Here is a 69,485-nt window from a genome sequence, read left to right on the forward strand (position 1 = left end):
CCTTGTTTGTATAATGGTGGGTATACCTGCTTGGTATATGGGAAGCTGGGGTTCAATTCCCTGACAAGGAGCCCCAGCCAAAAGCCCAGATAAATGGAGGGCTGCATCAGGAAAACCGCTTAAAACTGTGACCAAAGCTGACTTGGTGTTTTACCCCGGACAAGGAAAGAAGGAAAAAAAAAAAATTAATAAATAAATAAATTTGATTAGATTTTTGGTTTGAGCTCTGTGTGCTTTTGGTCTGGTGCTGAACAATGGGTTTATCAGAGCATTTCAGCTTCAATTCAGTTGGTGAGTGTGAACAAGAACCACAGATGTTTTGGGCTGTAAAACCCCACAAATTAGCTCATACGGAATACCATTTATTAAAAAGAAAAAACATGCAAATCAACATCTGATTATTTGTTTTATTTTAATGTTTACTTCACCAATATTTTATCTGTTCACTAACACTAACTTTGGTTAATTACTGTCATGCTGCATAGTTTCACATAAATAATAAATGACATACATTTCATGAAATTTAGTTTTCTCATCGTAATAATTCACTTAATTTGGTTTGTGATATTCCTAAATGAAGCTTGTTGTGCTGCTTCTCCCAGTTTGGCTCTGTTGAAGGGCCTGGCATCTGTGTGGTATCCAGCAGCCAGGGCAACTGTCAGCTGTAAAACCTCATCTGTAATCCACCATAAAACTGACGGCAGAAACAGCTGCCTGCCTAATCTGTTCGGCTATGTGCTGCTGCTGAAAAGGTTCCAAAGAGCGGAGCCAAACAGGAGGGACATGGGGGGATGTGATTGGATGAGGTGGAGATCCTGGGTTCATTCCTACCAAACACAGAAAAACAGATCTGAGCGTTGACTTTACTGGGCAATGGGAACAATCGTAAAATACTTAAATATTACTGTGGATTATTAATGTGATTGATATATCCCTGACAATTAGAGGTCGTTCATCAAAACAAAGTGAAAGTCATTTATCCCAAAGGTGATTAGCCCGAAACCTCCTATGTTTGTTTTTCCCCATCACAATGTCTGTGCATGATTGGAGAGAGCTCTTATCTCCTGGGCTGCTATCAGACCTAAAGTGCCACTTCTAGTGGGATCAGTAAACAGGCTCAAACACTGTGTTGCCTGAGGGTTTCAAACACAATGTTTATTAATACCCATCTCTCTCAGAGTATTAATAAACATGCCTAATACCAACATGATGAGAGAACAATGATTAGTGCAGCTTTTTATGGACAGAGGTATCAGTATTGAGGAGTGGACTTCCTCAATACTTCTGCAATGGACAAAGAACTCACATGACCATATTAAAACATCAAACCTGAACACAGCATTATTCAGATTACGATTTTAGGATATAATCAAAAACACCCTAGTTCTAACTACTTTTCCTCTTTATGTCAGTGCTCTTTAGTTTCAACTGATAGTGTTTTAGGGGAACAATGTCCGAAATGCTGAACAAGCTAGAAAATAGAAAATTGAACAGTGAACTTGTTACTGTTTTAATGTTAAGATAACTATGTTAATGTGTGTGAACTGAAATTTGAGCCAGCTAATAATAATAGTAAATGTACGTCTCTATCCATGTGTGTGTCAGCTGTATTCCATTGGCCCACAGGCACGATGCAGGAAGTCATGATTGAGTTGCCACTGATATGGTTGTAGGATTTGCTGACAGGATACAAACCACACGTAACATGACCAGCCCACAGTGTATACAACAGACCTAAAGCTTGGCTGAGGTGTGGCAGGCATTAATTCACAGTCATTCATCACAACATAGTCATTTGTCCCCTCTGTTATAAAGAGAGACGTGATCTGAGTGCCAGTATGCAGCATCCTCATGTAAAAGCCCCTTCATAGAGCAGGCAATAATTTAAACTACCTCTACTGGAACCGCTCTGCACATGGATGTGAATATCAATCTCAACTCAGTATTTCGTTCTTTCACCAGTTTGGCTGCACAAGCGTTTCCATGCTGCAATAATTTATAAGAGTAATGATGACTCCAGTTTTATAATGTGCAGGCACTGTGCTCTACCCCTGTGGGATTAAACTGAGAAGCAACAACCCTCCCTTCGACTTACAAACAGAACACGACTAAAGCAGGTGAAGGCCTTTAAATAGACGACCAAATCAGTTTAGTGGCATGTGATAGGAGCAGCTGTTTGCTACCAAGCATAGCAACTTCTAGCTTCCTGTGGCACTCAGGCTTTTAGGGAATAATTTATGTCAGTGATTTGACCATTACTTTCCAACAAAAACGTGAGATTGTGACAGGATTGCATTGTTCTTTGGTATGCACCATGTATCTGGGGTATGGGTAAACTACTCCTGTGGCTATTTTGAACACATTGTATCCCTCTGCTTCTTCTACATATCCAATACCTCCCGTACATTAAGAAAGCTCATTTGATTTATCTCAGTCAGGAAAGATACAAAATAGCATGAATGTGGAAGCCCTGCATCTGTTGAGCAGTAGAAAGTTGCAAAAAGTGCAATAATGACAATATATAATATGAATTTAGATGCTCTATTTAAGATTTTGACATTTATCTTGTAAAGACAGAGTTTGATCTGATTGTTGGATTACTAAACAGACTGGAGAACATCAGATTAAATTCCTCAGGGTATCCCTTGTGAAACTGAATTCCTGAATTATGGAAATGGTGATTTTTTTTTTTCTTTAAAAAATGGGCCAACTCCTAAAGGATGATATGAAATGAGGCACAGACTGAACCCATAAGACAAGACTGCATCAACAAAAAATCCTACTCTCATTCTTGCTAAAGTATCCACAAGCAATAAGCCAACCTCAGATCTGAGGCACAGCCTTCATCGTGCAATCATCAAGCATTTTAGTTAGCACACAGGTTTGACTGGCAAGATGGCATGGACTAGGATATTTCATTGATATTGCTTAACTTCTCCTGCCAGAGTGAAGATATCATACCATTAAAATTTATGGTGATACCCACAAATCCCAGCTGGAGGAATATTTAAACCCTGGAGTCTGTTCTTTTCAACTGGCCACAGCATTGCTGGTGGAATCTGATGGGAAAGAAATCAAATGAATGAATGAAAATATAGTTATAATAAATGTGCAGACATTCTGAAACAAATTTAAGATTGTCATATTGTTAATGTAGGACAGTCTGTTCAACTGGATAAATGAACCATTACGAAATAATAAGGCAGTGGGTGCTTGAAGGCCACAGTCCCAACAGATGATGAGGAGGTAACCTAAAACAAAGTCTTTTGTAATCAGACTGCATTGATCGAGTGATGTTAATTGCAGCTTGTAATGAAGGTTTGCTTCATGGCAGTCTTCAGGATAAATTGAGCACATAAATTTGTGATATGTAGATGAAACATTACATAACCTGTAACCAGAAGCAGTTGATGAATCGTTATGGATCGTTATGAATGCAGCAGGAAACAAGTTTATGAATAGAAAGTATTTTGCTTGTTGACTTGGTTTGCCTATGGCTGGAGCTGGAGCAAATCCTGTTAAATCCACCATTAGAAGTAAATATGAAGATGGTGAATGACACTGAGATCAGGGAGGGGGATTTTTTTGGAAAACAATGGGCTCCTAAAGTGATGTAGACTGTAAGACAGGGACCTGCCACTGTGATTGAGTCCATGGTAGTACAGAAACAGATAAGATCCGATGTCACAATGTTATCCTGGGCAACTGCAATTATTGCAGATGAGATCACAAACTTATTCAACAATTAGTATAAAGGTGAACTGAATTCAAGGTGACCTAGGTTAGGGTTGATCTCCATGCTTGGTTAGCTCACTATATCAGCTGGAACTGGCTCCAGTCCTCAAGCAACCCAACAAGCATAAGATGGTTTAAGACAACATTATTACCATTGTTATAGTATAGTACTGTTGTACTGTTATAGTACTGTAATTCTGCACTATAAGGTGCACTTAAAATCCTTACATTTTCTCCAAAATTGGCAGTGCGTCTTATGCATGAATCCTTGTTGTGCTTACTGACCTCGAACCAACTTGATGTGGTACACTGCGCTCACAAATCTGTCAGAATGTTTTAGTGCTCCACTTGATAGATTGTGGGAGCATTCAGCTGACACAGGGACGTTGTGTTAACGTTGGTCCTTGGTTGGATGTGGGTTGAACTTCAGACAACGTTAGATAACTAATTATATAGTGCTGGGAACAACCATCATCCAACATTTAGTCAGTGTTACCTTACTGCAATTAGACGTCAAGCCAACGTTAGGTTTTTAACGTAAACCCAATTTTCAAATCCATATCATAATCCAATTATAATCAGTTTGACTTACCTGACTGTTTTGCTTCACTTTATATATGTTTTATCATGTGCCTTATGTATGAAAACAGACCCATTCATTGATATTGTGCCTTATGGTCTGCAAAATACGGTATTTTGTTAACAGTTGCCATTAATTACTGTAATAGAAAGTGACAAGTATCCTATTTACTAGCCAGCTATTTCTAGGAAATACTTTCCTTATCCAGACTATAACGATGAGAGCTGGCCACATACTACTGAATGTGTCTATTAGTGGGCAGCCGACCCTAACTGGAAATAACAGCAATGAATGACAAAAACATATCCATTTGCTTTTGACCAAAGAATCAATGAAAAAAGGAATATGTTTCCTGCCCTTCTTTGCCCCTCTTTAAAGGAAATGAATGGAATCTGGTTTCTGTTGACAACCAGCGCTCACTTGGGAAAAGAATTTAGCACATGAGATAGAAAAAAGTGTTGTGGAATTAAAGATAGAAGAGTTTATAATATGTGAGTCATGGGCAAGTTATGCTGGAGAAAGTTCCTGGCACTGCTCCAGTAAAATCACATTATTTGGACTTGAGAGGCAGAGACAAACAAAGGGAGAGGGCAGCCAGACATCATGAGAACCATAGAGCCCTGCCATGATGGAAGTGATGGCGATAACCAGTGTGTGTGTGTGTGTGTGTGTGTGTGTGTGTGTGTGTCTGTGTGTCTGTGTTTTGGGCATGTGAATATGAATATGTGTGCTACTAGTGTACCTTTTAGTGTGTGTGTGTGTGTGTGTGTGTATTAGTCATCAGGTCAGGGTGGTGCCCTTGGCCTTGTAAGGCAGGGTTATCTGGGGTTATATATTGTATCCCTGTCTACCCTGCAGGTCTAGCAGCTGCCTCTTCTTCACCTGGCCTCTGTAAGTCTGTACAACTGATTGTATTTTGTATTTTGTATTGATTACAGATGATTGCAAATGATTATAGACACCTAAACTGAAGGTATTTTCTTTTTTAAATTGATATAATTTGACAAATGAAAGAAATACTGTGATGGAACATTTTTTAAAACAAACTTAACACAGGGGTGTCTTACATGTTTAAAAAATATGTATGTCATTAAAATTCATTAAACGTTTTCCTGAAGTTAAACTTTGACAAATTATCCTGAAAAAATAGGCTGATGTGGCGCTAATTCCGACATTTGCGATGACCTTTGAATTATATTTCTGAAGGTGGATCACTGGATTTAGTCTCTGCAGCCTGATCTTAACTGACATCTCAGCTAAACGCACAGGTAAATCTTCCATTCCTGATGTCTCAGCAGTTCATATCATGGAGGAAAGAATGCTATAATGTGGCTCTGTCATTCTGGAGCTTGTCAGTACATATAAGAGCCCATGGATACTTTAAAATAAAGACTGTTTAGGTAAATAATTAGCTAAACTGTATCCATCACTGAAGGAAAATCCTTCAAACAAATACATTCCAGGTATAAAAGGAAAAGAGGAAAGGAAGTGAGAAAATAATTCCTTTCATAGTGCTCATGTGATGACAAAGTGTCAGCTAAAGGCTGAAGAAAGGATTAATCCTCATTTCATCATTGTACATCAGTGCAGCCATGGGGGATGCAGAGATGGCTGTGTTTGGGGCAGCTGCCTCATACCTGAGGAAGTCTGACAGAGAACGTATGGAGGCATCCATGCGTCCCTTTGACATCAAGAAGGAATGCTTTGTCCCGGATCCTGTGGAAGAGTTTGTGAGGGGAACCATTACCAGTCGAGAAGGAGGCAAAGTCACTGTAGAGACACAGCATGGGAAGGTCAGTTGTTAACATTTGGTGATTTTCCTTGTAACATTGTCAGCACATGCGATTACATTTGGCCTGGCAGACTGTGAAAAAGTTTGTTAATATGAAGTGATTAAAATTCAAAATAGATGTATAGTATGAATTTGCTTATTCACAAACAAAAAGGAAGTCAAATAAATGTAGTTACCGTATTGGCCTGGCCAGCATATCAAGGTATAAACAGTAAATTCTTCTTCAATTTTAGTGCATTTAAGAATTATTTATGCCAGAAAAATAACCTAATCCATTTAGTTTTTCATTATCAGAGTAACTCTATGTTAAATAGAGCAGCACAAAAAACACAGTTGATCACATTATGAATCTGTGTGTGAGTCCTTGACCAGTAGCAAGTGTTAATCTGAGTGTAAATCTGTGTATGATTTTAACCATGTATCCTTGAGTGAGTGTGAATACAAGTTCAAATGGGACCTGAAGAGCTGCTGCAACTAAAGCATCTGCAGTCGTGACATCAAGCAGCTGAGTGATGCACTGAGGCATTGCTGCCATCTGGCAATAAGACTCATTGGCAGTGCTTTGTAATGCTACACTGATATAATGTTGACAGGAATAATGTTCTCTCTATATGTGCTTATCATGCTTATCATTTTAATTATTACATATTAATCAGAAAACACTGATTTGCCTCAGACTGTGACCGTCAAAGATTCTGAGATCTTGCCGCAGAATCCTCCAAAGTTTGACAAGATTGAGGACATGGCTATGCTGACCTTCCTCCATGAACCAGCTGTACTGTTTAACCTGAAAGAGCGTTATGCGGCCTGGATGATCTATGTGAGTAGGTCAAGCCACTAACCAATTAACAACTGCCTGCTACTCTAAGAATAATTTCTAAAAGATCGATCCTCCAAACCCAAACTGCGTTCAATGATGCTCATGCCAAAATCTAGACGTGATTGAAACAACATTTTTACAAAATGTCTCCAGGTTAAATTTTCTATTATTTTTTTTTTTTTATTATTTGGTCCAACATACTCATGAAGCAATGGGACAGAAATCTTATTCTTTTCGATGCAGATTCACAAGTGAAGAATGCTGTCCAGCCATGCTTCTTCAACTCAAAAAACCTGCCAAAATATGACCATTCCTATCTGTGACCGACATACACGCGTTGACCTACTATTGTACTTTGTGCATGTGCACATGGATTCAGTCTGGGCTCTACCCCTAACCCTAACCCTTACTTATTTCCAGTACACACAAATTTGCACTACCTACTACAGTGCCAATTGCTTGAAAGTGAAGTTATGAAAATGTTTGCTGAATGCGCTGGATGGAGCTCTGTTGGATATACCCAAGTCTTGGCTTGTGACCAAGGATAACCGGTCAGAGCTCCCAGACTATGGATCAGTTTACCTGGTCAGACCAGATAGTCAGCATCATTACTTACATTAAAAGCATTCATAAAACATTGTTGTGTCTGAAAACCTTCATTATTATCGTTTTATGTTAACATTACACAGAAATATATGCTTCTTATTTCTATTTTGTGAAGTGCTTGTCTTTAGTTGCTGTACTCTCGTGTGTAGTGCATTTAATTACAAACTATGTTTAATTATTAAAAAAACAAAACAAACTGATGTCATGGTGAAACATGCTAACATGACTCTACTCGTCAGACCTACTCTGGGCTGTTCTGTGTGACTGTCAACCCCTACAAGTGGCTGCCAGTCTACAACCAAGAGGTGGTTCTTGCCTACAGAGGAAAGAAGAGGAGTGAAGCTCCTCCTCATATCTTCTCCATCTCTGACAACGCCTACCAATACATGCTGTCAGGTACAGACTGAAAAAAAGGTTACTGTTTAGGCAACTTTTATTGCATGTTATTAGAATGATTTATACTTTTTGATTTTTTTCGTAGACCGTGAGAACCAGTCAATCCTGATCACGTATGTAATTTTCTTTGACATTTTACACTAAGAGATAAACTATTATTCTACATTATGACACTCCAAGTGTTAATCACTGACTTTGCAATTACAGTGGAGAATCTGGTGCAGGGAAGACTGTCAACACAAAGAGAGTCATTCAGTATTTTGCAAGTATTGCAGCTGGAAGCGTTAAGAAAGACCCCAATGCCAAAGACAAGGTGATTAATAGGTTTTATCAGTTGTGTGAATTGTTGGATGGGTACTGTTGAGCTCTAAACTGCCTAAGATTAGATAAAACACAGGTGTGCAACATGGTCTTATGTCCTTTAAACCAAAGTGGACTAGATTTGCTCAGTGCATTGGTAACAAATCCAAATTCAGTTTTCACTTAAAATGGCAACTGTTTTACATAGTTTTTAGGTTAAGAGGTTCTTCAAACATTCACAAACTTGAAAAAATATTACTTGATTCCACCAGAAATTGCTAAAGGCTCTTTGTACAACTTTGAACACACTACTCCTCTCAAACAGGGAACCCTGGAGGATCAGATCATCCAGGCTAACCCTGCTTTGGAGGCCTTTGGGAATGCAAAGACCATCAGGAATGATAACTCCTCCAGATTTGTGAGTGCCTGTTTGATAATATTTTTATATTTCATGCATTCTGAATTTTATGTGTTTAGTTGTTCGAAAACAGAAATACAAACTTTTGCATTTCAGGGTAAATTCATCAGAATTCATTTTGATACCAGGGGAAAGGTAGCATCTGCTGATATTGAAACCTGTAAGAACAAAAATGCTTCTGATACTGTACTTACACAACTGATACAAACAATGTAATACAGTTACAAAATATAATAACTTACTCCTCCTTTCTCTTGTGTTGTCATCCATCAGATCTTCTAGAGAAATCTCGTGTGATCTTCCAGCTCAAGGCTGAGAGAGATTATCATATCTTTTACCAGATTCTGTCGAACAAATTGCCTGAGCTCCTGGGTGAGTACATGGCCATAAAAACACCAGGCTACCACTGACTTTGTATTATGACTATGTGTCTATGTGTTTGTATTATGACTATGTATCTATGTGTCTGACCTGACCTAACCTCTTGTGTCTGTGTCCTCCAGAGATGCTGTTGATCACAAATAATCCCTATGACTATGCCTTCATCTCTCAGGGGGAAACCCAAGTGGCCTCCATTGATGATGCAGACGAACTAATGGCAACAGATGTCAGGCTCTCACTTATTAGTCTCTTTAAAAATCACCTCAGTTTGATTACAATGACAAAATGATTTTGTCTAAATTGAGCATGACTTAGACAGCTAAGTTCAAAATGACACCATATACATACTTTTTATGTGTTCCTCAATAGAATGCCTTTGATGTGTTGGGCTTTACTCAAGAGGAAAAGAACTCTGTGTACAAGCTAACTGGTGCCATCATGCATCATGGAAACATGAAGTTCAAGATGAAACCAAGAGAAGAGCAGGCAGAGGCTGACGGCACTGAAGGTGAGAGAAGGTCTGTTTGTCAGACTTGAACAGGGAAATATCAGCGCTTCACAGCATCTCTATTTCTCCTTCAGATGCTGACAAAATTGCCTATCTGATGGGCCTGAATTCTGCTGACCTCATCAAAGGTCTCTGTCACCCCAGAGTCAAAGTAGGAAATGAATGGGTCACCAAAGGACAAAATGTTGCCCAGGTGAGAAGCAGTCATCTTGTAACTTAGATCATCTGTCATTGAAATCTTCACCAAAGGAAGAGATTATGCTGGCTACAGTATATCAGTGGTTCCCAACCGTATCCAACTAATGGCCCACTTAAAATTGTCACTGGGTTTGGCTGACCACATCTGAACCCTTTACAATATGGATGTTTTCTGCAAGCGGTGGCAACATTCCCATTTCCTCCCACCATCCAAAGACATCATGTTTGGGTTAACTGGTGACTCTAAAGTGTCCGTAGGTCTGAGTGTGAGTGGTTGTTGGTCTCTGTCTGTCTCTGTGTGTTGGCCCTGTGATGGACTGGTGACCTGCCCAGGGTGTACCCCGCCCTCCCCCAGTGTGAGCTGGGATTGGCTCCAGAACCCTTGCGACCAGGAAATGGATAAACTGTAGAAGATTAATAAATTTAATTGATGTATCAAAGTGACAGGCTATATTATGACAGAAAAAAACAAAACAAAACACGAGTTCTTGCATTATTTTTCCTTGCTTACTCAGCATTTAGAATGCATTTAAACTAATGTCTGACAAGTGAAGCCAATGTTGAGGAGCCTCAAACCTTCATTAACTCTGATGGCCATCAGGGGAAGATGCCTCTGTTTGTAAACAGAAATCAGGTAGTATCCAAGTCTAAGTGAAAATGGCTTTACTTCTCACTTGATTTATTATCTCAGTAAATGCTTTACTAATGAGTTTATGGTTTCAGTCTGTAGTCTCAAGTCTTCTTCAAATCAACATGTAGATTTATTTTTTTTTTTTTAAATAATGGTCCCATTTACAGTATATAGACTATAAACATGAGTACGAATAAGGGCATGGCTTGACAGGCTGTTCTACACACAGTGAATTATACAATTCAAAGCAGGTCAGCTCTACCTCTCAGTTCTTCCTCAGCTCCACATGAACTCAAATCCGGCCTTTACTTTTTTCAAAAAAAAAAAAAAAAAGTTCAAAAACCAACAGGTGATGTATCGCTAGGTTGACACTGGACTCAAAGATTGACAACTACTGGTCATGGCTTTCATTGTAGAGGCTAAAACTTGCATTAAAAAAGTGCGTTAACATTTTTTTGGATGCATTTTGAATATTTTTCTGTTCTCCAGGTGAACTACGCTGTTGGAGCTCTATCAAAAGCTGTTTATGAAAAGATGTTCTTGTGGATGGTAATAAGAATCAACCATTCACTGGAGACAAAGCAGCCTCGGCAATACTTTATTGGTGTGCTTGACATTGCTGGATTTGAGATCTTTGAAGTAAGTCATTGACAATAAACCATATCTCTTTTAACAAAATATGAATCATAACACAGATAAAATCAGGAGATTTTTTTTTTATTATTGCTTTGTCTTCATGCTCTCCAGTTCAACACCTTTGAGCAGCTGTGCATCAACTTCACCAATGAAAAACTGCAACAGTTTTTCAACCATCACATGTTTGTACTGGAGCAGGAAGAGTACAAGAAAGAGGGCATTGAATGGACCTTCATAGACTTTGGAATGGATTTGCAGGCCTGTATTGATCTGATTGAAAAGGTGAGTAACTGAGGAATTGCATGAATAAATCAGTGTTACTTACAAAATGTGAATTCATAATTTTATCATTGCTCTCTTTTGGTATTTTTAGCCCATGGGCATCATGTCCATCCTTGAAGAGGAGTGCATGTTCCCCAAAGCCTCTGATACCACCTTTAAAGCAAAGCTCTATGACAACCATCTGGGGAAATCAAGTAACTTTCAGAAGCCCAGAATTGTCAAAGGCAAACCAGAGGCCCATTTTGCCCTGGTTCACTACGCTGGGATTGTTGATTACAATATCAACAACTGGCTGGTGAAGAACAAGGACCCTCTGAATGAGACCGTAGTTTCACTGTATCAGAAATCAACCCTCAAGCTGTTGTCTGTCCTCTTTGCAAATTATGCTGGGGCTGATTCAGGTAAAATTATGTGGATTTTGTTCTTTGGATGTGGCACTATTTCTTAATTAATCTTTACAGTTTTGCATTTTTTTCTGAACAGCTATGGGTGAAGCTGCTGAAGGAAAAAAAGAGAAGAAAAAGAAAGGGTCATCATTTCAGACCGTGTCTGCTCTTCATAGGGTATGACTGTTTTCATTCTCGGGCGTGGTACTGTGTTTTGTTCATAAAAGCTTTTAACTGGGTGTAAATGTAACCTCCATTATACTTAAGGAGAACCTGAACAAGCTGATGACCAATTTGAGGTCGACTCATCCTCACTTTGTGCGCTGCATCATCCCCAATGAGACCAAGACTCCTGGGGCCATGGAGAATCCTCTGGTGATGCACCAGCTGCGCTGCAACGGTGTGCTGGAAGGCATCAGGATCTGCAGGAAAGGGTTCCCCAACAGGATCCTCTACGGCGATTTCAAACAAAGGTATTACTACACATATGCATTTTTTCTATTAGTTTATCTTTCAAAAAGAAAAAAATAATTCATAGGTCTTTTTTGATTTTCCAGATATCGTATTCTGAATCCTGCTGCCATCCCTGATGGTCAGTTCATTGACAGCAGAAAAGGAGCTGAGAAACTTCTTGGATCTCTGGATATCGATCACAACCAATACAAGTTTGGACACACAAAGGTTTCACCTAAAGTTGTTAATAAAAATGAACAAAAGGGATTAATGATTACTGTACATATTGAAGAATAAACAAATTGCTGTTTTAGGTGTTCTTTAAGGCGGGATTGCTGGGTTTACTTGAGGAGATGAGAGATGAGCGTTTGTCCAAAATCATCACCAACATTCAAGCCAGATCCCGTGGTCTTTTGTCTCGTATTGAGTATCAGAAGATGGTTGAGCGCAGGTAACAAGATGTTAGTCGTGAAAAATTCAACAGCTTGTGGTTTGTAATTAATATATTTAAAGTAAACTTTCGACTATTAAAAACATTTTCTAGAGATGCACTGTTGGTGATCCAATGGAATGTCCGCTCCTTCATGGGGGTCAAGAATTGGCCCTGGATGAAGCTCTACTTTAAAATTAAGCCTTTGTTGAGATCTGCTGAGGCAGAAAAGGAGATGGCCAACATGAAGGAAGAATTCCTGAAGCTTAAAGAGGCTTATGCAAAGTCTGAAGCTCGTAGGAAGGAACTAGAGGAGAAAATGGTTTCCCTTCTCCAAGAGAAGAATGACCTGCAGCTCCAAGTCCAAACTGTATGTTTATGATCTGTCTGCATTAGAAATTATCATAAATTTGGTCTTGCAAAGTTTAATGTTGTGCTGTTTGAACAATTACAGGAACAAGATAATCTATGTGATGCTGAAGAAAGATGTGAGGGACTCATAAAAAACAAAATCCAACTAGAGGCAAAAGCCAAAGAGCTGACAGAGAGACTGGAGGATGAAGAAGAGATCAATGCTGAGCTGACCGCTAAGAAGAGGAAGCTGGAGGATGAGTGCTCTGAGTTAAAGAAGGACATTGATGACTTAGAGTTAACTCTGGCCAAAGTAGAGAAAGAAAAGCATGCCACCGAGAACAAGGTACCAGAAACTAACTTCAGCCATTTGCCACAACACCGATTAGGAGTTGAAGGAAATATCCAATAATGCCACTTTTAATGATTCACAGGTGAAGAACCTGGTTGAGGAGATGGCTGCACTGGATGAAATCATTGCCAAGTTGACCAAGGAAAAGAAAGCCTTACAGGAAGCTCACCAGCAAACACTGGATGACCTGCAGAGTGAAGAAGACAAAGTCAACTCTCTGACCAAGGCCAAGGCCAAGCTGGAGCAACAAGTGGACGATGTAGGAATCAATGTCATATTCATATTGCTTAGATTATATCCTTTGTTGTAATCACTAAAGAGTTAAAAAAAATAATTATCATTCTCCATTAAGCTTGAAGGATCTCTTGAGCAAGAGAAGAAGATTCGAATGGATCTTGAGAGAGCCAAAAGGAAGCTTGAAGGAGACTTGAAGTTGACCCATGAGACTATAATGGATTTAGAAAATGACAAGCAGCAGTTAGAAGAGCGTCTGAAAAAGTAAGTTTTAACGTTAATTAGAATTGTATTATAGTCTGTCATGTTTTCATAAACTAATACTGAAAACTCTGTAGGAAAGACTTTGAAATCAGTCAGCTGAATGGAAAAATTGAAGATGAACAAGCCATAATCAATCAACTTCAGAAAAAGTTAAAGGAGCTGCAGGTAAGCGCCAAACTGGATCTCATGTAAGTGTGCAGTTCACGAAAATATTGCTGTATTAAAAAAGTGTGTCGACTTTAGGCTCGTGTGGAAGAACTAGAAGAAGAGCTTGAGGCAGAGCGAGCTGCCCGTGCCAAAGTGGAGAAGCAGAGAGCAGACTTGTCCAGAGAACTGGAGGAGATCAGTGAGAGGCTGGAGGAGGCTGGAGGAGCAACAGTTGTCCAGATTGAGATGAACAAGAAGAGGGAGGCTGAGTTCCAGAAACTCCGCAGAGACCTTGAAGAGGCCACTCTGCAGCATGAAGCCACTGCTGCCACGCTCAGAAAGAAACAAGCCGACAGTGTTGCTGACCTGGGAGAGCAGATCGACAACCTGCAGAGAGTCAAGCAGAAGCTGGAGAAGGAGAAGAGTGAGCTCAGACTGGAACTGGATGATGTAATTGGCACTATGGAGCATATGGCAAAGGCTAAGGTATGAGTGTCTGAAGATGATCAAGGCAAATATACATGCTTGGAGAACCAAGCACCACAGGGTGTCAACATTGTATGAGATTGATGCAGTTACAGTCTTGCAGCTAAATATTATTTTAGTGCGTGTATGTGACCATCACCAGACCCTCCCTGGAAGCTAGTTTGTGGCTCTTTGAATGAAATGACTTTGTGAGGCAGGGAGGGCAGTGCTACACCTCAGTGAATATAGGGGGGAATAAAGCACTGAGAAGACAGGGGAAGGGAAGCAGGTGGTGCTGGTAGAAACTGGTGGAGTGAAGGATGCTGAGCTTTTCCTGTTACCTCGCAGAGTCAAGACAGTGTCTGTATAGATCTTTGGAGAGATGGGAGTCCAGGTAGGTGAAGGTGTCCCAAAAGAGGAGCTGAGTCAAAGACAGGGTACATAGTGATGGAATGAAAGAGCACTGATGCAAGAGTGTGTGAGGTACCAAGGCCAGAGAGCCACCGCAGCCACGTGGCGTGCTGCAGTCACCAGTGTTCCAGGTGGGTGATGGCAAGCACCACTGGACCACCCAAGCAAGCGCACGCCGGAGCGGGGCAGGAGGGCCCAGTGCCTCCCCAACACCTGTGCATCTGCCACCGACCTCACACACCTCGAACCCCACCCCCCATCCCCCAGATGAGCCAGAGGCACTCACCTGATCCTCACCTGTTGGTTTTACTTACATTTTTTTTTTGTATTACATTTAAATATTAAAAAAGTGAGGCTGTATCAGCAAACTGTACATATCTTCCTCATTGTTGTGGTTCTTACTAAGGTAAGAACCACAACATGTATCCAGTTGCTGCTTCACTTGCAGTTACCAAGGATCGGTTCAAATATACATGAATATGCTCTGCATTTCTAAAATAATACAAGCAAATGTTTAGGGAAGCAGACATTTTCAGGCTATTACCACAATGTATTATTATAACATTTATTTTCAAGACGAACTTGGAGAAAACCAGCAGAACACTGGAGGATCAAATGAATGAATACAGGACCAAGTGTGAGGAATATCAGAGAACCCTCCATGATGTCACTACCCAGAGAGCAAAGCTCCAAGCTGAGAATGGTTAGTGTTATATTCACTTCACTTCACTTAACAGAACAGTTTGGGTCTAGAAGAAACCTAATTTGAAAACTGTGTTTATAGGTGAACTTTCAAGACAAATGGAGGAGAAGGAATCTCTGATTTCTCAGCTGACCAGAGGGAAGACTTCTTACAATCAACAACTTGAAGACCTGAAAAGACAACTAGAGGAGGAGATAAAGGTATCGATATAACAAAATTATATAACTTATATAATTATAAATTATATAAATTATATATCTTGGAGAGGTTATAACTAACCTCTCCAAGAGAAATTCTCACATTATCTATATTAATCCAGGCCAAGAATGCTCTAGCCCACGCAGTGCAGTCTTCCCGTCATGACTGTGACCTGCTCAGGGAGCAGTATGAGGAGGAGCAGGAGGCCAAGGCTGAACTGCAGCGCAGCATGTCAAAGGCCAATTCTGAGGTGGCTCAGTGGAGAACTAAGTACGAAACTGATGCCATCCAGAGGACTGAGGAACTGGAGGAGGCTAAGTGAGTAAAATCTATTTTAAATCCAACAATCTGGATTAAGAGCAACAGACCCTGAACAAATTTTAAATGTATTCTAGGAAAAAGCTGGCTCAGCGTCTGCAGGAGGCTGAGGAGGCTGTTGAAGCGGTGAATGCTAAATGTTCGTCTCTGGAGAAGACCAAACACCGACTGCAGAATGAGATTGAAGATCTCATGGTGGATGTGGAGAGGTCTAATGCTGCTGCCGCTGCTCTGGACAAGAAACAAAGAAACTTTGATAAGGTAGAATTTAAATGCGGTCATTTTGCTCTGTTCAATGACAAATTGGGAGTATAACAACATGTAAGCACACATATTTCAGGTCTTGGCAGAATGGAAGCAGAAGTATGAAGAGTCTCAAACTGAGCTGGAGAGCTCTCAGAAGGAAGCCAGGTCTCTGAGTACTGAGCTCTTCAAACTGAAGAACTCCTATGAAGAGTCTCTCGACCATCTGGAAACCATGAAGAGAGAGAACAAGAACCTGCAAGGTAATAAAGTCAACATGTCTTTGCAGATAATCCATGAACATAGTAGGTGCCCACAAATTCCAATGGTATACTAATATTTCCATGCGCAGAGGAGATTTCTGACCTCACTGAGCAGCTTGGTGAGGGAGGAAAAACTATACATGAGTTGGAGAAGGTTCGTAAACAGCTGGAGCAGGAAAAGAGTGAAATTCAGACAGCCCTTGAGGAAGCTGAGGTAAGACTAATACTTTGAATTCCCACTTTACTTTGCTTTGTAAGCAAGTTCACTTGTTCATAGCATGGATTGGAAAAATGTTCAAAACTTTTATCTAAGACTCTTCTTTCATGTTGACATGATTATACAATATGTCTGCATGCTGTCAATCTCAGTTTCTTCCATATCCCAAAGATTCGTAACTGGAGTTGGACCTGGTTCACTCAACTCTGACTTGTTCAAGAAACAACTTTGACATTACTTTTGTTTTGTGCTGTTATTAGATGGTAAACTGTGGCCATATAGGAATTAATATGGACAACAACAATGCTAAGACGGACTGTGCTATTCACACCGTGAACAGTTATCACACTTTGGACCTTTAATGCCATGATTGATTGGTAGTGTGTCAAGGAAACATTTTTCAAGCAGCTTCATTATCACCTGCCTGGACTTCTCAGGATAGGTTGGGCCCTACCTGGGCCCTACCAGCCTTGGCAGAAATTTAGTGACTGATACGTGGAGATCCTATTAAATTAGCAGCTTCAGATACATGTTGCATGATTTCTTTTTACATTACCTTTCTGTCACATGCTTAGTTGATTAGATATTAGCATGCAATTGTAGTTGTATAGTGATCTTAAAGTACTCGAGTGTATGTGCATAGTTGCTGTAATTTGGAGAATTAGTTCCAAATCCATGTAACCCATTGTATCTATTTTAGTGTTCTCTTGAGCATGAGGAGGGCAAGATTCTACGAGCCCAGCTTGAGTTCAACCAGGTGAAGGCTGACATGGAGCGTAAAATTGCTGAGAAAGATGAGGAGATGGAGCAGAGCAAGAGGAACCTGCAGAGAACTGTTGATACCCTCCAGAGCGCTCTTGAAGCAGAGACTCGCAGCAGGAATGAGGCTCTTCGTTTAAAAAAGAAGATGGAGGGAGATCTGAATGAGATGGAGATCCAGCTTAGCCAGGCAAACAGGCAGGCAGCTGAGGCCCAAAAGCAACTTAAATCTGTTCATGCTCATCTAAAGGTAAAAAAGAGGGACTTCACAGTTCCATTTTTGCTGCCATTGTCTATATGATGTTTCTGTAACTTAAAGCTTTGAAACTGTGACAGGATGCCCAGCTCCAACTTGATGACGCTCTACGGGCCAATGATGACATGAAAGAAAACATTGCCATTGTTGAGAGACGTAACAACCTGCTGCAGGCCGAGCTGGAAGAACTCAGAGCTGCTCTGGAACAAACTGACAGAAGTCGGAAACTTGCTGAGCAAGAGCTACTAGATGTCAATGAGAGGGTGCAGCTCCTGCACTCACAGGTGAGCAAGATACTGACACTTTTTGAACTGCTCTCTGTGAGCTCTGTGAACTAACTGATGTCTAATTGTAACACAACTGTATAACAAAAGAATACCAGTCTTCTAAACCAAAAGAAGAAGCTGGAGGCTGATACGTCCCAGCTTCAAACTGAAGTGGAGGAAGCGGTACAAGAGTGCAGAAATGCGGAGGAAAAAGCCAAGAAGGCCATAACTGATGCTGCCATGATGGCAGAGGAGCTGAAGAAAGAGCAGGACACCAGTGCTCACCTGGAGCGCATGAAGAAGAACATGGAACAAACCATTAAAGACCTGCAGCATCGTCTGGATGAAGCTGAGCAAATCGCCATGAAGGGAGGCAAGAAGCAGGTGCAGAAGCTTGAGGCCAGGGTGAGTATTTCTATTGCTGTTTGAGGTAGTTTAGTTTAGGGGAAGTTATTTGGAAAGTTACTTGCAAACCTTGTCCTTGACCAGGTGAGGGAACTGGAAAATGAAGTAGAGCTGGAGCAGAAGAAAAGCAGCGAAGCTGTGAAGGGCATCCGGAAATACGAACGCCGCATCAAGGAACTAACCTATCAGGTCTGTTTACATCAGTCTGTATATGGTTAATTTCTTTTAAATTAAATTGAAATGAAATGAAATTTGTCACCTTGACTTTCGCAGACTGAGGAAGACCGCAAGAATCTTGCCCGACTCCAAGATCTGGTAGACAAGTTGCAGCTGAAAGTTAAAGCCTACAAGAGATCTGCTGAGGAAGCTGTAAGTGTGGAAACATGTTAAGTGCATCATGCATCAGTCTATTTATAATTAGGTAAAATAATTGACTTTAATTTAACTTCACCAGGAGGAACAGGCTAATGTTCATCTTGGCAAGTTCCGTAAATTGCAGCATGAGCTGGATGAGGCTGAAGAGCGAGCTGACATCGCTGAGTCTCAGGTCAACAAGCTGCGTGCCAAGAGCCGTGATGTGGGCTCAAAGGTGAGAAGCATGCACTCTGCAGTGGGTACACAGCATCTGACCCTGACATGCTGTCCTCGTGTGGCCTCTACACTACTCCCCCTATTTAATCATTAGCATAAATTACGTTATGCCAAATAGAACGCTTCAAAATTATCTAAAATACCTGTCCAAATTAATTTGTTAATGTTTAAATTGCGTTGTGGCACTAGAGCTGGACTAATCTAATGTCCTAACACCTGTTTCTCTTCTTCTTTCTTGGCTGCAACAGAAAGGGTTTGATGAGGAGTGAAGCATTGGAGCCTTCAATAAATACTTGGCCCTTCTGTTTGCTGTAGAACTCCACCAACTATCACTATTCACCACCTGTAGTACTTAATAAAATCTAATTTAGCTGTTGCACATCATTGTATCCTTGCTTTCTTTATTATGATTGGCTTATTATCATGGCTTCCAAATCTTGTATCAGGTGAAGCTTCAGTATATTACATGTTTTGGGCTAGTGTAAGTGAAAACATTTTGGTATATTTATGTTGAATTAAGGTATTACAAAAGGTAGTAAATACTTTAATACACATACAATTACATATATTTAGTATTCAAACTCAGGTAACTGCTAACCTTACAGATATTAGACTAGAAACCAATGCCACTAGGTGCTGATATTTAATTGAATGTATGTTGTGGTGTTGAAAACATATTGAAAGAGGTATAATACTGAACAGCTGACAATATTTAGGTTTTTCATCATGTTACGTAATCAAAATCCTAGGTCCATGTGTGACATCACCCGATGGTTTCTGACCTCTCTTTTTGAAGTCTCTAGTTTGCAATTTGCCAGTCAGCCACTAGAAGCGATCTTTGGAGGAAAAAGTGTCGATGAATAGCAGTGTGGGAGTGGAGCTGAGATGCTCTGTACTTTATCTTGTAAGTTGGCAGGTCGCCGCATGAAACACAATATTCCTTTCATATTTTTATGACATTACAGTGACAGCTGATGCCATACTGCCACGTCCCTTTTTTTAAATAAGCAGCCAGCCATTATCTTTTCATATAAGTAAAATGCAGTGAGACTGTTTAAAACCAGGCCAGCTGTCAGAGTTAGAAAGAGAGAGAGATAGATCAAATCTCTTGCTCTTTAAATAGAATTACAAAAAGCCCAAGAGCCTGCGAGTCTCAAGGTCACCAACAAACCAGAGCTTATACTCAGACCTGCCATAATATCACACATAATCACTTTCAGCTGGTCACTGAATTCCTGTCCAAGTCTGTCTGCACCTCAAAGGAGCTATGGAGGATTTCAGAGAATCAGTAAGCACATTTCACATACTGACATAAATAAATGACTAATCACAGTGGGTTGACTTTCCTCATATTTCATGGTACATTTAGACATAATTACGTTCCTAGATGTCATTGGCACTATGTATTTTTAAAGATCGTCATCTAGGATTATCAACCCTGAAAGTAGTTTGCAGCTGAACCAAGGGTACCACCTCAGATAACAGTGCTCAGCTCACCTGTTTGTGATGAGTTTTGCCTTGCTGCTGGTGAAAGGTTGCAGTCATTGGTGCTGCTGGAGACTAAATAATAACTGGATGGAGGAGGACAGAGGAGGAGGAGGACTCCCTTTGTGTGAAATTCCAAAGTGCTGTCTCTTCTCTTATTACATGTCATGTCTGCAACTCCCTGAGGTGACGAGCAGGTTCCTCAGAGCTAATGAAAGCACATTCACACCTGTGCTCAAAGACACACACCACAAGTAGCACAACATGTTCTGAGGATTATCAGCATGATTAACAGGATATATGAGTTAAAGCTGTAATAAATAACTGACCAAAGACGGAACAAATCATTGCCTCTATAATTGGACATTTGACATGCTGTATGACACTTCTGGTCTTATCTTAGTTCAGGGCAATTATCTGTGAAATAACAAGGCAATCAGTTAAAACTATCTCCAGCAGGAGCAACAACAACAATGCAAGAAGAACGCAAAACACTCTTGAACAGAAAATCCAGGGAGGATAATGTCACATGCTAAACCTAATGGTGCAGAAGCTCCACGGCATCATTTCTTCGCATGTAAAATGTAAAATGTAAAATGTAGATTTTGGTTGGCTTTGGTACAGTAGATTACCCAACCAACCCCGTGCCCTCTCTCTTTTAAATCACACCAACACGAACACCGGTATATAGTTACAGTTAAGCAGTGTGAACATAATTTCTTGGGTATTTTAAAGCCTCAGCTGGAGTGTTGTTCTCAATCTGAATGTATTTTTATTGTAACTTTTGATTATAATAACGATAATGATAATAACACTAAAAATATTTGCTGCATCAGCACCAATTTTGGAGAATCAGGAAACTTTCCCTCCTGATTCTTTGCAAATGCTTTATTGAAATAGAAAAAAGAACAAAATAACATTTTTATTGTGTGTCATTAAAATAAGTAGAAAGCTTTACTGTACATTTGTTTTATAAATGGTAAAAACTTTAAGTTACCTTAGATACAACAATGTAATTCCCATAAATATACCTTACCTACTTTTATGTATTATGTAATTTATTATTTGTTGTGACATAAACAAACAGTTTGTATCATTTTTCATTTAATGAGTTGGCGTTTGTAAGGTCAAGCTTATCTTCACTTGGTCTTTCGCAAGGGTATGGAATCTCTCACTTCCACTTGGCACCCTGACACTGGCTGTCAGTAACAGGGCTGGGAAGTTATCAGAATGGAAATAATCTCAGCACTTGTCAGCAGCTGTTGACCTTCCTTTTATCTCTTGACCTTTGAAGGGCCTGCATTTACTGCTGCTGAGGAGTTGCTGTACATTGTATTTGCTATATGTAATGAGAAAGTATATATTGTATTGATTTTATGGCTATGTTCTAAATTCAAAATTATTTTTGGTATTTCTATATTGAATAGTAGGCTAGATCAGTAACACTGAAGTCAACAAAGTATCAATGAGTAACAGCAGCAGGGTGGACTGCTCGTGGAGAAAAGCTTTTAAGATGCCATCGTTTGCTGATGGAGTAGACCCAAACATCTCATATGACTGTCATTTTAAATATATCTTTCAAATTTGATGGATTGTGGAAGATACCTTTCAGTGAGTCCATTTATATGGGACAGAAGACAATGCAGGGCCATCATCTGCAACAGCTGAGATGAAGATGGCAAGATCCTGAAAGCCCCTGTGACAGTTTTCCTCAATCATTTCAGGCTTCTCCACAGGAATGTCACACAGTTATCTTTGTCCTCAAATACACAATGCCTTCACAACAGGACTGAGAGGCCAGGTTTGCTAGCTGCTGTCCGATAAGGAGGGGGCTTTTACAGAGACCTTGGCATCAAATTGCAGAATAACACGCTGGCTGAGGACTCCATCGTGTAGCACCATTACTGCCTTTCTGTAAGTCTCAAGCATGTCACCTGTGGCAGGCCTCTGTCTGTGCTGCCTCCCACAAGCTGCCTCGTTAATCTTGCAGACTAATGTTCTTTATTTAGACCACCCCACTTGATAACTGATAGGCTGTTTATGTTGCCACAAAGTCAATTCTATGATAACTCAATACAATTTGTTACCAATACTGCAACTTCGCTTAAGCCCTCTGAGTATCTAAGGTATATATGGCATACTTCTCTAAAATCTCTCCCCAGGCATTGTCTTGCCTTCCCTCTGTTTAGAAAACAATGCCAATATTTCCCATTCACGTAATGCTGTTTTATTGTAAAACATACAAAAAATGTGAATTGACATTTTCATTTGATTTGCTCATGACCCAAGATGCATTGATAATGTCCACTTATTTCATGGTGTATTATTCTTTAACCTCTTTCTTGAGATAATGCAAAGATGTATTGCATGAGCAAATTTTTTGACTGATTTATTTTTAGCTTTGACAGCTAACAGCCATAATTGTCATAACTGTGATTGTGATTTTTATCTAATGTTTCAGATAAAAAAAAAAGAAGAAGGTTTTGTTATCCTTAGGTTGAGTACATTATTATATTTAAGACAGTGAAATACAAGTAGGCAGTTTTTGATCAGTCTTGCTTGAGGACGCATTTGTTGTACATAACATGCATTTTTTCTCCATTGGAACTTAAGGGATGATAAGGCAGGAGGTACTTCCTTTCTCTATTCAAAGGTTTCTTTGTGGTGCCATGGTCCCCTGGTCCCCTGGCTGGGGATACCTATGATTAATCACTGCACTGCATGGAGCTCCTAATATGGCATCGTCATGAGCCCAACACCATCACTGATAAGACTCTTCCCCACTGATTTCTATATTACTCTCCGCCACTCATTAACCCCTCCCTTCACACACCCGTAACCCAACTCAGACACAATAACATTCCTGGACTCAGAAATGCCCATCCATATTTGGGAGAAGGGCTTTGCTTATAAAGAGAACCCATAGAGAAAGCCACAACTCGTCACCATTCTATCACAAGATAAGGTACGAGGACAATGGTCTAACTGTCAATTGTCAAAAACTGTATCTTAATACTCAAGGTGTGGACTCTGGAGTGGTTTCATCAGTTTTCATTATTTTATTTTCTCAGGACCATTAAACATCTTTCCTCTCATTCAGGACTTCTACGGTAAGAGCATCCAAAAAGTGATAGTGTGTTTGGTTGCAGTGAATGAAATCACAAAGGAATAAGAAATCTTTTTCTATCCACATAATATGTAAATGCAGATAACTTTCAAATGAGAATATTTTTTTTGATAAACAAGGTGAAAAATGGGTGATGCTGCAATGGAAGAGTTTGGGGCAGCAGCCCCATACTTAAGAAAGTCAGAGCGGGAGCGTATAGAGGCCCAGACTCGTCCTTTTGACATGAAGAAAGAATGCTTTGTTCCTGAAGCTGATGAGGAATATGTGAAAGCTTCCATCGTCAGCCGTGAGGGGGACAAAGTCACTGCTCAAACTGAGAAAGGGAAGGTCAGTTTACCACAAGGCACAACTGCTTCCAATCTAACTGCCCCCCTTATCAGCAAACAGTTGTGATCTATGAGATGATTCAGACCTGTTTGTCTTTTAGTCACATAGCAGAGAACCAATAGAAGGTAGATGTTGAGGAACACAGGCATAATCATCCCAAGCTGTCTTCTACAAAGGAATTGTAACTTTTGATAGTAGCTGAAGTTCTTCTGGATCAATAACTGACACAAACACTGATTATATCAATTTTCAGACAGTCACAGTGAAGGACTGTGACGTCCACCCTCAGAACCCGCCAAAGTTTGATAAAATTGAAGACATGGCAATGCTCACCTTCCTTCATGAGCCTGCTGTGCTGTTCAACCTCAAAGAGCGCTACGCAGCATGGATGATTTATGTAAGTCAATAATTTCATCTGTATCTTTCCTCCATTGATAAGATATCTCAGCACCTGAAACCTTCATCTTTCTCAATATGGCAGACCTACTCTGGGCTGTTCTGTGTGACTGTCAACCCCTACAAGTGGCTGCCAGTCTACAACCAAGAGGTGGTTGTTGCCTACAGAGGAAAGAAGAGGACTGAAGCGCCTCCTCATATCTTCTCCATCTCTGACAACGCCTACCAATACATGCTCACTGGTAATGCACCTTTGGTTATCAGAGAAGCTTATGCGAGATTGGAAAAAAACCCAAACAAACAAAGCAAAATCCTGGAATTCTTAAGTGATTTTGTCTTGTCTTTTTTCAGACAGAGAAAACCAGTCAATTCTCATCACGTGAGTTTTCTTTTCCTGACTGTTTAATTGAAGACTATATTAATTGTTGAGAATCTTGGTATTAACTGATGTTTTTCATTGTTACATTTTACGTGATCTGGAGTCCCATACTGAAATAGAAGATTTGGCTATGAGCATTACTATGGATAGTAGTTTTCGGTAATAGTCAGGCTGCTGGACTGTATAATGCATCACATTAAGTCAGATTAGTTCTGAAAAAAAAAAAAAGAAAAAACAGGCTTGAAAAAACAAGCAAACTGTGTGTCAGAATATTCTTACTGTAAATGATATGCAAAAAAATATATATATATATTCAACCAACTTTAGTAGTTGGATGTGATGTTTGCCATTTGAACATTTTCTATGATCTCCTATGTGTTTCAGAGGAGAATCTGGTGCCGGGAAAACTGTTAACACTAAGAGAGTCATTCAGTACTTTGCCAGTATCGCAGCAGGAGGAGGGAAGAAAGATAGCAGCTCTGATAAAAAGGTTACTGTGCTGAAAATACAACAAATCTGAACCTTTACTTGGCACAGTTTTGTTACACTCCTCTATTTGTTTAGGGCACTCTGGAAGATCAGATCATCCAGGCTAATCCTGCACTGGAAGCCTTTGGAAATGCCAAGACCATTAGGAATGACAACTCTTCCAGATTTGTAAGTTTCTGTCAACAATGAAGTCATAGTCATTTGTCTTCTTCTCTAACTTTTTTCTTTTTTCTTTGGGATTTTGGATTTTAGGGCAAATTTATCCGAATTCACTTTGCTGCCAGTGGAAAACTGGCCTCAGCTGATATTGAAACATGTGAGTGGACTAATTTTGATGATTTCATTGTTCACATTGTTTCATGGGCCTATCAAGCAACGGAATTGAATTGTCTTTAACAGATCTGCTGGAAAAGTCCCGTGTCACCTATCAGCTTAAGGCTGAGAGAGACTATCACATCTTCTACCAGATTCTGTCTCAGAAGAAACCTGAGCTGCTTGGTAAAGGAAAACTTTGGGCCTGGCAGAGCTGTATTAGATATGTTACTTTAAAATGTCTCCAGATTGCAAAGTTTACACCAATTGCATTCTGTTTTTCCTTCCAGAGATGTTGCTCATCACCAACAACCCCTATGACTATGCCTTCATCTCCCAAGGAGAGACAACTGTTGCCTCCATCAATGATGCTGATGAATTAATGGCCACTGATGTGAGTGGGGAAGCACTTTAATGTCTTCTCATGGAATGACATCAGTGACCTCACAGTCTGACCTCAATTAAAAGTAATAGTTTCTGAAAAATCGGTACAAGTCAGTATTTTATCAGGTTCGTTTTAAGAAGAGTGCAGAAACTTGGCAGTATCATTCATCACTGTTACAACTGTACATCTGCAAACTCTCTGTACACAGGCAATCCGAATGAAGTGTTGGGCAAGGAAAGAGACAAGAATGCCTCAAAAATGAATAAAATAGCACGGAATGTAGAATGATCAGGCATTAGATGTGTGTGCTTTTCCAGATTAAGTGAGGAAATTTTGATCAGACAGCAGTAAAATGGTGAAGAGTTAGTTTTACAGTAGGAATAGGTTTGATATGTTTAAATGTCTTTAGGTCCAGGATAGGTTAGGTAGCAAAGAGAGGGCTTAAGAGTGGATATTGTTATTGTGATAATACATTTTTGCTACTGTATTATGACAATAATATGATGATAATATGAATATAATTAAAACATGATTATGTACGATACAACATTAAATAATAATTATTATCATGAGAATACAGGGCCATCAAAGGGGCAAGTGGATTTGTATGAGAGAGAATAGAAAGAAAAAAGAAACTGACAATAATACTATATAATAAAAAAATAATATGTCACTTTGCTGTACATCATAATACCATGAAAAAAATCTGTAATGTGTCAGCATTTATGTCCACTCTTTTAATCAAGGATGCCTTTGATGTGCTGGGCTTCACTCAAGAAGAGAAGAATGGCATTTACAAGCTGACTGGTGCCATCATGCATTATGGCAACATGAAGTTCAAGCAGAAGCAGAGAGAGGAGCAGGCAGAGGCTGATGGGACTGAGGGTAGGGGATTGATGTTAGAAATACTGGCATCTTTGTTGAAGGAACCAGTAGGATCATGAAATGTGGCAATGACGTTGATACTTTGATGCAATTTCTCCACAGATGCTGACAAAGTTGCATATCTGATGGGCCTGAACTCTGCTGACCTCATCAAAGGTCTCTGTCATCCCAGAGTCAAAGTAGGAAACGAGTGGGTCACCAAGGGACAAAATGTCCAGCAGGTAAGAATGATCTACTGATTTAATTATAAAATGGCTAGTGAACTATAATGACAATAAAAGGAGAAACATACTCGTCCAGCACTCATCATTGACAGGAACCTTTTGTAGGTCTACTATGCAATCGGTGCATTGTCTAAGTCAGTGTATGAGAAAATGTTCTTGTGGATGGTGGTGAGAATCAATCAATCCCTGGAAACTAAGCAGCCTCGTCAGTACTTCATTGGTGTGCTGGACATTGCTGGATTTGAGATCTTTGATGTGAGTTTCTTCTATAATACATTTCTATCTTTTTCTACACAGGCAAATCAATTTGCTCAACTTTTTTAATTGTATTATTATCGTTGCAGTTCAACACCTTTGAGCAGCTGTGCATCAACTTCACCAATGAAAAACTGCAACAGTTTTTCAACCATCACATGTTTGTACTGGAGCAGGAAGAGTACAAGAAAGAGGGCATTGAATGGACCTTCATAGACTTTGGAATGGATTTGCAGGCCTGTATTGATCTGATTGAAAAGGTGAGTAACTGAGGAATTGCATGAATAAATCAGTGTTACTTACAAAATGTGAATTCATAATTTTATCATTGCTCTCTTTTGGTATTTTTAGCCCATGGGCATCATGTCCATCCTTGAAGAGGAGTGCATGTTCCCCAAAGCCTCTGATACCACCTTTAAAGCAAAGCTCTATGACAACCATCTGGGGAAATCAAGTAACTTTCAGAAGCCCAGAATTGTCAAAGGCAAACCGGAAGCCCACTTTGCTCTGCAGCACTACGCTGGGACTGTTGATTACAATATCAACAATTGGCTGGTGAAGAACAAGGACCCTCTGAATGAGACCGTTGTAGGGCTGTACCAGAAGTCTAACCTGAAACTGTTGGCCTCCCTCTTTGCAAACTATGCTGGGTCTGATTCTGGTTTGTATTTTAAAATGGATTAGAATATGTTACAATTAAGTGACTTTTGAAGCTCCCAATTTGGATCAAGTGTGATTTCCATGTTTTGTCTCATAAAGCAGACGTATTTGCCAACAGATTATATTGCGTTTTCCTCAGGTGTCAAAAATATGTAAAATGTGTCATTGTGGCAGCTGCTAGATTTAATAATTTGTACTTTGGTCTGTAACCTAATGACATTGTTTATGCAACATGGTTTACCAGCTGAAAGTGGAAAAGGCACCAAAGGAGGAGGAGGCAAGAAGAAGGGGTCATCCTTCCAAACGGTGTCAGCCTTGCACAGGGTCAGTACAAAAGTTGCAGTGACTATGTATGTAAAACTGAGACCTCATTTTACACTAATAGCTGCTGAAAGATATCTGTCATAATATGCCCTAGACCTGTACTTTTAAATATTAAATTACATCCACAGGAGAACCTGAACAAGCTGATGACCAATTTAAGGTCAACTCATCCTCACTTTGTGCGCTGCATCATCCCCAATGAGACCAAGACTCCTGGGGCCATGGAGAATCCTCTGGTGATGCACCAGCTGCGCTGCAACGGTGTGCTGGAAGGCATCAGGATCTGCAGGAAAGGGTTCCCCAACAGGATCCTCTACGGCGATTTCAAACAAAGGTATTACTACACATATGCATTTTTTCTATTAGTTTATCTTTCAAAAAGAAAAAAATAATTCATAGGTCTTTTTTGATTTTCCAGATATCGTATTCTGAATCCTGCTGCCATCCCTGATGGTCAGTTCATTGACAGCAGAAAAGGAGCTGAGAAACTTCTTGGATCTCTGGATATCGATCACAACCAATACAAGTTTGGACACACAAAGGTAATTAATTAGAGGGGAAGTGGTACGTAGGTTATCGTAAAAGTATTTTAACCACATAAAAGCATTCCCATAAAAAAGCTGTAATAGGTTTAAGTATATGCCTTATTTTAACCCCTTTATTTTGCCATGCTTTGGAGAAAATATGTCTTTGACAACTGAACTGCTACTGAATGCTAATATATGCTCGATATCTAATGACAGAGAAATGTGAAATACGCGGTGAACATTTACGTGCTGTGATGTGCTGCTAAAGGTGTTCTTCAAGGCTGGCCTTCTTGGGCAACTGGAGGAGATGAGGGATGACCGTTTGTCACTCATTATCACTGGAATCCAAGCAAGATCAAGAGGTTTGCTAGCAAGAGTGGAATTCCAGAAGATTGTTGAGAGGAGGTCAGAGGAATCACACACTAAGAATAGCTAAAACCAAATATATAAAAATAATTATTCATAAAGGACCTGGTTTGTATTTAGTAGGAAAAATAACTTTGGTTGCTCTTGGACAGAGATGCACTGTTGGTGATCCAGTGGAATATTCGTGCCTTCATGGGGGTCAAGAATTGGCCCTGGATGAAGCTCTTCTTTAAGATCAAACCTTTGTTGAGATCTGCTGAGGCAGAAAAGGAGATGGCCAACATGAAGGAAGAATTCCTGAAGCTTAAAGAGGCTTATGCAAAGTCTGAAGCTCGTAGGAAGGAACTAGAGGAGAAAATGGTTTCCCTTCTCCAAGAGAAGAATGACCTGCAGCTCCAGGTCCAGGCTGTAAGTCTCATTGCAGGACTACTTTTTTCATATCAAAATGTCAATACATGCATTATATGCATAACAATCCACAAACGCAACTTTTCATAATAATTTTAATTCAGGAGCAAGACAATCTTTCTGATGCTGAAGAAAGATGTGAGGGACTGATCAAACATAAAATTCAGATGGAGGCAAAAGCCAAAGAGCTGTCTGAGAGACTGGAGGATGAAGAAGAGATGAATGCTGAGCTGACCGCTAAGAAGAGGAAGCTGGAGGATGAGTGCTCTGAGTTAAAGAAGGACATTGATGACTTAGAGTTAACTCTGGCCAAAGTAGAGAAAGAAAAGCATGCCACTGAGAACAAGGTATGACAGCAACTCAGCTATTTTGATGATTGCGTAAATAGCATGTTTTATCTTTGCTAACATCCACAAAATTCTAAATTTTTAGGTGAAGAACCTGGTTGAGGAGATGGCCACTCAGGATGAAATCATTGCCAAGTTGACCAAGGAAAAGAAAGCCTTACAGGAAGCTCACCAGCAAACACTGGATGACCTGCAGAGTGAAGAAGACAAAGTCAACTCTCTGACCAAGGCCAAGGCCAAGCTGGAGCAACAAGTGGACGATGTATGTATTTAAATCTTTTTATTTTAAATATTTTTATGTTGTTACAGAAGTCATTCTCTGTTCAATATATGTTGATAGAAAATGTGACCTTCTCTGATGATTTAATACAGCTTGAGGGCTCTCTTGAACAAGAGAAGAAAGTACGGATGGATCTTGAAAGGGCAAAGAGGAAGCTGGAGGGTGACCTGAAATTGACGCAGGAGAGTGTAATGGATCTGGAGAATGACAAGCAACAACTTGAGGAGCATCTAAAGAAGTAATTCTGCTATGTCTTTACCTGTATTTTTACTCTACAGATATCAAATAAAGATCTAATAATTTTAATACATGTACGAATACATACGGATATGATAGTCAAATGGGGTGTTCTCTCTTTTATCACAGGAAAGACTTTGAAGTCAGTCAGTTGAATAGTAAAATAGAGGATGAACAGGCCATTGCGATTCAACTTCAGAAGAAATTGAAAGAGCTTCAGGTACAGAATGGTGAGTTTAACTTGTTTAATCGATCAATGTATCAGTGACGAAGTAATCATGGCTCAACAGGCCCGCATTGAAGAGCTGGAAGAAGAGCTTGAGGCAGAGCGAGCTGCCCGTGCCAAAGTGGAGAAGCAGAGAGCAGACTTGTCCAGAGAACTGGAGGAGATCAGTGAGAGGCTGGAGGAGGCTGGAGGAGCAACAGTTGCCCAGATTGAGATGAACAAGAAGAGGGAGGCTGAGTTCCAGAAACTCCGCAGAGACCTTGAAGAGGCCACTCTGCAGCATGAAGCCACTGCTGCCACGCTCAGAAAGAAACAAGCCGACAGTGTTGCTGACCTGGGAGAGCAGATCGACAACCTGCAGAGAGTCAAGCAGAAGCTGGAGAAGGAGAAGAGTGAGCTCAGACTGGAACTGGATGATGTGGTTTCCAATATGGAGCATATTGTGAAGACAAAGGTTATCTCAACTCATAATTTTGTGCAGCTATTGGCTTTGCAGAGATATTTTCATGTTTAATGTAATTCTTACTTATTTTAGACAAATCTCGAGAAGACATGCAGGACAATGGAGGATCAGATGAATGAATACAAGACCAAGTTTGAAGAAGCTCAGCGCTGTATCAATGACTTCAATATACAAAAAGCAAAACTTCAAACTGAAAATGGTATTATTTTTTGCAATTGTTACAGATTTACGTATTCATAAACTGACAATGTCCATTTTTGGCAAAGTTTCAAGCAGGTTTTTTTTTTTTTTTGTTTTGTTTTTTTATAAATGTAAACTTCTTGTCATTTTACCAAAATACTAGGTGAGCTCTTGAGGCAACTGGAAGAGAAGGATTCCCTGGTGTCACAACTGACTAGAGGAAAAATGTCCTACACTCAACAGCTGGATGACTTAAAGAGACAGTTGGAAGAGGAGACCAAGGTGAAAATGGGCTTCATTGCATACTATATCGACAATTCTGAACATGGATTTCTATATTAGAGAGTTACAATGGACAATAGATAAAATTGATGAAATCTTTTTTATGACTCTGTTGGGTGGATTTGAGGCTGTGAGTTGAGCTGCTTCATCGAGAGTGTGATGCTGGTGCATGAGTGCGAACAGACAAATTAAATAACTCCTAAATATTACTCACTTAAAATTAGAGGAACAGACACTGTCACTCAAAGTGGCCATTATTTAGAATTTTAATAATAATACTCATACTACTAATACTCACTACAGTGCTACTATTACTCCTACTAATAATAATCCTTGTAATAGTTGATGAGCTATAGCGCTAGGATGTTAACATGTTAATTTCTGATGTAGGTTGTGAATTTTAAAGTCTATGGAAACTGACTATGTTATCATTAAGTGGCAATTTAAGGAACTGCAGGTTTACGCATTTTAATTTTTAGGCCAAAAAATTGCTGTTACAAATTCATATGATTCTGTATAAACAGGCAAAGAGTGCTTTAGCCCACGCAGTGCAGTCTTCCCGTCATGACTGTGACCTGCTCAGGGAGCAGTATGAGGAGGAGCAGGAGGCCAAGGCTGAACTGCAGCGCAGCATGTCAAAGGCCAATTCTGAGGTGGCTCAGTGGAGAACTAAGTACGAAACTGATGCCATCCAGAGGACTGAGGAACTGGAGGAGGCTAAGTGAGTAAAATCTATTTTAAATCCAACAATCTGGATTAAGAGCAACAGACCCTGAACAAATTTTAAATGTATTCTAGGAAAAAGCTGGCTCAGCGTCTGCAGGAGGCTGAGGAGGCTGTTGAAGCGGTGAATGCTAAATGTTCGTCTCTGGAGAAGACCAAACACCGACTGCAGAATGAGATTGAAGATCTCATGGTGGATGTGGAGAGGTCTAATGCTGCTGCCGCTGCTCTGGACAAGAAACAAAGAAACTTTGATAAGGTGAAATACCGGGAAGCACCAAATATTGGTTGGTGATATAGTTTCTTGGCTGCAGATTAGATAATTTTTTTATATAACCTTTTAACTTCACATTTCCCAGTATTCCATTTTCAAAAGAATTAGATCTCCTAAATAGCACAAAGGTTTAGGATTAGTATGATGAGTAGATTTTCTCCACTTAATCCTAGTTTTTTCATGACCCGCAGGTCCTGTCTGAGTGGAAGCAGAAGTATGAAGAGTCGCAGTGTGAGCTGGAGGGCTCTCAGAAGGAAGCAAGGTCTCTGAGTACTGAGCTCTTCAAACTGAAGAACTCCTATGAAGAATCTCTCGACCATCTGGAAACCATGAAGAGAGAGAACAAGAACCTACAGGGTAAGATCCCCTGCCAAGATTTGTATTTGGATTTCTGTAGACCTGCTGTACAGAGTTCTATGTACAGGCATTTTAATTGCACTACATCACATTCCAGAGGAAATATCTGACCTCACGGAGCAACTTGGTGAGGGTGGAAAGAGCATCCATGAACTGGAAAAACTACGGAAACAATTGGAACAGGAGAAGAATGAGATCCAGTCTGCTCTGGAGGAAGCTGAGGTACAGGACTTCTTCAGTGACTGATACATGTTCACTGTACACTGCTCACTTTTGTGTATAAAGTCTTTTCCATCCTGTCCCACCAGGCCTCCCTGGAGCATGAAGAGGGGAAAATTCTTCGAGCCCAGCTTGAGTTTAATCAAGTTAAAGCCGACATTGAACGTAAACTAACTGAGAAAGATGAGGAGATGGAACAGTGCAAGAGGAACATGCAGAGGACCATTGACACCCTGCAGAGTTCTCTTGAAGCTGAATGTCGTAGCAGGAATGAGGCTCTTCGTTTGAAGAAGAAAATGGAAGGAGACCTGAATGAGATGGAGATCCAGCTTAGCCAGGCAAACAGGCATGCAGCTGAGGCACAGAAACAGCTAAAATCTGTTCATGCTCACCTGAAGGTAAAATAGTGAAGGAAGGAAGGGCTTACTTACTTGAGAAATTTCAGATTCAGACTGGTTACAAGCATTTAATGTCATCCAATTCAGGACTGCCAAATTCAGCTCAATGAGTCTGTTCGGGCCAATGATGACATGAAAGAAAACATTGCCATTGTTGAGAGACGTAACAACCTGCTGCAAGCCGAGCTGGAAGAACTCAGAGCTGCTCTGGAACAAACTGACAGAAGTCGCAAACTTGCTGAGCAAGAGCTACTAGATGTCAGTGAGAGGGTGCAGCTCCTTCACTCACAAGTGAGATCTAATATTGATTATTTCAAATGATTCAACTGTCTTGAGCATTACAAAGAACTTGAAAGTACTACCATTTCTGAAGTACAATAATACACCTTCTCTCATTTTACAAATATACGTAGAACACTAGCCTGATAAACCAAAAGAAGAAACTGGAGGTGGATGCTTCCCAGCTTCAAACTGAAGTGGAGGAAGCGGTACAAGAGTGCAGAAATGCGGAGGAAAAAGCCAAGAAGGCCATAACTGATGCTGCCATGATGGCAGAGGAGCTGAAGAAAGAGCAGGACACCAGTGCTCACCTGGAGCGCATGAAGAAGAACATGGAACAAACCATTAAAGACCTGCAGCATCGTCTGGATGAAGCTGAGCAAATCGCCATGAAGGGAGGCAAGAAGCAGGTGCAGAAGCTTGAGGCCAGAGTAAGAGAACTTTGCCAGTACATCCACGATCTGCTCTTCCAACATTATTATTATGGTTGCAATGCTTAATTTTCATATTTTAGCCATTGTAATAGAAATCAATCCAAAGATGAATTGAAAAACACGTAGCTAGTAGATAGTCCCTCTCTGTACGTAAATTCTTCAATCACTGGACTCACGATGCTGCTGCACTCTGATATGACTGCAAATCTCCCATTCTACCTCATTCCAAAGGTTTTCTCCTGAATTCAGAGTTGCTGTTCAGACAGATCTGGGATATTCACGTACACTGAACTTTGAGTGACCTCAAGAAACCTGTAGGGGTTGAACTCTCCTTCGTCATTCAAAATTGTGGTTAGGAACAATAATTAGATTATCTGAAGCATTCAGACACTGATTGATTGGTACTGAAGGTCCAGAGCTTGCCATGAACACATTCTTCACACCTTTAATGTGGTAAGCTTCTTGGTTGTCAGGTGTAGCCTAACCCTACTGTAACCCTTCTGCCTGAAGGACGGATGTGCTTAGAGTGCCATATCAGAGTCACCGATGCCACATTTTCCCCCTCTGATGTTTGATGTGAACAAAACTTAAGTTCTTGACCTCTATCTGCAGGATATTTTTCTTTTTAGACATCTGAAAACATTCAGGAGGTAGTACAAGCGTTCCTGGTAAAGTGCTCTGTCAATGTATTAATTGCCTGCTAAATATTTGACTGAATGTATTTTCATTGAGCAAAGTTATAATCCCCTCAGTCCAGTTTCTTATTTCCCTGGTCTTTTAATTCTGTTTTAAAAATATTTGTCATTTAGAGTTTTTAGAAGGAACCATGCCATCAAACCAAAACACTGAGCTAAAACTGTCTGGAAAGCTTGATAGATCTGTACAGTTGGCTGATAATTCTTTACGACTCTTCTACTTGTGGACTGGTGACTTTCAGATTGATGTTTCGTGCTGTTTTCAGGTGAGGGAGCTTGAGAATGAAGTGGAGTCGGAGCAGAAGAAGAGCAGTGAAGCTATAAAGGGAATCCGCAAATATGAGAGACGCATCAAGGAGCTCACTTACCAGGTGAGTTTGTCTTTCCCCATCACCATAATCTATAGAAATTATGTGCCTTTGTGTCTTTTTATCGATGCATATGTATATGTAATGTTTTTTCCATGCAATATATTCAATGTATATTAAGTGTTTTTCATCGAAGAAATGCATATCCTTATTAAACTTTTACGTCTCTCCCGTTTCTCTTGTTTGATATAGACCGAGGAAGACCGGAAGAATATTGCTCGTCTGCAGGATCTGGTTGACAAATTGCAGCTGAAAGTCAAAGCCTATAAACGAAGTGCTGAGGAGGCTGTAAGTGTGGGCAGAAAAAATGTTGTTTTGTGTACTCAGCGTCTATAAAGTATTTACATACATACATACATATTTACAGTTCATAACACATGTTCATGTATTCAATCCACTACATTTGTTGATGCTTAAATAATCTTAAAACACTACTTGCCTTGAATTTTAATTTTAAATTCAAACTGAATTTCCACTGTGACTTGTATAAGTCATGTGGTGAACCACCCAAAAAGATGGCGATTAGTCAAGTAGCTGTTGTCCTTGTCAGATTGCGACAACATGGCCATTCCCATACATCTATTTTTTCTTACGCAATATTGTGCCTTTGGTGACTCCTGTAGGAAGAACAGGCCAATACTCATCTGACCAAGTTCCGCAAACTGCAGCATGAGCTGGATGAGGCTGAAGAACGAGCCGACATTGCTGAGTCTCAGGTCAACAAGCTGCGTGCCAAGAGCCGTGATGTGGGCTCAAAGGTGAGAACCTGCTCAGTGTTTTAACACTATACTTCATACACAACTGTCTTGCCTCCTTATGTACCACAGAATTAAATTTTTGTGTAATCTGTTTCATGTAGTCAAAAATAAATGTAATGATAGAAATTATTCAAGCCAGTCTTTGAAACAATCACTTTTAATTTAGATGTTTTTTCTGCGTCTAGTCTAATTTGAATGGGTTAATAATATAATTTTATAAGACTGTAAGTCTAGCAGCTTTTTTGGTGAGTTGAGTGTAAAGACAAAAAAAAAAAAAAAAAAAAAAAAAAAGGCGACAATAGAAATGACTTACATCACTAAAGTCACTGTCCTGTGTGAGAACTGACTGGTGAGCAACTGTTTTCAAGGTCACCAGTATAAATCAATACTTGGTATAATATCTTACAATAATATATTTTTTTGTGTATGCAGAGTGAAACATTACCAACCCATCAGCTCAATGTAAACAACAGTGAATAATGTACAAATAAAGAACCCAAACAATGATTTAACTGATTTTAGATGTGTTTTTGAAATAAGACAGCTGTTAAGTCAAATATGTCCCTGCTTGTGAACAGTTCCTATGAGAAGCTATTACCATTAATACTAATGCACATTCAGCCATTTTTAAAATGAAAATTCTGTTTTAAAAGGTAAATGTAAAAAAAGTTCATCGTTTCACAGAGAAAAAAACGACAGCTTCAGATTTACTGAGGGTAAATTTAGCTCTTTAATAGATGATATGGATCTGAGCTTTCCTCCAAATTCAACATGAGTTTTTAGCTTATGTGAAGCAGGGATGCTCAACTGAGAGACTGCTGACAAATAAATATTAACCTCTAACAGCCTGAATGTTACAAACTCTGCCCTCTATAACACTTGTTGAGTCTTGATGGCCTTCTTTCTCTAATCTGTGTCTTTGTCCACTCTCTATCATCACAGAAAGGGCTAGATGAGGAGTGAAACTCTCAGACGGCCATCTAAGAGCTTTGGGATCTCCTGTGCTGTAGCCCCCCTTTGTCTCCAAAATAACTGTAGAATAAAGCAAAATGCATTTACGTTGTGTAGAGTCCTGAGTCCTCATTCATTTCTATCTGGAAAACTGCTCCATGTTAAATTTAACACAGGAGACTGTGCCTGTCATATGATGTACAGGCCAGATTCAACTAGCTCAAGGAAATTACCTTTATGTAGTCTTTAATGAGTGTTGATGCTGATTAAGCACTGTGGTGTAGTTTTGGTCCTCGTTTTGGTACAAAGTGTTCAGTGCCAAAACAGTTCTAATGGAATTTCTTGGAAAACAAGCACAGATGCAGACGCACATGCACATACACACACAGAAATATGCTACTTGTGATCATCTCTATTGCAGAACAGTAAAACCAGTTGTTTTTGTGGGGTCATAGGGCACAATGTAACACAAGCTACAATAAGCAATAATATTAAAAAAATAAATAAAAAATTAATGCACAGATAGTGGGGAGTCAAATCCATAGCCACAGATAATTATGCTCCCTTATTTTTCCACCCCATAAGGAGAGACACACACACCATTTATAACAGTCCAGCAAAGTCCATAGCATGGGAACCGTCATAAATTATAGCTGAATTGATAGATAGTTTTATTCTCATTGAACAAAAGATACAACAAAACTTTGTTCAGAAGCAGTATCTTTAAATAGCTTGGTGCATACACACACAAATATATATATATATATATATACAAAAGAAAAGTGAGAATAAATATGTACAATACGAAATACATATAACAGCAAATAAAGGTAAATAAATACAGTGTTATATACATATACCTTCTATTTTGCAATACTCTCAAATACTTTTATTGTACTTTAAAGATCTGAATAAGTGGTAAACCACCATCCAATTATGATGCCTGTTAATACGGCCAACGACATCATACTGTGGAGGATATATAATAATTTTATAGACGTGTTTTCATCACTTCTCTGATACGTTAGTCACTCTCCCTCATTTTGGCTTTTAAAGGAGATGAGAGGAGCTCATGTGATTGGTCAATAATGAAGCTGACTGACTCAATTGGCTCACTCGCTTTTCTTTTATTATGAGTAATTTTTTCAGCCTCTCCTTAATTTTGTACCCAGATGTGACGTGTAGTGGCAAGTCTATCTGGCATGGTACATGGTCTCCGAAGTTGAAAGGAAATGTCAATTCATGCTTGTTCTCATCCATGCCTGGAGATTATATAATTTGTGTGTGTCCTGGAAAATAGAGCCTTGTATGAATTATTTGCACTTTATGGCTCATGAAAAACATCAGCCAGTACCTCTGCATTAAAACAAAAGCTTAATTCATGAACCACAGCATGTGCAGATCAACTAAAAACTAACCCGATCACACAAATGGAAAATGTGGATGTTATGTGGTTCACTCCTGCCACCTGCCGCTGACATTATAACTGTTGTCTAAATCCTGTTACTGCACAGATGTTTTCTGAATGTTTTTTGAGGGGAACTGTAGCTCTTTGTCAGTGTATTCTAGTGTTGTCAGAATACTGGTTTGACATGTTATATAAGCAGGAATAAAGCAACCAGTATAATTTTTGCTTTCTATACTTTCTATACTTTCTATACATTCTACATAGTTTTCAAAATTTGGAAAGTTAAGACCGCAGCTTTGTTGAAACAGTTCGTAACAACATTACACTGCTTTTCAACACTTGTATTCTAACTGTAATGATCAGAAAGTGGGAAAAAAAGCTAATTTACAAGACAATTCAACATGATCCATTAATGATCCAAGTAATAGGGTTAGGGTGAAGCAGCAAAATTTTTAGTGAAGCAGCAAAATTGTGTATTGACATGACCCTTTCCGAATCAGATGAACTATTTGGGGATTTTTTTTCCACACAGATGTGGAAATAACATAAAGAACTAAATATCTACTGCTAAGTCGAATTTAAGAAATTCCATATTTCAGATCTTGCTTTATTACATTTAATTGGTTCTTAATGTAATTTATCAAATTTCATTAGAATTTTACTAGGTTGATATAATGATAATATAATCCTTTAATTGTATCTCTCATTAAAATAAATGTTTCAGAGCAGGTGTACAATTACTTCGTAATTATAATAATTATTACATTTTGGTCTTACAAACTGAGTTTAGTCACCCATGATGCCCAGCAGTATAATATAATTCACATGAACAACTGAAAAAACAATGTTAATATTGCAAAGTGCAAAGTTCAGTATAGTGTTGACTATAGCTCGAACATTGAAACACAGTCAAAGAGAAGCAGTTAGGGTTAGTTAGGCTAACCCTAACCCTCACATTACAATAAATAAATCAGAACTGTGACAGTAAATTTTAAGTATTCTCACTGTTTCAGACTTACCTCATGCGTCCGCAGCAGCCAAGTGGAGAGTGATACAAATGTCAAGCTGCCAACAGAAGCTAGGCAAAGGTTGGGTGTCTGCTCAGTGGTTATCAGGTACTAAATGATGACCTTGATTCTTCAAGGCAATGCCCTTCAGAGGCTTTAGATATATGTAAGGAGATTACAGGATTAATGATAAATAACTGGTGTTTTTCTTTGTGATCCACATACTAACACTTTCTAACTCTTTGCTTATCTTCCTGTTGACAACTTATGATTGTTACTAAAACATCATTAGCTTTGTGCTCTGTGTAAACACATCACAGTAATTTTTAGATTTGCTTTTGAATCTAAATATTAGCAAAAAGGTGACACCATTTGCATCTAAGAGCTTAGCTGCCAACGACTTGCTGTACCTGAGAGGAGTGGCGCTTGGCTGGGGCTCTGTGCTGATCCAGTGAGGAGGAGATGAAAGCCTGGAGGGGGACACAGCACAGACAAAGATTTCCACTGGAATCCAAACAGCTGAGAACGAGAACAAGTCCAACAATGCGAAAGTTGATTCTGACCAACCCCTACAAGGGAAACTGGAACAGTGTTCCACAACAAAGTTCAGTGTCTTTTTATGATAGAAAACAAAAAGTGGCCTACAGCTGTGGGTGAGAAATTGAATAGAGCAAATCCATTTCTTTTCCTTGCAGCATTGACTCGTTGATATGCTTTTTACTGATGTTGCACAAACATCATAGTTACCACTAAATTGCTGCAATAAATTTGTTCTTACCATATAGAGTGAAATCATTATGGAGGAAATTATAATATTCAATGATGGAAGAGAAGAAAAATGATAAGTCTTGAGGACTAATATAAAGGGAGGCTTCTACATGTATGTCCTCTTCCATCCACCTGTTATGCCTTATTCAGCATGGCATCACACACAGTTGAGCTATATCAGGGCGCTTCTCAATCACTAAGAAAAAATCCAGACAAGTATTTCACAGGGTTATCTTTGTCCTCAAGGCCAAAGGAAAGGGAACAATGCCATGACGACACCATGAGACAAAGGGTGGTGATTAAGCTGGGCAGCGGTGAGTGACAATCTAAACCCCTTGAACTCAGCTCTTACTTAACAACAGCTGCAATACTTTATTGTCTTAGCAGCTGCTCTACACAAACACGGCCTCACTTTCACATGACTGGCCTTTGCTAAACTTGATCTTGGTTAAAAATCTTGACATGATGTGTAAGTTGCTAATTTTCCTTGTCTGTCATGCCTTTGATTGAAGAATAGACATTGAATGGATTGGTCCGAAAAAAAAAAACAAAAAACCCAACAACACCATTTTACCACACGACACGGGTTCAACAAGGGCACAACCAAACTATGAGATGACAAATATTAAAAATTATTAAAACAGACTGTATGAATTGGACTAAATACAGCCAGTTGCTATTAAATTGATGGCCTGATATTGTTACTATGAGTGAAATAGGAGTCATTTCATATTAGGCCTGTCCCTGATTCCCACCTCTTGCCCTCCCCCTAGCTTTGTATCGTCCTCGCCTTGTTTGTCACAAGGTGAAAGCAACAAATAGCAGCAGTACATCCTACCCAATTAGAAGAACGGCATATGATGTGAAACCTTTCTTGAAAAAAATCATCCCATATTTGGTGGATAAATAACCTTTATTAAGAGGGGGAAGGCTGCTGTCAGTGACAGGGCGGATCACTGTGCTTCATCAAAGGTTGAGACTCAAAGGTAAGCATAACATTTATTTATGGGATGAAGTCTGACACATTGCACTGAATTAACTTCAAAAATACAACATAATATAATATAATATATTAACATTTGCAGACTTAACCAAGACGTATTTTCATGTAAAGTTTGTTATACTTTTCACAGGGATCATGTTCTCTGCTGGTTATAACAAATAGTGTTTTTACAGTATGGTAGTATCCATGGAATAATGCTTTGCTGTCTGGTTTGAATAGTTGAAGAGCCTGACTCACCTTGATCTCCTTTTTGTTGAAATGTTTATAATCATTACTAAAACACCAAACTTTCATTTGTGTTCCTGTACAGGAATTTAATTGTTGATATATGTTGCAATGCTGCATACTGAAAAAAGAATTTACACACATTTGGAAAAAAACATTTTGCTTATTTTATTCAAGCTTTTCTTTCATCTGCATCTCAGCAATCTGCAAAACTACAATATATAAAACATGTAGATTAGATTTATGTTGATTTACTTGAAGTCAGATGATAAATTCTGACAACAACGATTTTTATGATCTGTTTTATTTACATAATGATAACAGCAATGAGCTATGAAGGTGAATTTTCCTTTGTTGATGGTTAGTGGAATGCATTAAAATTTGCTGTGCAGTTTCTAGTGGAATTCTAATTGCATGAGTCAGCTGTGTTTGATAATACTCAATATGTACATTGTTAACAGGTTAAAAAATGGGGGATGCTGCCATGAAAGAGTATGGGGCTGCGGCTCCTTATCTGAGGAAGTCAGATAAGGAGCGTTTGGAGGCCCAGACTCGACCATTCGACATGAAGAAAGCATGTTTTGTTCCAGACCCCGAGGTTGAGTATGTCAAAGCCTCCATCACCAGCCGAGATGGTGACAAAGTCACTGCTGACACTGAATTTGGAAAGGTAGATAAAGTTCAAGTTGTCAAAGAACATATTTTTAGACAGTGACTGTAAAATTAATTATTTTCTTTTTCAAGACTGTGACGGTGAAGGAGTGTGACGTCCACCCTCAGAACCCGCCGAAGTTTGATAAAATTGAAGACATGGCGATGTTCACCTTCCTTCATGAGCCTGCTGTGCTGTTCAACCTCAAAGAGCGCTACGCAGCATGGATGATTTATGTAAGTCAATAATTTCATCTGTATCTTTCCTCCATTGATAAGATATCTCAGCACCTGAAACCTTCATCTTTCTCAATATGGCAGACCTACTCTGGGCTGTTCTGTGTGACTGTCAACCCCTACAAGTGGCTGCCAGTCTACAACCAAGAGGTGGTTGTTGCCTACAGAGGAAAGAAGAGGAGTGAAGCTCCTCCTCATATCTTCTCCATCTCTGACAACGCCTACCAATACATGCTGTCAGGTACCCAATATGTTTCATCATTTGTCTTGGTTAAATATGCAGGTTTGAATAAATGCCAGTTTCAATCGATATTTGGATTATCCCCCTTTACAGACAGAGAAAACCAGTCAATCCTCATCACGTAAGTCAAACAGTCAACACATTCTCTTTAGTGATTAAAGGTCCTGGTCCATGGCCTAAATCTTCCTGTTTCTTCTACTCAGTGGAGAATCTGGTGCTGGAAAGACAGTCAACACCAAACGTGTCATTCAGTACTTTGCCAGCATTGCAGCTGTTCCTTCTGGAAAGAAAGATCAAGCAGCTGAGAAGAAGGTTTGGAAGACATACACATATATTTACACGATATGCCCAAAATATTGTTGGCAAAGTCATTTCTTTAAACCTTTTCCAAAATTAGAAGTAAACCTAAAGCTCGTCCTTTATTTCACAAACTCAGGGAACCCTGGAGGATCAGATCATCCAGGCTAACCCTGCTTTGGAGGCTTTTGGGAATGCCAAGACCATCAGGAATGATAACTCCTCCAGATTTGTAAGTGTCTGTGACTGCACCAGACTACTTGATTATCATTTGATTATCAATCTTTTTTTTTCTTTCTAGAAATATAACAACTTCTTCTTTTAGGGTAAATTCATCAGAATTCATTTTGACAACCGAGGAAAGCTGGCTTCTGCTGACATTGAAACTTGTAAGGATTATTCTTTTTTTTTCTTACTCTTTATAAGGGTGTGTGGTTTTGAATTTTAGTCTGTAAGAGGCAGGATACAGCATGGGCAGGATTCCAGTGTTTCAACTGGCTAACACAAATTTACACTAACAACTTAACTTTAACTTCTTGACAAAAACTGACATAATGACACTTGTGTGTTAACAGACCTCCTGGAAAAGTCTCGTGTGACCTACCAACTCAAAGCTGAGAGGGACTACCATATTTTCTACCAGATCTTGTCTCAGCAAAAGCCTGAACTTCTGGGTATATATCTGCTATGTGGGCTGTAAATTAACAAGAAGTATTTGTGTACTTTGATTTGGTAAGACATTTTATGAAATTTTTATTTCTTTTTCAGAAATGTTGCTCATCACCAACAACCCTTATGATTACGCTTTCATCTCCCAAGGAGAGACAACAGTAGCCTCTATCAATGATGCTGAAGAGCTGATGGCCACTGATGTGAGTCTGATTCACTATAATAAACAATGTCAATCATCAATTTAGAACAAAGTAAGACATGTCAGAATTACTTTGTTTTATCGTCATTAGGATGCCTTTGATGTGCTGGGCTTCACTCAAGAAGAGAAGAACAGCATGTACAAGCTGACTGGTGCCATCATGCATCATGGCAACATGAAGTTCAAGCAGAAGCAGAGAGAGGAGCAGGCAGAGGCTGATGGGACTGAGGGTAGGGGATTGATGTTAGAAATACTGGCATCTTTGTTGAAGGAACCAGTAGGATCATGAAATGTGGCAATGACGTTGATACTTTGATGCAATTTCTCCACAGATGCTGACAAAGTTGCATATCTGATGGGCCTGAACTCTGCTGACCTCATCAAAGGTCTCTGTCATCCCAGAGTCAAAGTAGGAAACGAGTGGGTCACCAAGGGACAAAATGTTGCCCAGGTGAGCAATTCTGAATTTAAAGTTTAAGTTCAGAGTAACTTTTAAAAAGCTTTACTGGTGTCTTTTTTATCGTATTATTTAATTTTTTAGGTTAACTATGCAGTCGGTGCATTGTCTAAGTCAGTGTATGAGAAAATGTTCTTGTGGATGGTGGTGAGAATCAATCAATCCCTGGAAACTAAGCAGCCTCGTCAGTACTTCATTGGTGTGCTGGACATTGCTGGATTTGAGATCTTTGATGTGAGTTTCTTCTATAATACATTTCTATCTTTTTCTACACAGGCAAATCAATTTGCTCAACTTTTTTAATTGTATTATTATCGTTGCAGTTCAACACCTTTGAGCAGCTGTGCATCAACTTCACCAATGAAAAACTGCAACAGTTTTTCAACCATCACATGTTTGTACTGGAGCAGGAAGAGTACAAGAAAGAGGGCATTGAATGGACCTTCATAGACTTTGGAATGGATTTGCAGGCCTGTATTGATCTGATTGAAAAGGTGAGTAACTGAGGAATTGCATGAATAAATCAGTGTTACTTACAAAATGTGAATTCATAATTTTATCATTGCTCTCTTTTGGTATTTTTAGCCCATGGGAATCATGTCCATCCTTGAAGAGGAGTGCATGTTCCCCAAAGCCTCTGATACCACCTTTAAAGCAAAGCTCTATGACAACCATCTGGGGAAATCAAGTAACTTTCAGAAGCCCAGAATTGTCAAAGGCAAACCGGAAGCCCACTTTGCTCTGCAGCACTACGCTGGGACTGTTGATTACAATATCAACAATTGGCTGGTGAAGAACAAGGACCCTCTGAATGAGACCGTTGTAGGGCTGTACCAGAAGTCTAACCTGAAACTGTTGGCCTCCCTCTTTGCAAACTATGCTGGGTCTGATTCTGGTTTGTATTTTAAAATGGATTAGAATATGTTACAATTAAGTGACTTTTGAAGCTCCCAATTTGGATCAAGTGTGATTTCCATATTTTTTCATAAAGCAGATTTGTGTGCTATATTAAAAAAGTAAAATTGATAAAAGTGTTTAGTCCACAGACTGCTCAACTCTGGGCCACCTGGTCTTGGATAATGTGAGGTCATACCAAATTTCACCTGAAATTTGTCATATTTTCATTTGATGCTCTAAAAAACAGTGACTCACAAGAGTGGCTCCAAGCCAACACTAAATTGAGATAACTTGTAATAGACCTGAAAAGATATCTTCTAAACTCGAGAAAAGTGTTATGAGTCCTTTAATAGAAATGTTCTATTTAACATGCAGTCCCCTTTGCTGTTATTATTATTGTTCACACTGTCTACAGTATTCTATTTCCGCTGCTAAAATACCATATATACATGTATCTTCAATATGGTTTTCTCTTTCAAGGTCTAATGATAGTTTTTCTATTTAGCTCATGAAGGTGGGGGAAAGGGCAAAGGAGGTAGCAAGAAAAAAGGTTCCTCTTTCCAAACTGTATCAGCCTTACACAGGGTAAGCACAATTTCATTTAATGGTATTTCTATGTTTTATATTTGTAATACCTTAGCTAAATCAACTTCTGCATTTGCATTTCAGTTTCCTAAAATGGTCATTCACTCCATGATATTATGCTCTTATCTGTGATGGGACTATCACTGACAAAGGCAACTGGCAATCTTTTTTTTTCTTGCCCTCACAGGAGAACCTGAACAAGCTGATGACCAATTTAAGGTCGACTCATCCTCACTTTGTGCGCTGCATCATCCCCAATGAGACCAAGACTCCTGGGGCCATGGAGAATCCTCTGGTGATGCACCAGCTGCGCTGCAACGGTGTGCTGGAAGGCATCAGGATCTGCAGGAAAGGGTTCCCCAACAGGATCCTCTACGGAGATTTCAAACAGAGGTTTCTGCCAGATATAGAGATGGGTGACAAATTAAAAGAAAAAAAAAAAAAACAACTATTTGGTGGACTCAATTAAAACAGCTTACAGACAAATCTTCAAATGTAAACAGAAATTACTGTATTTAACAATTTTTTACTGGACATGCATGAGACCCCCCCTCCAAAAAAAAAAAAGAAAACCAAAAAACAACTATTGTTTAAATAAAAACTATATTGGCCAAAGTCTGGCTGCGGGAAAAAAGACCCACTAGATTCATGCCATTTTTCTGAGGGGATAAATCACGTTCTACCAGAATATATTCTCTTACTTGGGTGTAAGGCTATTGGTGTCGGGTCTCTGATAGTTGTTCAGTTGGGTTAAGTTGTGATGAGTTGTGTGAAGGACAGAGTATATGATTCATGTGGTTTAGAATATTACTGAAATGCATACATATGTTAGGTTGGGTTTCAACTCAGGTTGTCCTTTTCTTCCTTTCAATTTGTCATCCGCTGACACATTCTGATATGTTCAGTGATACAGTTAATTCAATATTTCTACTGACATTAAATAAAAATTGTCTCAAATACAAAGATACCGTATTCTGAACCCAAATGCTATCCCTGAGGGACAGTTCATTGATAACAAGAAAGCATCAGAGAAACTTTTGGGGTCCTTGGACATAGACCATAACCAGTACAAACTGGGGCACACCAAGGTGAGTGTGTGTGTGCGGGTGTTTGTGCGTCTGTGCGTCGATCTATATATATTTATATGAATTTGAATTTATATCTTTATATGTATGTCCTTATGTTTAATTGTAATAATAACAATGATAATATGTTCAGATATTCCTGCTTTCATCCAAAGTAAATCTTCAACGCACCCCTGGGGCATATTGTGCTTGCTAATACTGATATCCTTCATAAAATTAGGTGTTCTTCAAAGCGGGACTTCTTGGTCTGCTGGAGGAAATGCGAGATGACCGCCTAGCTCTGATCATCACAAGGATCCAGGCAAGATCTCGAGGTGTTCTGGCAAGAATTGAATTCCAGAAGATTGTAGAACGCAGGTACTTTCATTCTTTGAAATAATCCCCTTTTGAATCCATAAGCATAAAGGAGAGGAGAAATTAAAAAGATAATTCAAAACAACAATTTATAGAGATGGGTTGTTTCATCACTATCACAATGTGTTATGTACTATGACTGCCCTAGGGACGAAAAAGATTTATTTCTTTTAGCCAACTTCAGATGAGGCATTAATTTACATTATTCTTAGATAATGACAGATATCCTTAGTTTAAACTGAAATACAGTAGATTGACATGTATTTAATAATTATCAGTGTATCAAATGAAAGGGAAGCATTTTGGACTCATTTTGAGATTGTCCACAGAGATGCTCTGCTTGTGATCCAATGGAATGTCCGTGCCTTCATGGGGGTCAAGAATTGGCCCTGGATGAAGCTCTACTTTAAAATTAAGCCTTTGTTGAGATCTGCTGAGGCAGAAAAGGAGATGGCCAACATGAAGGAAGAATTCCTGAAGCTTAAAGAGGCTTATGCAAAGTCTGAAGCTCGTAGGAAGGAACTAGAGGAGAAAATGGTTTCCCTTCTCCAAGAGAAGAATGACCTGCAGCTCCAAGTCCAAACTGTATGTTTATGATCTGTCTTCATTAGAAATTATCATAAATTTGGTCTTGCAAAGCGTAATATTGTGCTTTGTGAACAATTATAGGAACAAGATAATCTATGTGATGCTGAAGAAAGATGTGAAGGGCTGATCAAGAGCAAGATTCAGCTGGAGGCAAAAATCAAAGAGCTGACAGAGAGACTGGAGGATGAGGAGGAGATGAATGCTGAGCTGACCGCTAAGAAGAGGAAGCTGGAGGATGAGTGCTCTGAGTTAAAGAAGGACATTGATGACTTAGAGTTAACTCTGGCCAAAGTAGAGAAAGAAAAGCATGCCACTGAGAACAAGGTACCAGAAGTGTTTTTGATTTCAAAGATGCTGATTGTGTTGTATATATATGTACTGGTGCAATCAACCAAAAATTTAAACTTGTGACAGGTGAAGAACCTGGTTGAGGAGATGGCCGCTCAGGATGAAATCATTGCCAAGTTGACCAAGGAAAAGAAAGCCTTACAGGAAGCTCACCAGCAAACACTGGATGACCTGCAGAGTGAAGAAGACAAAGTCAACTCTCTGACCAAGGCCAAGGCCAAGCTGGAGCAACAAGTGGACGATGTATGTATAGAAAAAAAAAAAAAGTATTTAAATTTTTTTATGATGTTACAGAAGTCATTCTCTGCAACAAGTGGGCGACGTAAGAGTTAACACAATGAGGTGGATGTTATACACAGAAAATATTGATTGATTGATTACTGAGAAAGATAAATATATTACCACCCACAGCTTGAAGGATCCCTAGAACAAGAGAAGAAAATTCGTATGGATCTTGAGAGAGCAAAGCGGAAGCTTGAGGGCGATCTAAAATTGGCTCAGGAGAGTATCATGGACCTGGAAAATGACAAGCAGCAACTCGAAGAGAGGCTGAAAAAGTAATAAAGTGCACTTTCAAAACACAAATAAATTTTTGGCCATTTGTCAGCTGGTACAATTAACTTCTTTCATCCGCAGGAAAGATTTTGAAATCAGTCAACTCAATGGCAAAATAGAGGATGAACAGGCACTGAGTGCCCAGCTCCAGAAAAAACTGAAAGAGCTGCAGGTAATGTTGCTTGTAAAGGGATGTGCGATTTCACATATGTCACAATTTATACCCATTCCATGCAAAAGTAATTTGGCTCTCGGTTTAGGCCCGCATTGAAGAGCTGGAAGAAGAGCTTGAGGCAGAGCGAGCTGCCCGTGCCAAGGTGGAGAAGCAGAGAGCAGACTTGTCCAGAGAACTGGAGGAGATCAGTGAGAGGCTGGAGGAGGCTGGAGGAGCAACAGTTGCCCAGATTGAGATGAACAAGAAGAGGGAGGCTGAGTTCCAGAAACTCCGCAGAGACCTTGAAGAGGCCACTCTGCAGCATGAAGCCACTGCTGCCACGCTCAGAAAGAAACAAGCCGACAGTGTTGCTGACCTGGGAGAGCAGATCGACAACCTGCAGAGAGTCAAGCAGAAGCTGGAGAAGGAGAAGAGTGAGCTCAGACTGGAACTGGATGATGTGGTCTCCAATATGGAGCATATTGTGAAGGCAAAGGTAAATGGCTCTTATAAATAGTAGTGTAGTTGGACTGCCATTGTTGAATGTGAGTTCTTTCAAGTAGTTTATGTGTCATTTTCATATGTTTTCTTTTCAGAATAACTTGGAAAAAATGTGTAGGTCTCTGGAGGACCAGATGAATGAATACAAAACAAAGTCTGAAGAGGGACAACGCACCATCAACGACTTCACCATGCAAAGAGCAAAGCTTCAAACTGAAAATGGTATTTGGACAGCAAATATTAAATACAATTTCATTTCATTTCATTGAGGTGTTGTTTGGGGATGCTACGACCATTTTATTTTTTAAACTCACACAGGTGAACTTGCAAGGCAGCTTGAGGAAAAAGATTCCCTGGTGTCTCAACTCACCAGAGGAAAACAGTCTTACACCCAGCAAATTGAAGACCTTAAAAGACAACTGGAAGAAGAAATAAAGGTAATAAAACCATAGCAAGAGACCTCATCTAATACAAAGTAATTAAATTAAACATTAATATATGCTTTTCTTACAGGCCAAGAATGCTCTAGCCCACGCAGTGCAGTCTTCCCGTCATGACTGTGACCTGCTCAGGGAGCAGTATGAGGAGGAGCAGGAGGCCAAGGCTGAACTGCAGCGCAGCATGTCAAAGGCCAATTCTGAGGTGGCTCAGTGGAGAACTAAGTACGAAACTGATGCCATCCAGAGGACTGAGGAACTGGAGGAGGCTAAGTGAGTAAAATCTATTTTAAATCCAACAATCTGGATTAAGAGCAACAGACCCTGAACAAATTTTAAATGTATTCTAGGAAAAAGCTGGCTCAGCGTCTGCAGGAGGCTGAGGAGGCTGTTGAAGCGGTGAATGCTAAATGTTCGTCTCTGGAGAAGACCAAACACCGACTGCAGAATGAGATTGAAGATCTCATGGTGGATGTGGAGAGGTCTAATGCTGCTGCCGCTGCTCTGGACAAGAAACAAAGAAACTTTGATAAGGTAGAATTTAAATGTGGTCATTTTGCTCTGTTCAATGACAAATTGGGAGTATAGCAACATGTAAGCACACATATTTCAGGTCTTGGCAGAATGGAAGCAGAAGTATGAAGAGTCTCAAACTGAGCTGGAGAGCTCTCAGAAGGAAGCCAGGTCTCTGAGTACTGAGCTCTTCAAACTGAAGAACTCCTATGAAGAGTCTCTTGAACATCTGGAGACCATGAAGAGAGAGAACAAGAACCTACAGGGTAAGATCCCCTGCCAAGATTTGTATTTGGATTTCTGTAGACCTGCTGTACAGAGTTCCACCAGCATACACCTCTGGTAGAGAACACTGATGATGTCACTTTTTGTTTCTCAGAGGAAATATCTGACCTCACTGAACAAATTGGCGAGAATGGAAAGAGTATTCATGAGCTTGAAAAGATCCGAAAACAGCTGGAACAAGAGAAGTCAGAGATACAAACTGCTCTGGAGGAAGCTGAGGTATGTTGTTCCCCCTGAAGAACCTTAACATGTCTGCAACAAGTAAAATCCCTAAAATGTAACCTTTTGCCTCTGTAGGCCTCATTGGAGCATGAGGAAGGAAAGATTCTCAGAGCCCAGCTTGAGTTCAACCAGGTGAAGGCTGACATTGAGCGTAAGCTTGTTGAGAAAGATGAGGAGATGGAGCAAGCAAAGAGAAACCAGCAGCGAATTGTGGACACTCTTCAGAGCTCTCTTGAAGCAGAGACTCGCAGCAGGAATGAGGCTCTTCGTTTAAAAAAGAAGATGGAGGGAGATCTGAATGAGATGGAGATCCAGCTTAGCCAGGCAAACAGGCAGGCAGCTGAGGCCCAAAAGCAACTTAAATCTCTTCATGCACATCTAAAGGTATGAGTGATCTGGAGCGGATTCAGCTATGACCATATTTTACAAACAACTCAATGTGAGGGCCTTTGGGGCCTTTTTTGTCTTTAAGGATGCCCAGCTCCAGCTTGATGACGCTCTGCGAGCTGCTGATGACATGAAAGAAAACATTGCCATTGTTGAGAGACGTAACAACCTGCTGCAGGCCGAGCTGGAAGAACTCAGAGCTGCTCTGGAACAAACTGACAGAAGTCGCAAACTTGCTGAGCAAGAGCTACTAGATGTCAGTGAGAGGGTGCAGCTCCTTCACTCACAGGTAAAATACCATGATGATCTTTATGTTTTGCCATGGTTATTTAATGATCTAATTTGAAACTGAACATTTTGCACATTTTATATCAAACTAGAATACCAGTCTTCTAAACCAGAAGAAGAAGTTGGAGGCTGATACGTCCCAGCTTCAAACTGAAGTGGAGGAAGCGGTACAAGAGTGCAGAAATGCGGAGGAAAAAGCCAAGAAGGCCATAACTGATGCTGCCATGATGGCAGAGGAGCTGAAGAAAGAGCAGGACACCAGTGCTCACCTGGAGCGCATGAAGAAGAACATGGAACAAACCATTAAAGACCTGCAGCATCGTCTGGATGAAGCTGAGCAAATCGCCATGAAGGGAGGCAAGAAGCAGGTGCAGAAGCTTGAGGCCAGGGTGAGTGCAAGTCCCTTTGCACCAGGTATCGTATATAAATTGGATGCAGTATAAATATATACTTTTATTACATCCCACAGGTCAGGGAACTTGAACATGAGGTGGAAATTGAGCAGAAAAAGGCCAGTGATGCAATAAAAGGAGTAAGAAAATATGAAAGACGTATAAAAGAACTTACTTATCAGGTAAAAATCAATTCTTACTACTTGTTTATGTAATGAAAATTAAATCATTCATCTTCTACTGTTTATCAGTTTCTGGGTCACAGGGGGGTTGCTGGAGCCAATCCCAGCTCACACTGGGTGAGGGCGGGGTCACCCTGGGCAGGTCACCAGTCCATCACAGGGCACACAGAGACAGACAGAGATCAACAATCACTCACACTCAGACGTACAGACAATTTAGAGTCACCAGTTAACCAAAACACGATGTCTTTGCATGGTGGGAAGAATCTAAAATACCCAGAGGAGTATGTCGCACAGAAAGGCCCCAGGCCTGGAAACCGAACCCATGACCTTATTGTGGGATAACAGCGATAACCACGATGCCGCCATGCTGCCCGTGTAATAGAAATGATCTCTGAAATCAACATATATTTCTACATATATATCCTTTTATCTTTGAACTACTTAGACCGAAGAAGACCGAAAAAATCTAGTACGGCTTCAAGATTTGGTGGACAAGCTGCAGCTAAAAGTCAAGTCCTATAAGAGGAATGCAGAGGAGGCTGTAAGTATGAGTTTTAGATGCTACACTACTACTACTAGACTAATTACAAACCGTCACGGGAGCTTGAACATAACTACACTTTTTTTTTTCTTTTAACAAAGTTAAACTAAGTTAGCTTTCTTTTTGTTCCTATATGTATATATGTACGTCTTATGTCTTACCTCTCCTATAATGTATGTTTTATATGAATTTACATACTATATTTTACTGTAGATATATATTGATTTATACAGCTTTTTATTCTATTTATGCATGAAATTTTTATTGCATGCACTATGTTATCCCCTTTTATTCAAATATTTATTTTTTAAACTAACCTTATGTTCTTATTTTTTTTAACTCACACATACAAGGGTTAGGGTTAAGGTTAGGATCCAATCCTAACCTTAGCCTTTCCCTTTTTTTTCCTCCCTCCTCCTTCCACAATAGCCAATCGTGTGACCCTAATCCTAACCCTAACCCTTCTTCCCCTTTTACCTCCCCTTGTTTTTTGTTTTTTTTTCTTTTCTCTTCTTTTTCTCTCTTCTCCCTCCCCCCATTTTCCAATCCCTAACCCTATAACCACCCCCAAAAAAAGGAAAAAACTGAAAAAAACATTTTATAAAGTGAATACGCCAACTGTGCCAGAGCTACTCAGAAAAAGCAATGAGCCTCTTGTCCCCTAACATAACTACACAAATTAAATAGATTTTTTCAAATTTTCTTCACCAGGAGGAACAGGCTAATGTTCATCTTGGCAAGTTCCGTAAATTGCAGCATGAGCTGGATGAGGCTGAAGAGCGAGCTGACATCGCTGAGTCTCAGGTCAACAAGCTGCGTGCCAAGAGCCGTGATGTGGGCTCAAAGGTTGGTATACACATATTGTACACGTTTAAGAATGTGTTGGCTTGCATTATTTTTAAGCCCCCTGGCCGTGTTGGCAGAAATGTCACAATCAACTTCTCAACAAAATTGACGACCTCCAAAGAGGCAATTGTTTGTTCATTCCCCAAAATGAGAGAAAGGCAGCAATAATCTTGTTTATATACAGTGAAATTATTTGTGGTCATCTCGTAGAGTAATGGCTGTTGTTGGCATATTGCAAACACTTTTTTAAAGACAAATACATAGTACATTGTACATTGGTATCTACTGTGTCTTAACAGATGGCATAAAGTGTGAAACAACATTAACTACTGATTAATTCAAAAACACAGCTCACTGTTTATCTTGTATTTTCTTTCTCTAACTTCAGAGAGGACTTGATGAAGAGTGACATCACTTCAAAACTGTTGCCTCCGAGGCACCTGTTGCTTGTGGTGTCTCCCTAAGCATGTTGTTTTTTGTTCCGTAGAATAAATTAAATTTCAATATGACAGTGTCTTGGTTTTTCACTGACATTTTTTATAGGGAACTAAATTTGACTCATGAATTGAATCAAGTAAACAAATTCCTATTTAAATAAACTGATTTGATTTAAAATTGTTTCATTTATTTATCGATCGCCAACAGATAAATAAACTAAATCTACAGTTTGAAGTAAATAAGTTAATCAAGAATTGTATTTCATGAAATGTATTTTCAGTTTGAAACGCTGATTGATCATTGTCTACTCTAAGTGGCAAAACTGGAAAAAGTGGTTTACTGATATGTTGAGTTAAAACATTTATTTATTCTTAATAATTTGCAGATATGTCAGGTTTAACATGTGTCACAGTCTGATTAGAGTTGCTGCTAAAATACAGTCAAAAGTGTTCATACCCCTTGAAATTTTCCAGATTTTGTAATTAAGACCACAAGCATAAATGTATTTTATTGGAATTTTATGTAAAAGACCAATGCAAAGTGGCAAACAAATGTGATGTACGAAGAAAATTATCCATGATTTAATTTTTTTTTACAAATAAAAAACTGAAAAGTGCAGTCTGCAAAAGCATTCAGCCCCCTTTTCTCTGAGTGCAACCAATTTCCTTCAGAAGTTGCTTGATGATTGCTGAATGATCGAATGTTGACCTAATGACTAAATAGAGTCAACCTCTGTGTAATCTAATCTCAAAACAAATACAACTGTCCTGCCACGGCCTCAGCATCATGAGGTCCAAGGAACACACCAGTTGTGGAGAAGTTTAAAGCAGGGTTAGGCTATAAAAAGCACAGTGAACTACAGAGATCCACAGCTCAGGTGGGGGACATGACATGACAACTATTGGTCGTGCACACAGCAAACATGTGAAACAAGGTGCTCTGGTCAGATGAGACTAAATGCAAAACGCCATGTGTGGCGGAAAACTAACACTGCACATCACTGTGAACACACACAATCCCCACTGTCAAATATGGTGGTGGCAGCATCATGCTCTGGGGGTGCTTCTCTTCAGCAGGGACAGGGCGGATGGTCAGAATTGATGGGAAGATGGATGGAGCCAAATACAGGGCAACCTTGAAAGAAAACTTTTGGAGCCTACAAAAGACTTGACACTGGGGCGGAGCTTCACCTTCCAGCAGGACAACAACCCTAAACATAACACCAGGGCTACAATGGAATAGTTTAAAACAAAACACATTCATATGTTAGAATGGCCCAGTCAAAGTCTAGACCTAAACCCAATTGAGAATCTGTGGCGATATCTGAAAACTACGATTCACGAACGCTCTCCATCTAATCTGAGTTTGAGCTGTTTTGCAAAGAAGAATGGGCAAAAATGTCTCTAGATGTGCAAAGCTGGTAGAGACATACCCCAAAAGACTTGTAGCTGTAATTGCAGCAAAAGGCGCATCCACATAGCATTGACTCGGGGCTGAACCATTTTCTTCGTACTTCACAATTGTGTGCCACTTTGTGTATGTCTTTCAAATATATTTCCAAAAAAATATATTTATGTTTTTGGTCGTCTGTGTGAAGAAAACATATTATTCATTACGTTTTTGTTTTTTTTTTGTTTTTTTTCGTTTTGTTTAGTTTTATTTAGTTTTTTACACCCTGTTTTTTGGATGCAAAATATTTGCCACTTATGCATAAACCTTAATAATTAAATTTTCCCTCATATCTATTATCATAATTTTGCAAAGGTCACTGTGTCAGCAGGACACTCAAACATCTTTTTTCAGTGTAGTTAAGAGAACATTGATATAGACAAGACAAATTAAAAGACGAACCTGAAACATTTGTGCACAAACAAGGTGATGTTTCGATCCGTAGGGCACAAGTATTCATAGAGTGATTTGATGAGTGTGAAAATGTGATTGTGAATCTTAAAGTGGCCATCACAAATCTTTTCTGACAAAGAGTAGTGTTCACAGATTTATAAAATCAATGCCAAGAAGCGATGAAACAGTCCTTATGACAATAGAATAGGCGATTATCATACTACTTCTTGCAACATAGCAATTCAAATGTTTCTAAAAGCAAATTTTGGTGAACTGACATAATTTTAATTTTTTTGTCTTCTCTGTTCATCTGTTCATTTGGATTGAAAGGGAATTAAGAAGTGTAACAAATGACAATGTGATATGAAGAAGAGGCGGCAGAGTATTACTGCTTTAATCCTCAATTCACTGCAAAATATAACTTAAAATAAAGTATGAAGATATGGAATTAAATATAAGGTATGGTGGCACACAACTAAGAAATTCAGCATTAGTAGTTCCACTGATATTTCCATCATTCATTTCTGAATTATATTTTAAATTTGAGGTAAACCTTCAGCAAAAATTTAATTTTTGCAATTACTTTAAGACAATTTAGCCAAAATGAGCTAAATGAATGTGTACAGTTAGTAGGCACTGTTTGGCAGGTGCGATTTTGAAGGTTTGTTTTGACACACCACAGCTAAAAGGACAAAATATATATGACTGATCTAAAACGTAATTAAACAAAACCTTACCAATCCTCCTTTTTTTGTCCTCTCCTGTTCTATTTACCATGAATTTGTTTTCACCTCTAATATAAATCAACTAACTAAAAATCAACTTGCTTTATATGGAAACATAACAAATACCATTTGTTATCTGTTTTTTTAAATTGCATATTACACCATCTAAAAATCTAAATACAAGGAAATTTTAAAATACTAACCTCTCCATCAGGAGTAGAGGTCGCTCTTGTAGTAATGTGCATTCTCTTCTCAATGTCAGATGAGGGGGAAATATTTCAGAGAGAGATCTGCAAGAAAATTATATGATATGGCGTATTTGGGCACTGAGTCTTCCATCTAGTCAATTCAAACAAAATAATTTCATTTAAGTAGGACCTTTTTAGCAAAATGTCAAAATATTTTACCAATGTTGAATCCAAAAACAAGTGGGAAGTAAATGGTCCACAGTACCTTCCTCTTATTTATCCTGATCATTACTTCATCAGAAGACAGAGAGGTCCATAGTATGAATGAGTGAAGAGAAGAAGAGGCCAGAGACATCTAAGCCTCCTCTGGGACCCCCCCCCCCCCCCAGAAGTGACCTTCTACACCAACAAAGCACAAATACTAACAATAGATTTGCTGGCTCCCGTTTCAAACTTAAGTGAAGCAAGGTGCCTCACACCTTCCCTTGTGCTTTCATGTGATTATAAAAGTCAAAGAACCAAGGACTATAAACAGCTGAGAATGAGACCTTTCATGGCTGACAAGTGATCTGCTAGAGCCTGGAATAGATAGGGATATGTAAAGGAGAGGAGAATTCTAATGTGGAGGCAAGTAAGGACAAGGACTCGTGGGATGTGATGAGACTGAAAGACAGCCTGGGTCCTTGTTTTAGTATATTGTAAAACATGCTTTCTAAGATTGAGTTTGTTATACTGTGTTTTACCATACTTGGGTTTAAATGCATATAAAATGTAACATGTAACATATAACATGTTTCAGAGAGCTCCTTTCTGCCATTATTCATGGTAGTTGCAGGCTGAAGATATTACCATAAGTATGATGCTTGAATTGTTACTTTTTTTTTCTGTCTTTGTATATTTACTGGGCTCAGTGCTAATTTATTTAGTCTAGTCTATACTGATTGCATATTCTGATGCATGTTCTGAGGACAGAGTATGCAGCATTATACTCCATATAGTAAATACAGTACGTCACTGGTTCATGATGGGCTTCTCACCTGTTGCTGCTGGTCAAAGAAAAAACAAAAACTTGTCCGGAGCACCTTTGTCACAAGCTGTCCTTCTAACCAGCAAACCCCAAAGGCAGCCAGCAGGAATTTCACAAGTTATCTTTGTCCTCAAGGATAAAGAGAAGAAAACAATGCAATGTCAATAGGAGCAGGCCAAGGGCACTTGCAGCAGATATCTTCTGGGTAAAGGTCCAATCAAATACCAATCACAATGTGAATTTGTTTCAGTGCACAAGTGCTGTGAATGTGGGATTTCATTATCTGGTAATATGATATTGAGGAATTCACTGCATTTCAATAATAGGTTGGTTAAAATTAAATAACAATGCCCTAAATTTGTAGCTGCTAAATGTGAACTAAATGTGAAATGTTTCAGTGTACTGTGCAGGAAAGGAGCTGACTAGCAAAGGCAACCCATCAAATCTGTCCACCAGCAGTTCACCTCCAGAGAATACTCTGAGATCTTTAAGATGAGGCACTATGGTTGTTTCAGCCAGCCTGTCCCTAAAACAGCATCACCACTGCCCAGCATGTGTTTTTTCTGTATTCTGTAGCAACTTGTGCACTTTTCATATCATCATCATCTTTATCATGTCTGAAGCACTTTCGCTACAATCTATCTGTACAGGAATCTGATAATCAGCCTATTCTGTATTTTAAAAATATTAATATTGGCAAAACCAAGGTTTGTGTTGACTTGATGGTGATGTCATGTTTCTTGTCTTTCTTGTTTCTCTCTTTTTTCTTGAAAAAAAAAAAAATCTTAGAAATTTGTTTCTGAAAAATTTGTGATTCAGCTTTTAAATGTTTTTATCCCTAACCCTAACGCCTAACCTTAATGACTAACCCTAACCCTAACCCTAACCCTTCTCATGATGCCTTCTTGGCCACTTGAGCCTAATCATTTTATCACTGATACTTTAGTCAGTGAGTAAAACACACATATAAATGGTATGACACATCAAAGAAATAAATGGAAAAGCGGGATATAAGAGAGAAAAAGATAAAAATGATATAATAAGCAGTTGTTATGATGTGTGTTAGTGCTGGTGAACTGATGGAGTTAAAAGGTAAACTTACTTTTTAATTAATGAATTCTTTCATTCATCATCTACTACTTATATGTTTCCAGCTCGCTAAAATTGGGCGAGGGCAGAGTACAGCCAGGACAGGTCGCCAGTCAATTGCTGGGCCACATAAAGTCAAGCTACGCTTATTTCATTGTGAACAGTTATCATACCCGTTTTTATATTAGCACAAACATATCATGATAAAACTGAAGAGTCACAATGGTTAAATATTTCCACCTTACATAATATTAGCACAAAACCAATTCCCTCAGCTTTCAGGGATGAGGGCAAAATAAACATGAAACCTTCCACTACAGGAAAAGTGTGCATTAGCACACAAATATCAAACTCAATCAAACAAGGGGCCAAAACACAAAGTACACTTTAGGTCACAGGCCAAGCAGGAAGAATATTTATTGAACAGACTAAGACTAACCATGTTTTGAGTATGAATATGAATTGAGACAGACAGAATACGATATTTTCCCCAATAAAATAAATGCATACATGTTTTGTTTTCCATAAAAATATCTAGTGCAAACTTGAAAACATACATAAAAACTGTAATTGTTAAATTCTTGAATTAGACACATTTGCTCCCCACAGACATGCAGGTTTACTGGCAATGTCAGTAAATAAACCCCCTGCCTCCCACCTGTTTTGAAAACCGCTGTCCATTTTCGTTTCACCGTTTTTAGGGGCTAGCTTAAACATGACAGTATTAATTGTAATTGTAAACATCCACAGATGCCTGAAAGGTGTAGCAGGAGTTAGGGTTCTCGCAGGTAGTCTGTTGTTCTTGCACGGCGGCTGTCGCACTGTATTATGGAATTTGTAGTATTAGGGCCTGAAGACCTTAAGTTTGACATACGTGCATTAGCCAGTGTTGGGCAAGTTACTTTAAAAAAGTAATTAGTTACACTTACTTGTTACTTCTCACAAAAAGGGTTAGGGTGCTTCAATTATTGTAACACGCTGCATTTCTTGGCATCACTAGCATTAGCATTAGCAGTCACAGGCTAAAAAACGTAAACATATAAAACTGCTTATTACCCTGATCAGCCATAACATGACAGGTGAAGTAAATAACACTGATCATCACTTCATCATAGCACTTGTTAGTAGGTGGGATATATTCTGCAGCAAGTAAATATTGTTTTCTCAAACTTGATGTGTTAGAAACAGGAAAAATGGAATGTATTTTGAGGGCTGTTGTTGCACATTTGACATAATAGCTTGCAGCAACCGAACGTATTGAACTTGAACACAGAATGTGGAATTATAAACTATGATCTAAACTAGTTCATTTTAAAATTTGTCAACGTAACTATTAGCTAGTTCATGTAGAAAGTGAGCTTTCCCAACACTGGCTGACTGCACTGTAATGCCCCATCACTCCTTCTCGTGGCTGCAACTTGTGCTCTCTTCATCATCGGAGGGAGCTGGTTATAGGACAACTCAACCACCATGATCAGATTTTAATGTTTTATCAGGAAATAACTTCAGACTCTAGTGTGATTTTCGGGACAATTGGGACAGATTCGGGACAACTGCTTTAGTTTCGGGACATCTGGTCACCCTAGCCTGGCATGATGAATCATGTTTCCTTTTAGATGACGTGTATGTTGTTTATCTGAGGAACATATGGCCCAAGGATGCATGATGAGAAGGAGGCAAGCCAAAGGAGGCAGTGTGATGCTTTGGGTAATTTTCTGCTGGGAAAGCTTGGGTCCTGTCATCCAGGTGGATGTTACTTTGACACATACACGTACATACATAAGCACTGTGGTAGAACATGTACACCCTTTCATGGAAGCAGTATCCCCTGATGGCTGTGGCTTCTTTCAGCAATAAAATACACCATGCCACAAAGCAAAAATTGTTCAGGAATGGATTGAGGAGCACAACGCGATTGAGGTGTTTCTCCAGATCTCAGTCCAATCGAGCATCTGTGGGATGTGCTGGACAAACAAGTCCAACCCATGTCGGCCGCACCTTGGAACTAACAGGACTTATAAGATCTGCTGCTTACATCTTGGTACCAGATAAAACAAGACACCTTCAAATCAAAATTTTAACATATAAAGCTCTTAATGGCCAAGCTCCATCATATCTCAGAAAACACATAGTTCCTTACTGTCCTAGCAGGCCACTCCGCTCTCTAGATGGAGATGTCGCGTGTCGCGTCATTTCCGGTCACTGGCGGTTGTGCTCTCTCATCTCGTGTGTTGTTTCCACTGTTCTTCTGCTATTATTTCAAAATTCACTCGATTAATCTGACAGAAAATCAGATCAAATCCTCCGCTAATCAAACTACCCGATTAGCAATGTCCTCTAGCTCTCTGTCTCCACTCTCTGTTCCTCCTTCTCCTCCTCCTCTCCTCTCCTGTTCTCTGTGCCTCATGTGTAGTTATTCTTCTGCCTCCTTTTATGATAGCACCTCTTGTCATAGATGTAGGATGATGGTAGAAATGGAGGCGAAGATTAATGAGTTAGAATCCCGGCTCCGCACTTTAGCTAGCCCAACCTATGCTAGTGTAGCTAGCCCCCTGTAGCCGGTGCGGGCCAACCTAGACGAGCTCATACGACAGTTAAGATAGTTTCCTCCCCCTCAGTGGCTCCCGAGCAGCCGGGATCTAGTCAGGGCGGCTGGGTGACTGTCCGAGACAAGAGGCATAGTCGTAGGCAGCAGCCCCCGGTTCACCACCGACCAGTTCACGTTTCCAACAGGTTCTCCCCTCTCAGCGACACACCCGCTGAAAAGCCGACTCTAGTGAAGGTGATTCTATTCTGAGGAACGTGAAGTTAGCGACACCGGCGGCCATAGTGACTAGACTCAATTGGCTTTTCCCAGCATGTGAATGAACCCACTCACTTCTACAATCATATCCTTGATCTTGTTCTAACATATGGCATTGAGATTAACAAGCTAACAATTCTTCCCCAAAATTCTCTCCTGTCTGACCATTACCTTATTACATTTGAGTTTACTTTAATGGGCTCCACAGCATTGAGGAATAAATTCAGCTATAGAAGATGTTTATCTGAAGCAGCTGTGGCTAAATTTAAAGAGAACATTTGGTCATCATTCCCAACGATGCCATATCTAAATTCAAATGAGGATTTCTCCCATACGCAGGTTGATGACCTTGTGACTAGCACTATGGCCACACTGCGTTCAAATCTTGATAATGCCGCCCCTCTCAAAGGGTAGTATTCAATCTGAGGAGACTGGCTCCCTGGTATAGTTACCAAATCTGTACCTTGAAGCAGACATCAAGGAAATTAGAAAGAAATTGGCTTTCTAGTAAGTCAGAAGAGTCTCACAGAGCCTGGAAAGACAGCCTAAAAACATATAAAAAAGCTCTCCGCAGTGCTAGAAGTTCATATTACTCAGCACTCATAGAAGAAAACAAGAACAACCCCAGGTTTCTCTTCAGCACTGTAGCCAGGCTGACAGAGAGCCATAGCTCAGTTGAACCAGTGATCCCCTTAGCTCTAAGCAGTGATGATTTTATTAACTTTTTTACAGACAAAATTCTCACGATCAGAGAAAGAATTCATCAGCACTTGCCTACGTTAGATAAAAATCCCCTACTGAATACGGCAACTCCCGAATCAGCTGCAACGCCACTTTTACATCTGGAATCATTCTCACCTCTAAATCTCTCAGAGCTAGCTTCTATAGTTTCATCATCCAGACCGTCAACCTGTCTATTAGACCCAGTACCAACTAGCCTCTTTAAAGAGATCTTTTATGTAATTGAGCCGTTCATTCTAGATTTGATTAATCTGACTTTATTTCTGGGTTATGTACCTCAGGCACTTAAGACTGCGGTCATCAAACCCCAGCTTAAAAAGCCTAATCTTGATCCAGATGTAAACAACAGCTCCTCCTCATGTACTGTAGTCAGTCATGGAGTCCCGCAGGGTTCGGTACTTGGACCAATCCTCTTTACGCTTTATCTGCTTCCTCTAGGCAACATTATCAGGAAACACAGCATCAACTTCCACTGCTACGCAGACGATACTCAGCTGTACCTATCAATGAAGCCAAATGAAGTCACTCAGATAGTCAGACTGCAGGCATGTCTTGAAGTCATAAAAGTCTGGATGACTGGAAATTTTTTACTTCTCAACTCTGACAAAACAGAAGTTATTGTACTCGGTCCTAAGCACCTCAGAAAAATACTATCTAATCATCTCACCAGTCTGGACGGCATTACTTTGGCTTCCAGCTCCACTGTAAGAAACCTTGGAGTAATTTTTGACCAGGACATGTCCTTTGTCCTTCACATAAAACAAGTTAGTCAAGCAGCTTTCTTCCACCTGAGAAACATTAGGAAAATCAGAAACATCCTTTCTCAGGATGATGCAGAAAAACTAGTCCATGCATTTGTAACTTCTAGGCTGGACTACTGTAACTCATTACTATCTGGATCAAATCAAATCAAATCAAATCAGATTTATTTGTATAGCGCCAAATCATAACAAAGTTACATCAAGGCACTTTACATATAGAGCAGGTCTAGACCAAACTCTTCAAAATTTATTTAAAGAGACCCAACAGATCCCCCGATGAGCAAGCACTTGGCAACAGTGGCAAGGAAAAACTTCCTTTAAGAGGCAGAAACCTTGAGCAGAACCAGGCTAAGGGGGGGCGGCCATCTGCCTCGACCGGTTGGGTTGAGAGTGGGGGAGAGAGAGAGAGAGACAGGCATTGGAGGGGGGGGGGTGTAGGCAGGAACATGTTGTTGCATGAAGTTCATGGAGTTGAGCTGTAATACAGAATTCATGCTATATGGGACCAGCAGGTGTTGCAGATGTCCAAACAAATCTCTGAAAGGCCTTCAGTTAATTCAGAACGCTGCTGCACGAATATTAACAGGAACTAGGAAAAGAGATCATATCTCTCCTGTGTTAGCTGCTCTTCATTGGCTGCCAGTAAAATAAAGAGTAGAATTCAAAATCCTTCTTTTAACGTATAAAGCTCATAATGGCCAAGCTCCATCATATCTCAGAGAGCTCATAGTTCCTTACTGTCCTAGCAGGCCACTCCGCTCTCTAGATGGAGGTTTACTTGTGGTTCCTAGAGTCTCCAAGAGTAAATCTGGAGGGTTAGGGTTAGGGTTAGGGTTATCAGGCTCCTCTTCTATGGAACCAACTTCCAGTATCAGTCCGGGGGCCGGACTCTTTAGCAATTCTCTGTCTGTCTCTCCCTGTCACCCTCTTTCCCCTTCTCCCTCTTTCTCTCTCCCTCCCTCTCGCTCGCTTGTCACATTTTTCTATGACAAAATAATAAGCGCAGCAGCATATTTTTACAGTTTAAAAGATGTCTGGAGAGAACATTTACACGTTGATAATTTTTCAAAACACTTTTTTTTACTACATGCATGACAATATCTTTTTAAATGATAGAAGAATATTTGTATTGTAACTATGCACCCCCTCTGCGTCCCAATTTGAAAACTTTTCTTTTACATATCATGTACATAACCAAGGACGCATACATGTAACCATTGCCTTGACTAAATTTAATTGCAATTTCATTGAAATTTCCTCTTTTCTGATAAAAGCCCGATTTGTAGAGCCCATTTTAAATCATGTTACATTGATTTTTATGACTTACCAAAAAACCTTAAAAACAAAAAATATATAACAAAAAAAATAATTGTTTGCATAGCAGTTCCTGTTCTTCACTGTATAGTAATGGCATACAAGATTAATCATCATCTGTCTATATCTGATAAAAAACAATCCAGTAACACGTACACTGAGATATAGTAGCTTTCAATGCATAATAATGTGAAATGAATTAAGACGAACAAGAAAAAAATGTTGGTGCTGGTGCTGTAACACAAGTATACCTAGCTGTGTCGTTATGCTGACTTTAAGTATCAAAGCTAATGACTTGTTACTTGCTAATCAGAATAAATAATATTGTGGACCCTTCAGTTCCAACTTTTCTTTGCTTTACAGCACTTACACTTTTAGTTTTGCATCAGCCTATTTATGAAAGAAATGTTTTTTACTGTTTTTGGAATGGCTTAACAAATTCATGGTTTTCATCTGTTCCAAATGTCTTGCTATTAAGCTTTTGTTGCTAAAGCATATATCAGAAAATATGTCAATGTATTAATTCAGAATCAGAATCAGTAAAGTATTACAGTGAAGAATGTTTTTGCCAAATTCAGTTTTTACCATCAATACAACCTCATTTCTATTGTTACTAAAGAAAAGATAACTCCACAAAGTGACCACTGTCAGACTAAGGGTATAGCCATAACTGCTAACAGTGGTGAGTGATCATAAAGCGATCTCACAGCTGTGACCTTGGCCTTGTCTTGCTTTGTTGCAGACAACAGCTGCAACTCTTTATTCTCCCTCTTGAAACGTATTTCACACCCTATCACTTGACAGACTGTTGTTGAAGTTCAGAGTATGTTTGATGTCCCTACTTGCATGCAACCCCACCTTATTTAGTTTAGTGGAAAAGTCTATGATAACAACATATCTGTTATTAATAAGATGCATACAGACGCAAAGTGCAATGGATGAGATTTTCAAAGCCAAGAAAACAAAAGAACACAAGCCTGAGTGGTACTGCACAGGGAGAGAGAAATAAAAGAAGAGTTGATTTTGTCAGTTTTGTTTTCTGTTGTATAATCAACAGACAAAAATAATGCATCCTTTTTAATCATTATTATAATTCAGTCTGTCAATGATAATTCAAAAATTATTGTATATAACTTGCTGGAACACAATAGAACAGATTGTAGTCTGTTCTGCTCCACCACTTCTGTCTCCCCCTTTCTTTGTCATGGTCCCATCTGGCCTTGTCCACAAGGTGAGAGCAACAAATAGAAGCACTGGGCTCTACCCAATTTGGAGAATGCTTAATGTGATAGGCAACTTGGATGCCATTTCTCTGATATTCATCCCCATATTTGGTTGACTAACAACCTTTATTAGCGGAGAGGCAGCTTGCTGTCAGCCACTGGATACATCATTTCACTTGCAAAGCTTGACGGTCAAAGGTAAGAAAAGCCCTACTCAAGTAGGGAACTGCTATGTTGAATATGAGGGAACATTGTTGATAGTGTTTGTTTAAAATGTTATGACTAAATTTAATTAACTAAACTTGATGTGAGAAATTACTCATATATACTAATATATATTGACTTCTATCAGTTAACCTTCTTTTATATGTTATACGAAATCAATTTTCATTTTCATATTCATTTTAATCAATTTTCTGTCTGCTGTATATAGAACAGAGTCAAACAACGCAGCTCAGGTAAAATTCACACTTTTTTTTTTTTTTTTTAAGATACATAACAATTAACATCAAATTTTCCTTTATGAGGATATGAAGGCATCCTCATACAAAATCTTTATCCTATGGATGTTTTTTTTTTGTATGCTCATACATTTATGAAAATTACAGAACACTAAACTATGTTTTATTGTTAAAAGGTTACAAAATGGGGGATGCTGCCATGAAAGAGTTTGGGCCTGCAGCTCCTTTTCTGAGGAAGTCAGATAAGGAGCGTTTGGAGGCCCAGACTCGACCATTTGACATGAAGAAGGAATGCTTTGTTCCAGACCCCGAGGTTGAGTATGTCAAAGCCTCCATCACCAGCCGAGATGGTGACAAAGTCACTGCTGACACTGAATTTGGAAAGGTAGATAAAGTTCAAGTTGTCAAAGAACATATTTTTAGACAGTGACTGTAAAATTAATTATTTTCTTTTTCAAGACTGTGACGGTGAAGGAGTGTGACGTCCACCCTCAGAACCCGCCGAAGTTTGATAAAATTGAAGACATGGCGATGTTCACCTTCCTTCATGAGCCTGCTGTGCTGTTCAACCTCAAAGAGCGCTACGCAGCATGGATGATTTATGTAAGTCAATAATTTCATCTGTATCTTTCCTCCATTGATAAGATATCTCAGCACCTGAAACCTTCATCTTTCTCAATATGGCAGACCTACTCTGGGCTGTTCTGTGTGACTGTCAACCCCTACAAGTGGCTGCCAGTCTACAACCAAGAGGTGGTTGTTGCCTACAGAGGAAAGAAGAGGACTGAAGCGCCTCCTCATATCTTCTCCATCTCTGACAACGCCTACCAATACATGCTGGCAGGTACCCAATATGTTTCATCATTTGTCTTGGTTAAATATGCAGGTTTGAATAGATGACAGTTTCAATAGATATTTGGATTATCCCCCTTTACAGACAGAGAAAACCAGTCAATCCTCATCACGTAAGTCAAACAGTCAACACATTCTCTTTAGTGATTAAAGGTCCTGGTCCATGGCCTAAATCTTCCTGTTTCTTCTACTCAGTGGAGAATCTGGTGCTGGAAAGACAGTCAACACCAAACGTGTCATTCAGTACTTTGCCAGCATTGCAGCTGTTCCTTCTGGAAAGAAAGATCAAGCAGCTGAGAAGAAGGTTTGGAAGACATACACATATATTTACACGATATGCCCAAAATATTGTTGGCAAAGTCATTTCTTTAAACCATTTCCAAAATTAGAAGTAAACCTAAAGCTCGTCCTTTATTTCACAAACTCAGGGAACCCTGGAGGATCAGATCATCCAGGCTAACCCTGCTTTGGAGGCTTTTGGGAATGCCAAGACCATCAGGAATGATAACTCCTCCAGATTTGTAAGTGTCTGTGACTGCACCAGACTACTTGATTATCATTTGATTATCAATCTTTTTTTTTCTTTCTAGAAATATAACAACTTCTTCTTTTAGGGTAAATTCATCAGAATTCATTTTGACAACCGAGGAAAGCTGGCTTCTGCTGACATTGAAACTTGTAAGGATTATTCTTTTTTTTTTCTTACTCTTTATAAGGGTGTGTGGTTTTGAATTTTAGTCTGTAAGAGGCAGGATACAGCATGGGCAGGATTCCAGTGTTTCAACTGGCCAACACAAATTTACACTAACAACTTAACTTTAACTTCTTGACAAAAACTGACATAATGACACTTGTGTGTTAACAGACCTCCTGGAAAAGTCTCGTGTGACCTACCAACTCAAAGCTGAGAGGGACTACCATATTTTCTACCAGATCTTGTCTCAGCAAAAGCCTGAACTTCTGGGTATATATCTGCTATGTGGGCTGTAAATTAACAAGAAGTATTTGTGTACTTTGATTTGGTAAGACATTTTATGAAATTTTTATTTCTTTTTCAGAAATGTTGCTCATCACCAACAACCCTTATGATTACGCTTTCATCTCCCAAGGAGAGACAACAGTAGCCTCTATCAATGATGCTGAAGAGCTGATGGCCACTGATGTGAGTCTGATTCACTATAATAAACAATGTCAATCATCAATTTAGAACAAAGTAAGACATGTCAGAATTACTTTGTTTTATCGTCATTAGGATGCCTTTGATGTGCTGGGCTTCACTCAAGAAGAGAAGAACAGCATTTACAAGCTGACTGGTGCCATCATGCATTATGGCAACATGAAGTTCAAGCAGAAGCAGAGAGAGGAGCAGGCAGAGGCTGATGGGACTGAGGGTAGGATAAAAAACTTAAATCAATGCTGGTATTATTATTGCTATTAGTGATTAAACATTTTTCAATTCTGTAGACTGTAAATCAAGCAAATATTTTGACAATGAATGAAATTTTATGGCTTAGCATGAAATAAAATGTCGAGTACAGTAGCTGGATTCACATTGTGTCACAGATTAATACACACTGATTTGTACCCTGGTACGTTAGGCTCCCCTTTCATTATCTAACCCTACCACTGCATTTAAAATCTTTTTTTCAGCTCAGACTTTACATTTTCTGCTCGGAGACGGAGTGACATAGTCAGGGCAAACAAAACCTTCTATCTCCTTAAATCCCTGTGCTTTATATGACAAGCATATCTGATCCACCACATCAATTTTGATCTGATATTATTTTGAAGTTTTATAAGTAAAATTGTACACTTTCAAAATTACCCCTCTGAGACATTGAAATCTATTTTATGCATCAATGCAATTGGCTAAATATCTAAATTAACAACATAACCTCATTATATTAATTGATTGATGTTGGGGCTATTGAGAGAGTCCAACAGCCGGTTAAAATTGCAGAGATGTTTGTATATATGTTATATACATCTTCGTTTCTCCAGATGCTGACAAGGTTGCATATCTGATGGGCCTGAACTCTGCTGACCTCATCAAAGGTCTCTGTCATCCCAGAGTCAAAGTAGGAAACGAGTGGGTCACCAAGGGACAAAATGTTGCCCAGGTAAAGAAGAGATTGATATCTTTTGAGAATAGTATAATTTAATAAAAATTTCAAGTTAATTTAATATAAAAATTTTCTTCCTAAGGTGTACTATGCAATTGGTGCATTGTCAAAGTCAGTGTATGAGAAGATGTTCTTGTGGATGGTGGTAAGAATCAACCAATCCCTGGACACCAAACAGCCTCGTCAGTACTTCATTGGTGTACTGGACATTGCTGGATTTGAGATTTTTGATGTGAGTTTAAATGAAATTCAAAGCTAAGAGACATTAGTCACTGTTTTTACCTTCCTCTTCAACCTTTGCTTGAATTATTGTTGTCTTTCCAGTTCAACACCTTTGAGCAGCTGTGCATCAACTTCACCAATGAAAAACTGCAACAGTTTTTCAACCATCACATGTTTGTACTGGAGCAGGAAGAGTACAAGAAAGAGGGCATTGAATGGACCTTCATAGACTTTGGAATGGATTTGCAGGCCTGTATTGATCTGATTGAAAAGGTAAGTAACTGAGCAATTGCATGAATAAATCAGTGTTACTTACAAAATGTGAATTCATAA

At 39.4% G+C, this 69,485-nt stretch overlaps 4 protein-coding genes and 2 long non-coding RNA genes across 11 annotated transcripts in view; 4 read left to right on the forward strand and 2 right to left on the reverse strand.

The window, feature by feature from the left end:
- Positions 1-453: 453 nt before the first annotated feature.
- On the reverse strand, positions 454-20,545 carry LOC115058318 (uncharacterized). Its single transcript, XR_003842048.1, has 4 exons — positions 20,493-20,545; positions 5,953-6,085; positions 2,962-3,059; positions 454-827 (listed from the first exon to the last, which is right to left on the reverse strand). It is a non-coding gene; the product is annotated as an uncharacterized LOC115058318 (long non-coding RNA).
- LOC115058311 (myosin-7-like) lies at positions 5,156-19,374 on the forward strand. Its single transcript, XM_029525645.1, has 39 exons — positions 5,156-5,206; positions 5,522-5,583; positions 5,901-6,108; positions 6,784-6,927; positions 7,773-7,929; positions 8,015-8,042; positions 8,137-8,242; positions 8,555-8,647; positions 8,744-8,807; positions 8,921-9,019; positions 9,151-9,254; positions 9,398-9,536; positions 9,611-9,729; positions 10,855-11,004; positions 11,113-11,283; positions 11,375-11,684; positions 11,767-11,846; positions 11,937-12,142; positions 12,227-12,350; positions 12,437-12,573; positions 12,667-12,922; positions 13,007-13,249; positions 13,338-13,514; positions 13,608-13,753; positions 13,828-13,918; positions 13,997-14,386; positions 15,353-15,479; positions 15,561-15,679; positions 15,799-15,995; positions 16,073-16,256; positions 16,336-16,501; positions 16,591-16,715; positions 17,419-17,727; positions 17,814-18,017; positions 18,108-18,404; positions 18,489-18,593; positions 18,678-18,773; positions 18,859-18,993; positions 19,244-19,374. The coding sequence occupies exons 3-39, from the start codon at positions 5,908-5,910 to the stop codon at positions 19,262-19,264; spliced, it is 5,820 nt and encodes a 1,939-aa protein (XP_029381505.1). The 5' UTR covers positions 5,156-5,206; positions 5,522-5,583; positions 5,901-5,907; the 3' UTR covers positions 19,265-19,374.
- Positions 20,546-23,733: 3,188 nt separating the features above from the next.
- On the forward strand, positions 23,734-37,138 carry LOC115058312 (myosin-6). 2 transcript variants are annotated; one of them, XM_029525647.1, is made up of 37 exons: positions 23,734-23,934; positions 24,188-24,331; positions 24,416-24,572; positions 24,682-24,709; positions 25,094-25,199; positions 25,274-25,366; positions 25,451-25,514; positions 25,598-25,696; positions 25,801-25,904; positions 26,642-26,780; positions 26,883-27,001; positions 27,110-27,259; positions 27,349-27,519; positions 27,611-27,924; positions 28,171-28,243; positions 28,372-28,577; positions 28,662-28,785; positions 29,039-29,175; positions 29,289-29,544; positions 29,649-29,891; positions 29,977-30,153; positions 30,264-30,409; positions 30,538-30,628; positions 30,699-31,088; positions 31,170-31,296; positions 31,441-31,559; positions 32,084-32,280; positions 32,358-32,541; positions 32,748-32,913; positions 33,011-33,135; positions 33,222-33,530; positions 33,618-33,821; positions 33,944-34,240; positions 35,205-35,309; positions 35,499-35,594; positions 35,930-36,064; positions 37,007-37,138. In XM_029525647.1, exons 1-37 carry the CDS (start codon positions 23,734-23,736, stop codon positions 37,025-37,027), a joined length of 5,817 nt encoding a protein of 1,938 aa, XP_029381507.1. In that variant the 3' UTR covers positions 37,028-37,138. The 2 variants fall into 2 exon arrangements, with proteins under 2 accessions (XP_029381507.1, XP_029381506.1); XM_029525646.1 differs by having other exon boundaries at positions 27,611-27,920; positions 28,164-28,243.
- Positions 37,139-41,150: 4,012 nt separating this feature from the next.
- LOC115058317 (uncharacterized) lies at positions 41,151-56,848 on the reverse strand. Of its 2 annotated transcripts, XR_003842047.1 has the most exons (4): positions 56,802-56,848; positions 56,552-56,638; positions 45,898-46,059; positions 41,151-42,835 (listed from the first exon to the last, which is right to left on the reverse strand). It is a non-coding gene; the product is annotated as an uncharacterized LOC115058317 (long non-coding RNA). The 2 variants fall into 2 exon arrangements; XR_003842046.1 differs by having other exon boundaries at positions 41,151-46,059.
- LOC115058310 (myosin-7-like) lies at positions 41,896-53,849 on the forward strand. 2 transcript variants are annotated; one of them, XM_029525643.1, is made up of 37 exons: positions 41,896-42,096; positions 42,171-42,314; positions 42,399-42,555; positions 42,649-42,676; positions 42,759-42,867; positions 42,992-43,084; positions 43,178-43,241; positions 43,428-43,526; positions 43,621-43,724; positions 43,815-43,953; positions 44,056-44,174; positions 44,265-44,414; positions 44,504-44,674; positions 44,766-45,075; positions 45,583-45,662; positions 45,850-46,055; positions 46,627-46,750; positions 46,968-47,104; positions 47,431-47,686; positions 47,771-48,013; positions 48,104-48,280; positions 48,449-48,594; positions 48,674-48,764; positions 48,853-49,242; positions 49,343-49,469; positions 49,566-49,684; positions 49,761-49,957; positions 50,035-50,218; positions 50,298-50,463; positions 50,577-50,701; positions 50,780-51,088; positions 51,177-51,380; positions 51,472-51,768; positions 51,849-51,953; positions 52,402-52,497; positions 53,209-53,343; positions 53,732-53,849. In XM_029525643.1, the coding sequence occupies exons 1-37, from the start codon at positions 41,896-41,898 to the stop codon at positions 53,750-53,752; spliced, it is 5,823 nt and encodes a 1,940-aa protein (XP_029381503.1). In that variant the 3' UTR covers positions 53,753-53,849. The 2 variants fall into 2 exon arrangements, with proteins under 2 accessions (XP_029381503.1, XP_029381504.1); XM_029525644.1 differs by having other exon boundaries at positions 45,592-45,662.
- Positions 56,849-65,583: 8,735 nt separating the features above from the next.
- LOC115058307 (myosin-7) overlaps positions 65,584-69,485 on the forward strand; it is an 11,517-nt gene continuing 7,615 nt past the window's right edge. For all 3 annotated transcript variants that reach the window (XM_029525642.1, XM_029525640.1, XM_029525641.1), the window contains exons 1-15: positions 65,584-65,692; positions 65,928-65,952; positions 66,132-66,340; positions 66,415-66,558; positions 66,643-66,799; positions 66,893-66,920; positions 67,003-67,111; positions 67,236-67,328; positions 67,422-67,485; positions 67,673-67,771; positions 67,866-67,969; positions 68,060-68,198; positions 68,809-68,927; positions 69,013-69,162; positions 69,255-69,425. In XM_029525642.1, the coding sequence (XP_029381502.1) occupies positions 66,140-66,340; positions 66,415-66,558; positions 66,643-66,799; positions 66,893-66,920; positions 67,003-67,111; positions 67,236-67,328; positions 67,422-67,485; positions 67,673-67,771; positions 67,866-67,969; positions 68,060-68,198; positions 68,809-68,927; positions 69,013-69,162; positions 69,255-69,425 (1,578 nt within the window). In that variant the 5' untranslated portion in view covers positions 65,584-65,692; positions 65,928-65,952; positions 66,132-66,139. The remainder of the gene's footprint in view (positions 65,693-65,927; positions 65,953-66,131; positions 66,341-66,414; positions 66,559-66,642; positions 66,800-66,892; positions 66,921-67,002; positions 67,112-67,235; positions 67,329-67,421; positions 67,486-67,672; positions 67,772-67,865; positions 67,970-68,059; positions 68,199-68,808; positions 68,928-69,012; positions 69,163-69,254; positions 69,426-69,485) is intronic.

The sequence above is a fragment of the Echeneis naucrates genome, chromosome 17 (genome assembly GCF_900963305.1).
Source record: "Echeneis naucrates chromosome 17, fEcheNa1.1, whole genome shotgun sequence".
Classification (NCBI taxonomy): domain Eukaryota; kingdom Metazoa; phylum Chordata; class Actinopteri; order Carangiformes; family Echeneidae; genus Echeneis; species Echeneis naucrates.

Coding starts and splice junctions, on each gene's coding strand:
- LOC115058310 (XM_029525643.1), top strand. CDS start 41,896: ATGGGGGATGCTGCCATGAAAGAGTATGGGGCTGCGGCTCCTTATCTG. Junction 42,315..42,398: donor ACGCAGCATGGATGATTTAT/GTAAGTCAATAA, acceptor TCAATATGGCAG/ACCTACTCTGGGCTGTTCTG. Junction 51,089..51,176: donor CTCTTCATGCACATCTAAAG/GTATGAGTGATC, acceptor TTTGTCTTTAAG/GATGCCCAGCTCCAGCTTGA.
- LOC115058312 (XM_029525646.1), top strand. CDS start 23,734: ATGGGTGATGCTGCAATGGAAGAGTTTGGGGCAGCAGCCCCATACTTA. Junction 28,786..29,038: donor ACAAGTTTGGACACACAAAG/GTAATTAATTAG, acceptor GTGCTGCTAAAG/GTGTTCTTCAAGGCTGGCCT. Junction 34,241..35,204: donor TGCAGAAGCTTGAGGCCAGA/GTAAGAGAACTT, acceptor TGCTGTTTTCAG/GTGAGGGAGCTTGAGAATGA.
- LOC115058311 (XM_029525645.1), top strand. CDS start 5,908: ATGGGGGATGCAGAGATGGCTGTGTTTGGGGCAGCTGCCTCATACCTG. Junction 9,255..9,397: donor ACGAACTAATGGCAACAGAT/GTCAGGCTCTCA, acceptor GTTCCTCAATAG/AATGCCTTTGATGTGTTGGG. Junction 11,847..11,936: donor CCGTGTCTGCTCTTCATAGG/GTATGACTGTTT, acceptor ATTATACTTAAG/GAGAACCTGAACAAGCTGAT.